Source organism: Brienomyrus brachyistius, chromosome 2 (assembly GCF_023856365.1).
Source record: "Brienomyrus brachyistius isolate T26 chromosome 2, BBRACH_0.4, whole genome shotgun sequence".
In the NCBI taxonomy this organism is placed as follows: Eukaryota; Metazoa; Chordata; class Actinopteri; order Osteoglossiformes; family Mormyridae; genus Brienomyrus; species Brienomyrus brachyistius.
In genome coordinates this window covers 44709785-44781873 of record NC_064534.1, presented here as the reverse complement: position 1 = coordinate 44781873, position 72089 = coordinate 44709785, and the positions used below count along the sequence as shown (strand labels likewise).

The 72089-nt window shown below is 40.2% G+C and overlaps 1 protein-coding gene across 1 annotated transcript; it reads left to right on the top strand.

The window, feature by feature from the left end:
- Positions 1–53374: 53374 nt before the first annotated feature.
- Positions 53375–71075, top strand: lhx5 (LIM homeobox 5). Its single transcript, XM_048985901.1, has 5 exons — positions 53375–53943; positions 56486–56709; positions 60788–61065; positions 64664–64829; positions 70268–71075. The coding sequence occupies exons 1-5, from the start codon at positions 53774–53776 to the stop codon at positions 70621–70623; spliced, it is 1194 nt and encodes a 397-aa protein (XP_048841858.1). The 5' UTR covers positions 53375–53773; the 3' UTR covers positions 70624–71075.
- The last annotated feature ends 1014 nt before the right edge of the window (positions 71076–72089 follow it).

Below are 72089 nucleotides of genomic sequence, written 5' to 3'. Positions count from 1 at the left end.
TGCCATATCTCCACATGCATCTTCCATAGCTTGGAGAAGGGGTATGTTTGTGGATTTTGGTCATACACTTTCCATCTCCAGGCAGAAAAAAATTCCTCAATAGGATTGAGGAATGAAGAATATGGAGGTAGATAAACAACCAAAAAAAGTGGGTGAGCAGTGAAACAGCTACGAATCAGAGCAGTCTGGTGGAAACTTACATTGTTCCAAATGACAACATATCTGAGCTGCTCTGGACCATCTCTCTGATCTGGTAGAATGAGTGTGTTGTGTAGGATCTCCAGGAATGTGTTCAGATGGGCAGTGTTGTAGGGGCCAAGGGTAGCATGGTGATGGATGACACCATGGTTGGTAATTGCTGCACACATTGTGATGTTCCCACCACACTAGCCAGGGACTTCAACTCTTCAACTCTCTTTGCCCAGCCTCCCTCATTGTTAGACCATGGTTGACCACATGGTCACCCAAAGTGGCTTTGATCTCATCAGAGATTACGTTCCTTGGCCTTCATAGTCCTCGTCCTCCCCGTCCTCCTCCTTATACTCTCACTCCTCTGGCTCTGCTTCTGTTTCCAACGTTGGCATCCATTGCTCCAAAACAGAAGAGCTCACCTGTTGCCCTTTTATAAAGCTTTGATTTCTAAATTGCAATTATGTGTGACAGGTGTTTACCCATGTGATGAGTTAGTATGCAAAGTAGGGCAACTGACTTTACAATTTTGAATGACAGTGTGTTCCTTGTGAAAACGAGATTTTCTTCATGAAAATTGTGCCAAATGCAGAGAATTGTGTGTAGTGTTTTGAAAAAAGTGTGTTTTAAAACTGCAATTTGAGTGTAAAGCAGGAATTGTGCTTGTAGTTTACCAGAATTGGTTCAGGGGGTTGGTGCATCAGTTACATGTTGTAGTCATTGTGTCTGAAGTACAAGTAATTGTGTGTAAATAACTAAGAAAAACTGTAAACCAATCACGTATTCTTGGACCAAGGTGAAAGCTCACATTGTCCCAAATGAGAACATAAACGGGATGCTCTGCCTGCTTGTGAACTATCTGCTCATGTCCGAGCAAAGCATCCCATCCAGGAATGTTAGAGGAAGGTCAGTGTTATATGGCCCAGCAGTAACATAGCAACTCTATAGCTGCTGATGGCAGTGCATATTGTCACATTTCCACCACGCTGACCAGGCACTTCTATAATGGCACATTGCCAATTATGTTGCGACCTCTCTTTCTCCTTTTTGCCAGACTGAATCCAGCTATATCCATGAACATGTATTCATGAGGCCTCTCCATTAAGTCAAGTTCAAAAAGTCTCTATACACAATTAAAATAGATCAACATATATAGTACAGTATACTGTACATGCTGTAACAGTTTACTTACTTGCACATATTGATATCGTTGCTCTTTCACTCAAACGGCACCCTATAGGCTTATTTCATCCTTATCTGGTTGTGTTGCAGGACACAGTCAATTGTTGAACGACTCACATGGTTTATTCCATTAAAATGCATATTGTCTTCAATAATCCACTGTTGTATTTCATGCAGTCATATTGCATTGTATTGACGAACCATCTCAACAATTACTGTCTCTTGTTGTTCTATGTGGCCGTCTTTCAATTCTGCGAAAAGATAAAGTAATATGTATAAATGCTGTATTGTGAATGCTCTCTACTGTACAAAAACAGATATAGTACTGTAAGGAATTCATTTTTCCATCCATCCATCCATCCATCCATCCATCCATCCATCCATCCATCATCTTCCGCTTAATCCGGGGTCGGGTCGCGGGGGCAGCAGTCTCAGCAGGGAAGCCCAGACTTCCCTCTCCCCGGCCACTTCATCCAGCTCCTCTGGGGGGATCCCGAGGCATTCCCAGGCCAGCCGGGAGACATAGTCTCTCCAGTGTGTCCTGGGTCTTCCCCGGGGTCTCCTCCCAGTGGGACATGCCCGGAACACCTCCCCAGGGAGGCGTGCCGGGGGCATCCTAATCAGATGCCCGAGCCACCTCATCTGGCTCCTCTCGATGCGGAGGAGCAGCGGCTCTACTCTGAGTCCCTCCCGAATGACTGAACTCCTCACCCTATCTCTAAGGGAGAGCCCAGCCACCCTGCGGAGGAAACTCATTTCGGCCGCTTGCACCCGCGATCTCGTTCTTTCGGTCACTACCCATAGCTCATGACCATAGGTGAGGGTAGGAACGTAGATCGACTGGTAAATCAAGAGCTTTGCCTTTTGGCTCAGCTCTCTCTTCACCATGACAGACCGATGCATCGCCCGCATGACTGCTGACGCTGCACCGATCCGCCTGTTGACCTCCTGTTCCATTGTTCCCCCACTCGTGAACAAGATCCCGAGATACTTAAACTCCTCCACTTGGGGGAGGACCATATCCCGAACCCAGAGAGAGCATTCTACCCTTTTCCGGCTGAGAACCATGGTCTCGGATTTGGAGGTGCTGATTCTCATCCCAGCCGCTTCACACTCGGCTGCGAACTGCTCCAGTGAGAGCTGAAGGTCATGGTCCCATGAGACCAACAGAACCACATCATCTGCAAAAAACAAAGACCTAATCCTGAGGTCACCGAACCGGACACCCTCAACGCCCTGGCTGCGCCTAGAAATTCTGTCCATTAAAGCTATGAACAGAATCGGTGACAAAGGGCAGCCCTGACGGAGTCCAACCCTCACCGTAAACAAGTCTGACTTATTGCCGCCCATGCGGACCAGGCTCTGGCACCGGTCATACAGGGACCGAACCACCCTTAAAAGGAAGCCCGGTACCCCATACTCCCGGAGCACTCCCCACAGGACTCCCCAAGGGACACGGTCGAATTCCCTCTCCAAGTCCACAAAACACATGTAGACTGGTCGGGACTCCTTCTTCAGCTTGACGGCATCCCTTACCACCGCTGTCCACCAGCGGGTTCGGGGATTGCCGCCACGACAGGCACCGACCACCTTACGGCCGCAGCTCCGGTCAGCCGCCTCCACAATGGAGGCACGGAACATGGCCCATTTGGACTCAATGTCCCCCGCCTCCCCCGGGATATGGGAGAAGTTCTGCCGGAGGTAGGAGTTAAAACTCTCCCTGACAGGGGATTCCGCCAGATGTTCCCAGCAGACCCTCACTATACGCTTGGGCCTGCCAGGCCTGGCCGGCTTCCTCCCCCACCAGCGGAGCCAACTCACCACCAGGTAGTGATCGGTTGACAGCTCCGCCCCTCTCTTCACCCGAGTGTCCAAGACATGCGGCCGCAAGTCCGACGACACGACTACAAAGTCAATCATCGAACTGCGGCCTAGGGTGTCCTGGTGCCAAGTGCACATATGGACACCCTTATGCTTGAACATGGTGTTCATTATGGACAATCCGTAACAAAACACCGCTCGGGTTCAGATTGAGGGGGCCGTTCCTCCCAATCACGCCCCTCCAGGTCTCACTGTCATTGCCCACGTGAGCATTGAAGTCCCCCAGCAGAACAAGAGAGTCCCCAGGAGGAGCGCTCTCCAACACCCCTTCCAAGGACTCCAAAAAGGGTGGGTATTCTGAACTGCCGTTTGGCGCATAAGCACAAACAACAGTCAGAACCCGTCCCCCCACCCGAAGGCGGAGGGAGGCTACCCTCTCGTCCACTGCGGTAAACCCCAATGTACAGGCACCCAGCCTGGGGGCAATAAGTATGCCCACGCCCGCTCGGCGCCTCTCCCCATGGGCAACTCCAGAGTGGAAAAGGGTCCAACTCCCCTCAAGGAGACTGGTTCCAGATTCCAAGCCGTGCATCGAGGCGAGTCCGACTATATCTAGCCGGAACTTCACAACCTCGCGCACCAGCTCAGCCTCCTTCCCCATCACAGAGGTGACATTCCATGTCCCTAGAGCTAGCTTCTGTAGCTGAGGATCGGACCGCCAAGGTCCCTGCCTTTGGCTGCTGCCCAGATCACATCGCACCCGACCCCTATGGCCCCTCCCATGGGTGGTGAGCCCATTGGAGGGGGGACCCACGTGCCTTGTTCGGGCTGTGCCCGACCAGGCCCCATGGGTGTTGGCCTGGCCACCAGGCGCTCGCCATCGAGCCCCACCCCCAGGCCTGGCTCCAGGGGGGGGCCCCGGTGACCCACGTCCGGGCAAAGGAAAACGTGGTTCCAAAATTGTTCTCTTCATAGGGGTTTTCTGAGCCGCACTTCGTCTGGTTCCTCACCCAGGACCTGTTTGCCTTGGGTGACCCTACCAGGGGCATAAAGCCCCAGACAACATAGCTCCTGAGATCACTGGAACACGCAAACCTCTCCACCACGATAAGGTGTCGACTCCAGGAGAGGAATTCATTTTTCCCTGTCCCCTTTATAGAGATTGGTGGAGTCATTTACTGACACTGAAATCATGCTGTAACTTTCAGTGACAAAATTACATTTTACCAGTTTTCTTCTCTGAAGGTCCTGACCATGGAGGCCACTGTGAACCGACTTAAATTTGGTTGCATACATTGTCCTGTTTTTCTCATAATCATGCCATGAACATGCATGCCACAACATGATCTATGACTGTTGCTCTAATTTCATTTGAAATTATAGCTCGTCTTCCTCCTCGTCCACCACCTCTGACTCGCACTCCTCTTCCTCTTCTGTTGTAATACTCCATGTTGAATTCAGTCACGCCACTTGCATTTGACTTGGCTTATATCCTGTTTATTTAATGGGTTCCACACATCACAGATTGGACACGTGTGCTCAGTTTTGAGTGGTAGTGTGTTAATGATGAAAACAGGGTGTTATTTGTTTGTACCTTTTGGAGTCTGTGTGTGCCATTTAGGGTCCAAGTACACCACACTACTAAACGTGTTTTGTGAATGAGAATTTGTTTAAGGTTTTGCTAATTGGGAGATTCAGATTTGCTAATTGTGTCTAGCCAGATGAACAGTGTTTAAGATTTTGCCAACTGTGGGACTAATTTGATGAAGGAGTTTTGGTAGTTGATAGTTTAGTTATTAAATTTAGGTTTAGTGTTTTAGAAATTCAGAAAAACTGTATTTACAGGTTTTTTTCCCCAAATTTTTTTCTACCTAAGTTTGGATTTGCATTGAATATGCTTTGCGTTTTTAAATTGTTGTTGTAGAGTGAAGTAAAAAGTTTCAGTCACATTTATTTCTGTTCATATGTATCTGTGAAATTGTCTGCAACAAGTTCTCTTTGTAGTATTTTCAGCATACACCCTCTTAAGGTACTCTTCTGATTATCCTTCCTAACTTCTGACTATTCTTGCGAGGATCTCCCATGCATGGCTGGCTGATGGTGGACTGATGTTTCTTCCACTTGTAAATAATGGCCCCATTGTTGCTTACTGGAAGATACAGAAGTTTTGAAATACATGTGTAACCAGTTCCATTTATGTTTCCCCAGTTTGGTCATTAATGTCATTATGGTTGTTTGCCTGTTCACTGGTCCTGCTTGTCTTCCCTTCCAGTAAACCACGTATTCTCCCTACTCCTGGAGTCCTGCCTTTACTTCTTCGGTCCGTGCCCTGATATACAATAAGGGAAAAATCTTCTTGCATGCCGAATCCATCCTTGCACAGACCCAGCATCAATTTGGCCACAATTTTCCTCCATGGCTTGAATGAGCGATATTCTGGCATAGAACTGGTGATCATAAACTTTCCACCGCCATGCCGAGAAAAACTCCACCCACAATGGGATTCAGAAAGGGAAAGTATGATGGGAGGTATTGCACTACAAATTCTGAATGCTGATAAAACCAATTCTGTACCACAGGAGATCTTTGGAAATATACATTGTGCCAGATGCCAATGTATTGAATCTTTTCTGCCTCCATTTGGCCTTCTGTTGTAACAATGTTGTGTATTCTATCGAAAAATGTGTGTAAAAATTAGTATGTGACCTGCATTGTAAGGATCCAGGTTGGCATGGTGGTAGAGGAGTCTATTCTGTGTGATGGCAGCACACATCATGATGTTACCATCATGTTGACCTGGAACATTCAAAATAGCTCTCTGACTACTGACTAGTGATGCTTCTCCTGCTCCTTCTTATTTTTGTGAGGTTGAACATTGGCATCCATTTGCATCGTTCTCCAAATAAAGACAAAATGGTGTAGTTTAGTACATTTGTAGTAAATGATGATGCTGTAAAAGCTTTTGTGTATGTAGCCTATTTTGGTTGATGACAGTAAACTCACCTGCTACCTTTTTATAATGCTTACACCTGATTGGTGAATTTACAGTTAAGTACATACTTGTCTTCATATTCCACGGTAATGTCTAATCAGTTGGTTAATGAGTGTGGTATTTTGGAGGTCTGCGCCTCGGAATGGCAAAGAAGTGACATCATGTTAGATTTATGTGTCTAATGTAGAGAACTATGTTCAGTGTTTAGCAAAATATTGTGTGTAGTGTTTTGCAAAAAAGTGTGAGAATAAGAATGCAGTCATAGTTGTATAGATCTTAGCTCAGGTTTTGCTCCTTGAGTGTCTGGTTTAGCTACATGTGTGTTAATTTTACAGTATTTTACAATAATTTTTTCACTAGTTACATGTCTTGATGTCTTTTTTCAAAACTCTAGTCACAAAACACACAACCGATGATCAAAATGCACATTTTTCAGAATTCTTACACAGTTTTCAATTGCTTGAATACAATTCACATAAAAAAAAATCATTTGATCGTAGAACTAAAATCACATGTTCAAATTGACACAACTTAACATAAAAGTATCCATCCATCCATTTTCCAAACCACTTATCCTTCTGGGTTGCAGGGAGTCTGGAGCCTATCCCAGAAGCTATGGGCACGAGACAGGGAATAACCCAGGATGGGGGGGGGGGGGGGCAGCCCATCGCAGGGCACACTCACACACCACACTCACACACCAACTCCAATTAGCCTCAGCATGCCTGTGGTGGGATGCCATGGACTGTGATGGGAAACCGGAGTACCTGGAGAACATGCAAACACGTGCAACCCAGGTGGAGAGTTGAACCCGGAACCCAGAGATGCAAGGCAACAATGCTAACAACTGCACCACCATGCCACCTGTGAGGGACAAAGCAATAAGGCAACAAACACAGGAACTTAATTAAAGAAATATGGCTTTATTGACCCCCAAAATGCAAACAATAACAAACTCAAACCTTAATAACTGGGCCCATAAAAGAGGTCAATAAAAACAAACATAACATAATATTAAAAAGCAAAAATGTTTCTTAATAAGGAAACATTAGGGAACATATAGAGCGGTTTGGCCAAACCAATTAATACACAAGAGGGGTAAACCAAATAAACACTAAATATAACTAAACAAAGCAAAACACAGCTAAACCCTAACTCCCTCCTCTTGCCATGGCAGCACATGGTTCACTCCTACTCCAGGGGTTGTCCTTTGAGACACCTCCGCCCTCAGCCACACCTTTATGCTCAATAGAAAAGACCATCCCCCAACACCAAAGTAACTACAAACCAAAAAGATTAAACAATCATTGCACACAACCCTACAGTATCAATATATATATATATATATATATATATATATATATATATATATATATATATATATATATATATATATATATATATATATATACACACAGACACACTCTACACCTAACACAAAAGGCAAAACACAACTAAAACCTATGAATTATTACTGTAAAGCAATTTAATTAAAAAAACTAAGAACTAAGGTCTTACCCTGTGGCTGTAGCCATCACACCGCCCCATAAAAGTATCTCCATTTCAAAATAAAAGTCACACATTGCATTTGAGATGACTGCTCATTTCATTACAGTTATTTAGCTAGCAAAGGATACAACTACTCTAAATGATAAGCAACTGCTACATTTCAATTAAAACATTGTGAAAACTGAGGAACAATATCCCAGGTTAACATCAGAAAAGTATCAGCATAATGAGATCCACTGACACCAATTCATTACTGATGATTGATTTCACCTTGTGGTAAGAGAATAAATAAGTGGAATCCATAGCGACATAAAAATACTAGAACATGGAGCAGTCAAGTAGGATGAGGGAGGCACGGTGGTCATAGGAATGGGAGGTGACAAGCATCACATCTGAAAGGTAGTCTTGGGCCTCGTCTTAGAGGTGGTCATAGGCCTGGTTTGAGAGGTGTGGGTGACCGTGGTCAAGGACAAGGTAACAGACTAAGACAGCAGCAGCAACAGCAAAGAGTATCCCATGAGATCAGAGCAATGGTTATAGACCTGGTCATAAATCGCCATATGACAATCACTGAGGCAGCTTGAATGCTTCAACCAAACCTCAGAAGATCAACTGTGGCCTCAATCATCAGAACTTTCCACAATGAGAACCGGTAAATCTTCAACATGCACTACAATGAACAACACAGTACTGTAGGCCACTCTCTCTCTTTCTAAATCTAAATGATGAACAAGAGTGGGTTGTGGTGAACTTGGCCAGAAATGACATTCGTCTTAGACAAATGAAATACATCCTGGACAATGAAGTTGGAAGCCATAAGTTTGCTGACCATTGCATGCGTGTTGAATAGGCACCAAATTTCAACAAAACAGATCTACCACGTGCCTATTGAGAGAACTACAGATAAAGTGAAGCAACTGAGGATTGAGTATGTTCATGCATGTTCAATTTCATGATGACTGTTAGTGAAATATTCCCCATCATTGCACTGTAATCACTTTTCACTTTTCTTTTCATCATGTCTTTTTACTTAGAGGGTGATTACCCTGGATGGTGATGAAAACCATCATAAATTCATTTTTGTGGATGAGGCAGGCTTGAACTTGGCCAAGACAAGGAGGAAAGCTCGGAATGTCATTGGCCAGCGGACAACCATTGAAGTACCTGGACAACAAGTGTATGAGGCAACGGCATCAACTAGTGCGCCTTCTCCAGACCATGGATGAGATATGCAATGACATCACAACAGACCAGTGTCAGGCCTGGATTCGCCATGCCAGAAGATTCGGACCAAGATGCTTGGCAAGAGAAAACATTGATTTTAATGTGGATAAGTCCAAATCCGTATGACAGGGTTGATGAGCATGAGGGTGACGTGTAATCCTTTGTTTTTTTGTAAGGCAGCTTAGGAACACTGCAATTTTATTTTTTAGCTTAATGAGGACTTGTGTTTTGATTACAGTTTTTTCTGAATGCTTAAACACTAACAATGATTCTTATAGCACAATTTCTCAAACTGTTAATAGCTATAGCAAAATCACTCACTGAGTTTGCAAAATTTAAAGCACAAACACTGCTTTGCACTCAACTTGCACTTTTGTAACACACAATTTACAAATGTGTAAATACAATCCACTGCACAGCACTCTTTTTGTGGAACTGTAAACACAACTCTGCTTTATACACAATTTCCAAATGATCAACACACTCCTAGTAAAACTATACACATTTATGGCTATTGTTTGCACTACACTGATGTCATTACAGCTACAATAGTGGATCATGTGATCAACCATGGAATGACCCTGAAGCTGGCCAACGGGTTCAGCCTGACCTGAGCCGCTACACTGTAGCAGGCATCATAAGGACATTTCGAAATTAGAATCGGTTAGTACAGTTACTTCATGCTGTTTTGTAGTAGTACCATACTCTAATGAGAAACACAACAATACTGTACAGGTAAAAACTGAAATTGTTACTCTACAGAATTACTAGACATCCAGAATCTGGGGGCAGAGTAAGAATGTTCACTGAAGAACAAGAGACCCATATAGTCAATATGGTGATCACAAATAATTCCATTAGGCTACGCGAAATACAGCAGCACATAATAGAGGATGACACCACCTTCCGAAACATAAAGAATGTGAGCATCTCTGTATTATCTCGTGTACTGGCATGCAACAGAATGAGGATGAAACAAGCAGTGAACGCGTAAAACAACTGCGATATGAATATGTACAGGTAAGCTATAGTATCATTGATATTGAATCTGGAAGTGCAACCTAGTGCTGAGCACGGGCCTGCTGTGCTGCATTTGTTTGTCTTTTCCAGAGAGTGATGGACCTAGAGGCAGATGCCATGAGCTGATTTTTGTGGATGAGGCAGGTTTTAGCCTCACTAAAACGAGGAGATGTGGCAGGAACATTATTGGGCACTGTGCCATAACCGATGTCCCAGGACAGCGTGGTGGTAACATAACTATGTGTGCAGCTATACGTCAAAACGGTGTAGTTCGCCATCATGCAACCCTGGGCCCATGTAACACTGCACACATTATTACATTCCTGAACAGCCTACATTACATGCTCACTAATGTTCAGAGACCAGAGCAGACCAAGTACATCATCATATGGGACATTGTTAGTTTCCATAGGGCTGCTTTGGTCCGCAACTGCTTTACAGTCACCCACCCTTCACTGTACTCAACCTCCTGCCTTACTCTCTTGAATCCAATTGAAGAGTTCTTCTCTGCCTGGTGCTGGAAGGTCTATGACTGCCATCCCCATCAACGCATGGCTCTTTTACAGGCAATGGAGGAGGCATGTGAGGATATTGACCAGGCATCATGTCAGGCCTGGATGAGGCACTCCAGGAGATATTTTCCCCGCTGCCTTGGACTAGAAAGCATTGCATGTCATGTTGATGAAATTCTGTAGCTGGACCCAGAGAGACGACAAGACTGATTTTTTTTTTCTCTCTCTCTCTTTCAGTGAAATTTTATGTTGTCTTGTGTTTGTTTTGATGTGTGTGAATAAGCATTCATACTTGAAAGTTGAATCTCTGTGTGTTTACAGAACTATTTATGACAAAAGTACAGCCTCAAATTGACATACCTTGTGCACAGAGAAAGCAAAAGCCAGATGTGTTTTCCATTCATACCATCAGTGTGTAGTTGGCGCATTGTGTGCTTATGAATATGATGGTTTGTGTTAACTGATCGGTACAAAAATACCATTTTTACAAAGGTTTGAAGAGTTAAGCAAGATTTATTAGCTCTGGCAAGAGACCTACAATGTTTTGCTGTTTTGGTGTAAGGTTTTTTTAATTGTGTGTAGAGTTTTGCAAAAATAGCCAGTAGTTACAAAAATGTGCTTAAGCATCAGAAAAAACTGTAACAATGTATTTCTTTACTTTAAAACTTTAGCTTTTTCCAATGATTCCATCGCACGTGTAGTATACTCTTTACTAGTCCTTCTACAATGACATTACACGAAGCACCACAATGAAACATGTATCAGAAATTCTGTACTATGCTCGTACAATATCTAATGCTTGTAAGAACAACTAAACAATAAAACTATTAGTTTCTTGTGTGTGACTGATCTGAAATTTTCCCATAATACTGTGAGTGTAAGGTTTCTTTATAAATATGAATGCAAAGAGCAATGTTTTGAACGTTGGATAGTTTGTATTACAAGTGCTTACTATTTTGAGTTTTGTGACTAGAGTTTTGAAAAAAGACATCAAGGTTCTGTAACTAGCGAAAGAGTGATTGTATAAAAACTGTGATTTTTGTGTGAAAGCAATTGTAAAAAACTGTAAAAGGTCCCAAAGATGTACCTTTGGATTAACTATAGTTACGACTGACAGGCTCCCTGTAAAATCAGTAACCAGCACATGATGATCAGTAGGTACATACCCTTTTCATTTTCAGTGCCGCTAATGTAGTGTTTTCCCATTTGCTGAAATGTCTTTATATTTGCTGGCGTGTTTTCGTATTTGCTGGCATGTTTTCCCATTTGCTGGCATGTTTCCCCATTTACTAGCATGTTTTTATATTTGCTGATCTGTTTTCTTATTTGCTGTTGTGTTTTTGTATTTGTTGTTGTGTTTTCATATTTGCTGGTGTATTTTGTCCTTCAGGGCTTCCATTTTGGTGTGGTATCTGTACTTTTACATACTGTAAGTATGGAAACTGAATATTTTTTCCACTAGTGGTGGCTGTGTGATTTGCCTTTATTTCCTAATGTAATTGATATAACTGAGAGGATAAGAAACATGGTGAGGGCAGGAAAAATCACGGTACACGCTGAGTAAACTGGAACGATGTATGAAATTTATGTGTGAAATGATAGTATGTCTATTAAGGATGCGGGAATTCATACTGAAATATCAATTCTTTAAATCTTAATGTTTCATTTTTGAGAATAGATTCAAATGTTAAAGTATCATTGTTTTTTTCCCGAACATTTAAACATCCATCCATCCATTTTCCAAACCGCTTATCCTACTGGGTCGCTGGGGGTCCAGAGCCTATCCCGGAATCAATGGGCACGAGGCAGGGAACAACCCAGGATGGGGGCCAGCCCATTGCAGGGCACACTCACACATCATTCACTCACGCATGCACACCTACGGGCAATTTTAGCAACTCCAATTAGCCTCAGCATGTCTTTGGACTGTGTGGGGGAAACCGGAGTACCCGGAGGAAACCCCACGACGACATGGGGAGAATATGCAAACTCCGCACACACGTGACCCAGGCGGGGACTTGAACCCGGGTCCCAGAGGTGTGAGGCAACACACCACTGCACCACCATGCCGCCCCCATTTAAACATTTTAAATGTTTATATTATTATTGCGTGTTGAACATGAACTACTACCAGGACCTAAATGTCAGTGTTAGGATGGGAAATACTTTTGCTTATGCCGGCACTTTCAGCTCCACACTATGACTGAACTATGACTCCCTGTGTGTCAGACAGTCAGAGAAGAAGAACAATCAAAAAATGTAGTTTCGTGTGGAGTTATTTGACTTCCCAAAACAGTAATCTTAAACATCAAAACATGTTTGTCAAAGTACTGTCTGATAGTACAATATTTTGTCCCTTTGTCTCATATTTTGCAATATATTTTGAATATACCAGGAAAATCTTCGTAATAAAATTAGCCGAGCAGGATACATTTCACAGAAGTTCTAGTGTTGTTCTAGCAAACCCAAAATGCCACAGTGTGGCATACTATTGAAATGCTGCCAACGCAGGAGAAGTAATTTTAAGTGTCTGTACCAGATAATCTAATTCATGGCTTCTGTAGCCTGTTTTTTTATTTTTGTTTAGCAATTTGTATTTAAGTTACTGCACAAGAAATATCTAGTCCAACCTAAACTTACTACCTTAGCACCCTGTAATGATTACCATTGTCATGGAGAAGATAGGGGACAGGGGACCCAGATGCACAGCAAACAAGAATCCAAAACACTAAATAAGAGTCAAAATCAGGGACAGAAAGCTGGGGAGTCTGTTCTTGGGAGTGTGGTGAAAGGCTGACATGGTAGATGTGGGGAGATCAGTAAAAACACGCACACCGAGAAGGGGTTTGGGGTAGCCGCTCACTCTAAACCACACAAGACGAAAATCAAGCAATCGGGAGAAAGCATGGCAGAGTAACACGAAGGCAATTGGACACAGGTCAACAATTTAACCAGAATGAGTGAGAAGGAGACAAGGGAACAAGAACTGGTCAACGAAACACATTTGTGTTCCTCTGTAGGGAAATATTTGAATTCCATAGAGACTATAACAAAAGCAAATGCTTTATTGTCACTGATTTGTGTCTGTTGGCACAGCTCGTAGCAACACCACCAACTTTTTTGACAGACTCTACTGGTAGATGATCATTTCTGTTTGTAGTTTATTTCGGATAAATTTCTCTTTTTTAACTTTATAAATATCGCAATATTTATTGCAAAAAATCCAAGTATTGTGTCGATTTTTTCTAGTATTGTTCAGATCTATTTGCACACAAAATAAACAAGAATATCAGTGTTGGTGATGCAAACCTTGGTTTAAGTTAGGTGCTGCAGTCAGTTTTATAATTAACAAATCAAGCGTAACCCTCTTACAGTTGTTCTATTTTTTCAGTTGTTCAACAATGAAACATGAGCACTATCAGCATTCCTGAGTCTCATCTGCAGGGGTCACATTAGCAGCAGTTACTATTCAGCTGTACACTAATAATAGAAGATTGAGCTTCTGCTTTTGAAAATTAAAACTAAAGGAATTTTCCAAGCAAATAGCATTTCCCAACGAATGTGGCAGACTGTTGAAAGTGAGACATCAACCATGTTGTCCGAGAGGCATGAGCTATGAAGTCAAATTCCCCCTCTGCAGGATTTATGGTGGCTGAAGGCCAAAGCGTATCAGTCCGTCAAAAAGCTATGGGAACATAAGCACAATATAATGTGGGTAAAGTGTAAGTATTAAGTAAGGGTGGGTGCAATAAGGTTTGTAAAAGCAACTGATGTAAATGCAACAGTAGGCTATATAAGAAATGGAGCAAGACCAGGGGGGTGTTCCACGAAGCAGGATTAAGGGAAAGTCTGACTCATTTAAGTGGGAGTTCCGTTCCATAATAAATGAATCCTCGCTGAGCTACCATGGTAACTTAGGTGAGTGAACAATTCTGCTCTGGACCAGGTTAACTGTCTTGCTTAGTTAAGCATTGTCTCAAAAAACGTCCGACATGTTGGAACAGATTCCCAAAAGATCGTTCCGATGGACAAAATTCCGCGATCTTACTACTCATGTCATGTAATCTGTTGAATTATGTGTCCTCATCTGTCAAAAATATTTTACTTTATCTGACTGAATTACTTTGTTAACCTGTAAGGTGTAATGTTCCAAAATGACATGCCTCTATATATTTTATTTTACGACCATGATCTTTGTGTGCAAGTTTATTACCTACAGTGTGTTTTTCTGTTTTATGTGACATTTTCGTTTGAGTTAGTGGGAGAGTGAGTCTTGTATATACGTATATAAAAAATGGAACCCTGTAGTCAGTGCTGTGAGTAAAAGCAAGACGTGGAAGCAGAGAATAAAAACCATCTTTTCTGAAGTAATCCTCTGCGTGATATTTCCATAATATGGAGAAAAGAGCTGAGATTGCAACATAATCAATATAATAAAGCCTATAGAAATCACGTCTCAGCATTCCAATTAATTCCAAAATAATAAAAATAAAAAAATACCCATATTAGAAAGATCAAACATGAAATGCAATGACTGAAATAGAAAAAAAAATCCGTTAAAATAATATGAACGGGAACATATTTTTATATTTTGTTTAGTCAGTCTACTTTGAAAGTTTATTAGTAAAAAGCAAGGACAAGATAGAGTTATTTGTGCAGAACATTTCACACAGGTGAAATTGAAGGTATTTTACGGAGATCAAATCATCCAAAGTAACATTATACAGTAAGAATGACACGTGAACTCAACCCCGTTGGCTAAATGGGTCAAACCAAGAACTTTCAGAGTGTAAACCACTGTACCACCGTGCCACTATACTAGGCACGTGTAACATTTATGTAGCTTACACATTTAGTCTGTCTGCAATTCTTTGCCAAGCCAACTCCCTGGCTTTACTTAGGGCCACAGAATTGCCTTTTTTAGTGATTACATTGCTGTATTTTTCCATACAGCTCTATCAGCAGCGTTTGTTCTCCAGTGGAAAAAAACACTGCACTCATTTTACATGCTTTCCGACTCATTTGGTCGATCTATCGTTCATCCATTCATTTGGGCTTCTTACATATCTCGGGTGTACGCGCTAAGTGAGACTATGCAAATCTGTGTTGTGTGAGGCTTGATTAGTTAACGCTGAATTTATTGCTTTATTGGAACGACATGAGGCTAAGTCTAGAGATGGACCTAGCTTGAGTCAGACTTTTTCAAGAAAGTCTGGCTTTCTTTAGCTACTTTCATGGAATACCCCCAGAGGACCATAATATATTCAAACCATGGCATAATATTCCTTCATTTACAACATTACTTAAACATATAATTATTTCAATTGTGTTGTGCAAATAATGCTAATGATAAATATACACATTATTTTAATACTAGTCTTGATAATGGGGTCAGTTTGGCCTACTTAGCATACATAATATGAAAAATGCCTGCTTGTGACTAAATACAAGCTTGCAATTTAGATGAGGAATATATTTGTCCTCTAAATAGCAGCTTGCAACCATAGCAACTGACATGATGAAGGTCAGCACAGACATAAATCGTTCCAGGGTCAGGCCATAGATTAAAATTAATTTTCATTATGTCAGTATAGCAAAACAAACAAACAATAATAAGCACCATAAATTATATAAACTTCTCACATAGCTCTCAGCTGTCTCACAGAAAGGCCAAAAATTTCACAGAGAGTGATTCATGCAATGAATAACAGTAGACTTAACTGTAATGAATATAAAGACTAGATCTTATTAGATAATGAATTTATTAATCAGGAAAGGTGACCCTCTGAGATGGAAGTACAGTGGTCCGTCTTCTACTGTAGCTTGACATAAAGGCTGTACCACACTAAATAATGAGAGCGGTGGTGGCCAACCGGTTATTCATGATTGACAAATCGTTTGGCAAGACATCTTTAGATCATCGCAATATGACTTCCATTCCTCACCGATAGGTAAAATACACTGAGTAGGAGGATGAGTGAAATATTATGTCGTGATTTGGCAGCTTGCCAGAGTATTTTCCTTGTAAAAGTAGTTCTCACTGAAAAAATTGTTGTAGACTACTGAAGCAGACAGTGTACATATTCGTGTCAAGTTTTCAAAAAATGTCACATGACAGCCATAAATGCGTATGAATGAATGTCATATAGTTGAACTACAGCATCCTTACAGTGGATGGAAAATTGACCGTATTTGGAACTCGGTGTGCACACAAGGTATACCTTCAAGTCCCGAAGGTCAGTGAAGAAATACTTATCCATTTTCAGAACTACAGTGAAGCAGAAGCTGAGCCCTAACATCACTGCAGATCACTTTGCTGCTGGCTGCCATGGGTGTTTTTATTGTGGTATTGTTTTTCATGAGATAGAGAGGGCAAACACAATTAACTTAGGATACCAGTTCAATCAGTGGGGGCTGCCTTTTTTCAGACTATGTCAAAAGACTGAAGGAAACGACAAAGTACTCCTGACTTTAAAGATACTGTGACAACCAAACATGTTTTTAGCCTGACAGATTTACAGTAGCACCTGAGGTCTGTAGCCATTTCCTCAGTGTCTGCTTCAAACCTGGATAAACATTACCAGACTGAAGAAATGTGGTTAAGCTTATTTGAACCTTTAACCTGTTCATAGCTGTGGCATGGTGGCATGCTGCTTAGCACTGCTGCCTTGCCCTTCTGAAACCAGCGTTCAGGTTTCTGTCAGGGCTCCAAATGTGTGGAGCTTGTATGTTCTTTCCATGTTGTTGTGGTGTTTTGTCAGGGTACTCTGGGTTTCCCTCCACAGTCCAAAAACATGCTGAGGTTAACTGGCGTTACCAAATTGCCAGTAGGACTGCATGTATGTCAAATGCACTCCTAGACACATACAACCTTGTCCAGTAATAATGTTTGGAAGATAGACTATTTCAAGGAATCTTGACAAATTATTATGGATAAACATGAATATTGTGTTAAAAAATGTTCGCAGTTCTGATTCACAGATTTTTCATGCTAACATGACATCCCCTTAATATTGTATTCTAAAATGCATTGGGTGTGATGTGAACACATCATACATGGGCACATAGACACCACATAGACACACTCACAGGGAAAAAAATGGTGATGAGATAGGATGTCTCAGGTCCCAATTAATATTAGGCTGCCTCAATCAAAGCATGAAAAAGCTTCTCTAATCCAGCAATATGCAAAGCAGGGGCCCTCCACACACACATCTGCATGCTGGATCATTTATTTCCCCCATGTTTTGTTCCTCTCCCTGCCCTGCCGCCACCATGTCCCCGTTGTTATCGCTGCTGAGCAGGCAATTAACACACTCTTTCTGCCTCCCTGAGCGCCACATCAACCAAGGTCACTGCTGCTTGTGCGTACGGGGAAACCCCCCAGCCATATATACACACATCGACACACACACACACCCATGCATGTGAAAGCCTTTGCTAGTGACAACAGCTTCTTGTCTCTCAAGCTTCTTAACAATGCATGTACTGTGACCCTGCAGCTGAACACGGTGTGAGGGTGCTCCTGACGAGGCTTGCCTTTTTTCTGGACAACAATAGGCATCAATAGGGCCCTGCCTCCTGTCCTCCTGTCTGCTTGCCTGTCAATCCTCTGCTCTTTTCCCCAGCAGCTTGCATCCTTTGGTCCTGCAACACTGAGGCCTAAGGAGAGATGGCATATGTATCTGTGTTCACGCAAATAATTACGGTAATTTTTGCCTCTCTAACTTTTTAAATATAGGGCTCAGAGTGTGATGCACTCATTATTGTACTGGGACCTCCATTGCCATGACAAAAAAAGAGCTTCTTTCTGCATAAAAGGCAGAAGACACCTTCTCTGATGCATCTCCTGACACTTAAACACAGAATAGTCATTATAAAATACAAGCATTCGTTATTTGTTTTGCTGAGCTGTACATTCATCCTGTTAGTTAGACATAGTAGATTAAAAAACTACTACAATAATAAATACTTAGTTAAAGTTAAGATTCTTTTAGGTAGAAAAAAATGAAAGAGGGAAAGAACAATGTATAAATACCAAGTGTGGCTGGTGTTTCTCAGGCACATAGTGATTCCAGTGCTGTAACCTCTTTTTTTGGTGGGGGGGGGGTCATTCCCAGTCTTTTGAAAGGGACACATTTTCCTGCACCTTCAGGGACAACAACAGGAGTGTCTGCAGGTGGCCTCATCACCAAACACAGAAAAGAAAATGATGCCCAGACTCTAAGGAGGTTAAGGTGAGAAAGAGTTGGGTGTTGATTCTGCATTGTGTACCAGCTGTCAGGGAGTCTGACAGGCTGGCAAACTTGCATATCTGTGCAGGGGAGGGCAATTGTTTGTACGCCTTCAAAAATATTGATCTTTTCAGAAGAGAAAACATTGGCCACAGGGCCGGCTTTGTAGGATACATCAGTAAATAGCTTTGTCAGCTCTAACACATCCACTTCCATCAAGGAAATAAACATGCACTGTGTTTGGGGGAAGTAATTACCAGCAAGGCTTGACAACAGCCAGTCTAGAAGTCGTCCATCTAGCGCAGCTGCTTATGGTAACGCAGCTCTATGTGTGCCAGTACCTGTGCGTGATCATACAGCTGTACGGTATGTCAATACCTGTTGTTGATAATGTGAGATTAAATGGTATGGTAATAAGATCCATGAAGTACTTTCCATTTCAGTGTGCACTGTGTTGAGTCATTATGTGCTTTTGTTATGCAAGAAAGTCATACCCTGGTTGCGAGCTGATTCCTCCACTAACTGCAATTACTTTGTATAACCTAGGCTGTTACCTGTGGCTGGACATTCTCAGCTCATACATAGTGATCAGGGTCATCTGCTGCAGATAGTACAACCCCATCCTTCTAAACTAAACACAACTAGTGCTCCACCCACTCCACTGATCACAGTTATTTCCCAGTGTTCCACCAATGACAGCCTACTTCTCATTCACGTACCCTTGCTTTCACCATTGTCTACCAATCATTACCTTTGACTTCTGTTTCTGAGCTGGGACTAATATAAACCATAAACCACATTCCCCTGCTTATCCTGTAGTAGGGATTGCAGGGTGGATTTACACTATTGGTTGTCTGTAGTGTATAGTGATGATAAAGATGATAATAAGAATGATAAGAATAATGATGGTGGTAGTGATTCTGATAATTATTATGATGATAATGATGCAGATGATGATGGGGATGATGATATTGCTCATGATGAAGATGCTGAAACTGATGCTGATAATTTTGATAGGGATGACATGGATGATGATGATGATGATTAGGAAGATGATCATGATGGTGTTGAGGACTGTGAGGATGATAATCATTTTTATGATTGTGATGGTGAAAAGTTTAATTGTAACAATAGGGATGATGATGATGATGGTGATGATAATACCGACGGCACACAGTCTGACAAGTTCATATCTACATATCCCTCTGACTGCTACAGCTTGGGAGTTGTTAAAGGATCCACTTCACCGCCAGCTTCAAAGGCTTTCAGCATTCCTGGCATTGACTGAAAGAGAAGACCTAGCTTGGCACTGGTTTGTTGTTTAAGGACTAACAAATTTGTAACAATGCAGCAAAGCTCAGGGAATAATTAGACTTGTCCACCAGCATCCCTCTTCAGAAACTACCAAAACCCTTTCTTACCCCTCATCAAGACACACGCGGACACACACACACTCCATAACCAGAAAACCATGCAGGACATGAATATTTAACAGTAGCTCCTCACGATGCACTAAGCCTTCCAATCCTCATCAAATAGGGCCTAATCTTTTCAATTTCTGGGTGCAAATATTCACACTGGCCACTGTTTGTCAGTGAGATTAATGATCCCCTGTCCCCCTAATCCTCTGCTGCTAATTCAAGTGGCTGTCAGCAGGGCCCTGGATGGGAGAGGCCCTGCGGGGTACATACAGCCTTGGGATTATTTCCTTTCTTGCACCACTCTGCTCATAACACGGTGTCACACTGGGAGCGAACATGGAAAGGTAAATCGGTATGTTTATGAATGTTATCGTCAAGGTCTGGACAAGCAGACACATTGTCCTTATCCCAGTATATTCAGCAATACAGACATGGTTCACACATTCGCTGTGTCCAAGAAGGCGTGGAAATGAAAGCGACGTTTTAGCCTTGACAGGGGAACAGATTCACATTTGAGGATGAGCTGAGAAGACATGTTTAGAGTATTTTTTTTATGGCCGCTGTCCTCTGGAGATTGTCCCTTGCTCTGATATACTGCCCTTCTGCTACAATAAAACTAATCAAGTGGCCAGTCCCCCATCCATAGAGCCACAATGGGAGGTCCGTCCTTCCTGCACTTCCTGGTGAACAGGAAATAAAACATTTCCCGCCATGTTTCGGTCTGTGTGCTTCTTATTGAAGGCTTTTAACAAGGAGCACCCGGTATGTTTCCAGCTGCACTACTTCATTTGCTGTATTGCTTCACAACTTGAGGTTTGCTGTTTTGTCACACTCATTTCCTGGCACTGTGTGCACCCAGGGTCACATGCACTCAGACACATGTATACACATGAACATGAATTACCATGGAAACCCCTTGTCAACACAACTTACAGACACCTGTACCCACATTTACCAATACATGTACTCAGATTAATACACACTCACACAAACATGCATGTATTCACTGAAAAACACATATATCACACACATTCTTCCTCCTTGCTGATGGAGATGGGTTTGGTGAGGGCATTTATCAGAGTCATGTTTGCTTTCTCTGTGATGCACTGGGTCGGTCCTGTCACAAAGTGTCTGCGATAAAAGGGTGACCCCACCCCCAATGAAGCCACCCAAAGGTTAAGGGAGTGTGCAGGGACAATGCACTCATACTAGGAGGAGAATAAATAAAATAGCAATTACAGACCCTGCCTTGAAAATGACACTCAAATGGTTTTACAGACATTAATCTTGGTATTTTTTTTTCTTAGTTTTATTTTTAGCACTGAGGTAAATTGTTATCCCATTTAGCCATAATGCAAACAGGAAAAATTGTTTACTGGCTTGGTAAGTTAAAACAGCTTAAAAATAAATTAATTGATGGAAAATTATCCCCAAATGCCCTTTATGCTTTGTTTTTAACAAGACTTTCAATTTGCTTGTACTTACCTACAGGGGATGCCTGCATCTTATAACATGTTTTCCAACTATGAAAATGTGACTGTACATTTATTGAATACATGAGTCATTGTTATATTTCCAGTTCATTGGCATCTTTTAAAAGGTGCTTTTTTCCCCAGCATTCAGAAGTTTTACCTGCAAACTTTTGTCACTGATAAGTATTTCATTTAATAGATTTAAGGGGTGTTCAATTATTTGCTGTCATTCCTGCCAATGTTTTAAACACAGTGTTGTGCACATTCAGAATTCATGCTAAGTATGATTTATAGAGCAGTGACATGACATCATGTAACAGATAGAGATTAAAGCCAGGTAACATGAGATTGCTGAGGTTATTCTGTGCCCTGAAACCCAGCACAATTCCCATTACTAAAGCAGAACCTCTGCTATTGCCTATACATTGCATGCTAAAGCCTGATGAATACATGAAACTTTCACATGGACATACAGCGGTCTGTATATAGGACAACTGCACATTCTTTCACCAAGCTAAGGCCGTCATCTGCCATATTGCTGCATAGTTTCCTGTCAGGTGCATGATCCTTGTGCTCCTTTGCCACATTTACTGGGCACCAACAATGAACATGGGACACCGCAGTCTTTCAACATCAGAGGCATCAAGAGAGGAAGTAAAGTACCCATTTAGAAGTACGCATTTACATTCACAGAAAAACAAAAGCACCTTTGCATATTTGCACATTTGTAAACAGTGGTCACACCACAAACATTCAAACAGACATGACTGCCACAGACTGCTATTAAAAAGATATTTAACCTGAAAAACAAATTAAGGCACACATGCCAAACTCCTACACACAGGCTTGAATACAGATCCATACATACATGTGTACATATAAATCCATACATGTGGATCACCTGCACATACAAATACATGGATATAGGCACACATACACACATACACTTGCACACAAAGATGTGGGGACGTGTGCAAACACAGGCACCTCTCAGTTCTGACACTCTCCTGCACCCTGGGCTGCTGCTGATGGGAGCTGCATACTAATGAGAGGAGTCCATGCACTGGTGCAGATAAGCTCATAAACGGCCTCAGTGGAGCTCCCTTTCCATCTCCCCATCTCTCCATCACGCCTGCTCCCTGCATCTCGGTCAGCAGGCCTCCTGTGCTCAGTCCCAAAGCCCCCTCATGGAAGCTAACACAAACGTGCCTCATCTTCACATATCTCTGATGACATTGTAGCAATAGAGGAACAATGTTCTTTCAGAAATGTCAGTTATTTTGTTCATCTTTATCATTTGTTCAGAATATTTACCGTTTTGGATAAGCCTTTTCCCATTAAAATTTAAAGATGACGTTCATGTAAAGTATTGCTTTTTATTGATTAAGAAGGATTCATTTTGTTTTCCACTATATTAAAGTTACACTACCAATCAAGACCCTTATCACACATTGAAATTTAAAATATTGCATTAGTTCTTTACCTGGTTTCCCTCATACTACCTCAGAAGAGCTATATTTTTTATTCGACTGGTCTTTGCAAATGAATATGCTTTATAAATATCTTAAATTTGACTATAGTTCTATCCATCCACTCATTCACCCATCTATGCTTTTTCTATATTTATTTAATGCAAGGTTGAGGCAAGCTGAAGCAATTTTAGATTTCATTGTCATTAATTCTGGGTCCTTTGGTTAGTAGTTAGTATACTAACTGTTTTTTGATGCTAGAACTTAATTACGTGTAAGTCAGGCTGTTTTTTTCAAGTCATCCAGGTTGTCCTGGGTTTTCTTTTGAGAATACGTAATATTGGAGTTTTGGGAAATAAAATTGCATTAAATATATTTCAGAAAAATTGCTAAGCTTTTAACCAAAGAAGGTTATGAAATACTATAAGAGTAAAAAATAGGTTCCACATATTTGTTGATGTCATGTTGCTTTTATCGCGGTCTTGAAATATTTCATATAAAAGAAACGCACAGTCAAAAAACTCATCCTTGCATCAGTATTCATTGTATAATTTCTTACACTGATCATGAAAATGTTCGGTAATCATAATTCTTTAAAGGCTATTTGTTAATTAATTTCTCATCTCTCCAAGTTTAATTATTGATTATAAAATGGCAATATTTCCCAAACTGCAAGCTCTACATGATCCTATAATTTTAACAGTGATTACTACCAGGCCCACATCATGTGATTTCTTCAATAGTAACATATGTTCTTACTATTTTGTCACTCTCCCTTTCATTTGTTCTTTGTCCTGAATGTGAGTGAGCTGTCTCTGCGAAATGCATTTCAATCACTCCATTAATGCCGGTAGGGTATGGTGAACAAGCCTGGCGGTTCACCCTGCTTGCTCGTCCTCTAATTAATGAGCTGGATGAGGAGAACAACCAGTACTGCTGGCCGTCCCATACCCCACCCCACTTATCAGCAGGGAAGGGCTGCAGGTCATACCCCTCATTACACAACATTGGCAAGGCCAGCTTTTGACACAGCAGCTGAATATTCACAATATCAATGAATACAAACCAAGGATTTGGAGTTAAAGTCTGAAAGTGGTTCTAGGACAGGGGCAGCTCTGTGTCCATTGACGTAAACCTGACATAGAACTGACATAGACTAGCATAAATGGTTGGCAGTCAACTATGTGACAGCACTACAGGTAATTGGCAGTATCACAGTTTAATCATGCACTCACTTAAAAAATTCTGGCTTTGCTTCAGCTTCCATCTCGGGCCGCAGCACCCAGCTGAACTGTTACCTTCTGGTACAAGAAACACAACCGCAGAAAGGCATATTTTAAGTTCTGAGAGATTCTTTTGAAATTATTCACTTCAAATTATCAGTTCAATTTATTTTCAAACAGTGTTTCTCACAACAGAGTTGTTTTACATGGATGTGCTGTAATGCATTATTGCATCGGTTATACAGAATAATACATGGAAAGAAAGAAAGAAAGAAAGAAAGAAAGAAAGAAAGAAAGAAAGAAAGAAAGAAAGAAAGAAAGAAAGAAAAACTCTCAAGCAGGGAGAAAAGCACAGTCAGCGGGTCCATGGTCAACTTGCTGCCCAACTCTTGACTGGGCATGCTAACATTATGGATAAATAGAGAATGGCCCTGCTTGTAATACGCAAGGTGTACACTGTGATTGCGGTGAAAGCCAAAGTCCAATAAAGGTCGATTCTCTGTGCCGACTTGTGTGAGTCATCAGATTGAAAGCTGCATCCACGATATTACAGTTTGCTTCCATGATGTCACACTTCTGAACCAGCTGAACCAGCACTCCAGGGTAGGTGGCACCATCCAGACATGTGGGAAGGAAAGCAGGTGGTCAGAACATGCACAGACACATTGATGAACAAGAGCAGTAGACCAAATAGGCATGTACAGCAGCACCAGCAGCCACAGTTACAGTGTGTTATGTGTAAGTTGCAAGTAAGCTATATTGAAGTAATAGGTCTTCATTCAGGATTTAAAGAGTAGTAGACCATTCCACAATATAGGGACTCTGCAGCAAAAGGTTTTACTGCCAACTGTTACTTTATATGTGAAATGACAAGGAAGCCTGCATTTTGTGGTCTGAGTGTATGATGCAGCTTGTAAATATGAATCAGTTCTGTTAGGGAGGCAAAATGCAGTAAGCAAAAGAACTTTGAAGTCAGTCCTGAACCTAAGAGGAAGCCAGTGCAGGGAACTAAGAGCAGGGGTCATGTGTTCAAACTTCCTGCTCCTGGTGACAATTCAAGCTTTTGTGTTTTGAATATGCTGCAAGGTGTTTAATGTGCAGTGTGTGCTCCCAGATAACAGAGTATTATCCTGGGGACCAGTAAGGTCTGGCTTTGCCCCCCCTCCCACGGATGCGTATCTGCATAGATAGATAGATAGATAGATAGATAGATTATTATACCTGACCTGATCTGACTGAATTTTGATTGGTGCAGAAGCAAGGCTCCACGGACCGGCAGGAACCCTCTCACGGACCGACACCAGTCAGCGGCCCATAGTTTGAGAAACGCTGGTCTAACCTACTATATACAAAACCATTTATTAGTCTCTCAATGTCTTGAATAGTAAGGAATCATGTAGTTTGGCAATTTTACATTGCTGTAGGAAGCTTACCTTCGACACTGTATCCACATGTGATTTGAATGAGAGACTTGCATCTAAGGTAACACCTAAGTTAAGGGCTGAGTGCTGAAGGAGAAGTTCAGCCCCTTAGAGTGGAGTACGGAGATTATAGCAGACCTGAAACAACAGAAACTTGAAGCAATTAACTAAACTGACAATAGATGAGGGCTCATTAGGTGCAGTTGAAAGGTATATTTTGAAATGTAGGAGTGACAATTAACATTATTAAATTTTCTTGTTATGTTACATAATGGCAGCATGTAGAAAGAGAACAATGTAGTGGAAGCACTGATCCTTGTAGTACAGCAAACTTGACCAGTGACACATGAGTGCAGTTACTGGACATTTCAGAAGCCCAGTTGGAATCCATCAAGTTTGTTGTGTGTGTCCAAGCAGCAACTATCTAGTTCAGAATTTTGGATAATAATGTTAGCGGTATGTTAGAGACAGGTGTGTACTTTCTGAGCTCTTGTGGATCCAAATGCAGAGGACTGCCACTTTAAATTAGTTGGGCATATTGGTGAAATACAGGGATGCATTTATTAAGCCAGTTATAGGCCAGAACTCCACGGATTCATTTGAAGTCAAGTTGGGCATGGGTCAAGTGGACAAGTGGTTGATTTAGTTTTAATTATTAGTGTTTTTAACATGTTCATTGTCTAATTCAGATACATTAAGACAGTGTATGTGTGTCTTGTGTTTGCATCAGAGTTGTGTGTCAGCCATTTGAACATTTTTAAAGTCTAATGTTGTTAATTTGATTGTTAAAGAAGCCATTGAAATTTTCACTACCAATATTTCTTGTGGTAGTGGCAATTCAGCCTTATTTGTCAAATAGGCTATTGTCTTAAAATGGTAGTGAGGGTTATTTCTATTATGATAAATAAAATTAGAGCAATGCGACAACAAACAACAAATTTATTTTTGTATAGCACGTTATCTCATTACAGTGTCTCAAAGTGCTTTACAGCATCCCCAGCCAAAAGTCCCCAGTGAGTAAGCCATAGGCGACAGTGGCAAGGAAAAACTCCCTTGAAGGAAGAAACCTTGGGAGGCACCAGACTCAAAGGGGAAGCCCAAACCTCCAGGGGCCGGCAGGGATAGTCAAATTGGAGAGATGGTTAAGTGCCGAGTCACACTGTCCAAATCAAAAGATTTGAGACAGAACCGAGGAGCAGGGAGATGATGACAAGCCGACTCAGCTTCCAATCGCCAGGCAACCAGAAGTAAGGCAGCGGGTCATACATGGAAGATGGCACAGGCAGAACGGTGAGCTGGACACAAGGATGTCATGGGTAGAGGCGACATCACATGTAGCAGGGTGTGCTGGACATCTCGATAGATTGAGGTCTCTAGGCAGCACATCCCAGGAGGGTTAGGGGAAATAAAATATGCAATTAGTCAAAGCAGGGGAGACTATAAGCAGTGCTAGCAGTTAAGTGAGTGCAATATGAAGTGCAATGTGCAAGCTCCGGCAGATATGGCTATAGCAGCATAAGTAGGAGGGAGAGGCAAGTGGCAATGTAGGCATGGGGAGTCCCTGATGTCAGCACTCTAATTCCACAAGGGATTGTGAAGCTAGAGTGACAGCACTGACAGTTCAGTTTATCCAAAGCCAATGGCACCGATCCCCACCCAGCTCTGCAACTCACACTATAGGTCTGACTGGGAGTGAGCAGTTAGCTAGAGCTAGAACTAGTGTCCCTATAAGCTAAACTAAACAAGTGTGTTTTTAGTCTAGACTTGAATACTGAGAGTGAGACTGAAACCCGCACATCGGATTTGAATATATATCCTGCATCTTGAGAATGAAGCAAGCGTGGAGGGTTGTATGAGGTCAACAGGTCACTAAGGTATTCTGGTGCAAGGCCATTCAATGCTTTATAGGTTAACAGCAGTATTTTATAGTCAATCTGAGACTTAACTGGTAGCCAATGAAGGGAGGATAAAACCGGTGTAATTCGATCAAATTTTTTAGTGTTTGTCACAACTCTGACTGCAGCATTCTGTACCAACTGACGTTTATGTAAGGATCCAGACGGGCAACCAGATAGGAGGGCATTACAGTAATCCAGTCTGGAACTTACAAAGGCATGTATTAATTTTTCTGCATCATGAAGTGAGAGCATCTTCTGAAGCTTGTCTATGTTCCGTAGATGATAAAACACAGTTCTAGTAATACTTCTTATGTGAGCATCAAAACACAGATCTGAATTAACTAGTAGACCAATATTTCTAACCACCATCTTAGGTTATGTAGGAAGGCCATCACTGTTGAAGTGGTGATATTTATTTCTTGCAGCCTTGGGACCAATTACCAGTACTTCTTTTTTTTCTGTGTTTAACATAAGGAATTTTTTTGCCATCTGATATCTAGTAGACAGTCTTCTAACCGAGAGAGCAGTGATGTATCATCAGGGTTAACAGATATATACAATTGTGCATCGTCTGCATAAGAATGAAACCCAACACCATGATTTCTAATAATGTTACCAAGAGGTAGCATGTATAGGGTAAACAGTAGTGGACCCAGGACTGATCCCTGTGGGACACCATATTTAACTTTGGTGGCCTTGGATGATTCATTGTTCACATGGGCATACTGATATCAGTTAAATATGAGTGGAACCAAGAGAGCGCTGTCCCATTAATGGCAACCACTCCTTCTAACTGGTCCAAGAGGATATTATGGTCCACAGTATCGAATGCTGAAGTTAAATCTAGTAATACCAACAGAGGTATACAACCACGGTCAGAAGCCATAAGTAAATCATTCATTACTTTGACTAGAGCGGTTTCTGTGCTATGGTTTGGTCTAAAGCCAGACTGATATAATTCATTAGTGTTATTTTTCTGTAGGAAAGATGACAGCTAAGAACATAAGAACATAAGAACTATACAAACGAGAGGAGGCCATTCGCCCCATCAAGCTCGCTTGGGGAGAACTAAACTAATAGCTCAGAGTCGTTAAAATCTTATCTAGCTCTGATTTAAAGGAACCCAAGGATTCAGCTTGCACTACATTATCAGGAAGGCTATTCCATACTCTGACTACGCGCTGTGTAAAGAAGTGCTTCCTTAAATCCAGCTTGAAATGTTCTCCCGCTAATTTCCACCTATGGCCACGAGTTCGTGTATTTAAACTAATGCTGAAGTAACTATTTGGTTGAACAGCATCCAAACCTGTTAGAATCTTATATACCTGGATCATGTCCCCCCTCAGTCTCCTTTGCTTGAGACTGAACAGATTTAGCTCAAGTAACCTTTCCCCGTATGACATTCCTCTAAGACCAGGAATCATTTTTGTGGCCCTACGCTGCACCTTTTCTAAGGCCACAATGTCCTTTTTAAGATATGGTGACCAAACCTGCACACAATATTCTAGGTGACGTCTCACCAAGGAATTGTATAATCTTAGCATTACCTCCCTTGACTTAAACTCCACACACCTGGAGATATTCCCCAACATCCTATTGGCCTTTTTTATTGCTTCCCCACACTGGCGAGAATGGGACATGGAAGCATCAACATACACACCAAGGTCTTTCTCATGATTAGCTACCTTTATTTCAGTGACACCCATGAAATACCTGTACTTTATATTTCTGCTCCCTAGATGGAGTACCTTACATTTATCGACGTTAAATTTCATCTGCCAGGTATCGGTCCAGTCACTAATTAAATCAAGATCCCGCTGTAGCTGCTGAGCCGCTAATTCAGTATCTGCTACACCACCCACCTTTGTGTCATCTGCAAATTTCACCAGTTTACTGTATATATTGGTATCCATATCATTTATGTAAATTAGGAACAATAGTGGTCCTAAAATCGAACCCTGCGGTACCCCACTATGAACGCAGGCCCACTGTGACATTGTGCCTCTTATAACTACTTGCTGTTTCCTATCTGTTAACCAGTTATCAATCCAGGTTGCTACGGTACCTAAAATACCTGTCGCTTTGAGTTTAAGTAGGAGCCTCTTGTGGCGGACAACATCAAATGCCTTTTGGAAATCTAAGTAGATGACATCATAGACCTTCTTATCATCAACGTCCTGAGTAGCTTCCTCAAAAAACTCCAACAGATTTGTTAAACAGGATCTACCTCTCCTAAATCCATGCTGGCTATCCTGCGAAATGTTATTGGAGTCCAGGTAATCTACCATTTTCTCTTTGATTATAGCCTCCATAACTTTACCAGTTATACAAGTTAGACTGATTGGCCTATAGTTAGACAAATTACTTCTATCCCCTTTTTTTAAAATAGGCGTTATGAAGGCGTGCTTCCAATCAGAAGGTACCACACCTTCAGATAAGGATTTTTGAAACAGTAAAGTTAAGGGTCGGCAAATAATATCCCTCATCTCTTTTAACACTATAGGTAAGATGCCATCAGGGCCCTGTGATTTATTTATTTTGAGCTTAGCTAGGCTTTGCAAAACATCTGCTTCAGTTATATATATATTAGCTATAGACGATGCTGGATAGGTAATAACTGGTAAATTACTAAGGTCCTCAACAGTGAATACCCGTGCAAAACTATCATTGAACTCATTTACTATATCAATGTCGTTTACTATTATAAGACCCTTACTATCCTGCAGATTAGTAATTTCAGGTTTTAGAGCTCTTTTAGAGTTAAAATACTGGAAGAAACTTTTAACGTCATCCTTAGCTTCCAATGCAACCATGCTTTCGACATTTCTTTTAGCTCGTCTAATATCATTTTTTAACTCAGCCTGTAGACTTAGATATTCCTGCTTAATTCTGTCATCATCAGTTATTTTCCATTGCTAGAACAAAGCCCTTTTCCTCCTTACTTTATACTTTATTTCCCTAGTAAACCACCTAGGTTGCAATTTCCTAGATTTATTCTTGCTGGAAACAGGTATGAAGTCCTCTTGCACTTGCAATAATGTGCTTTTAAAAAATTCCCAGGCCTCTTCAACAGTTTTGTTATTTAACTCCATCCAGTTCACAGTTTCTAGTTTTAGTCTCATGTACTTAAAGTCAGCCTTCCTAACATTATATATTTTTGATTTGGACTTAGCTCTTCGAACACTAAACTTAACCTCAAATTTGACCATGTTATGATCACTACTGTCAAGTGGTTCTAAAACGTGATGAACTACAACCTTTTTCATGATCTTTGAAATGAAAGGAAGATTTGAGATAGGTCTATCATTAGGTCGAAGATTTGGTTTCTTTAGGACGGGTCTAATATCAGCCATTTTAAAAGGTTTTGGAACACATCCAAGCCAAAGAGATGAGTTTAAAACATTTAACAGGGTAGTGCTAATCTGCGGTGCTGTTTCCTTCAAGAATTTTGTAGGGATTGGGTCTACGAGGCTAGTAGAAGATTTACAGGAGGAAACTAAACTCAAAAGTTCAGAGTTTTTTAGGCTCAATAAGCCCAATATAGGCCTTGCTTGTATTGTTGCAGGCTGTTGGACCATGCTAAATTGAACATATCTATTGATGAAGTCAGTGAGAAGTTCCTCAAATTCAGTGAGAAACAATGTCTATGGTGTTTGATCCAGGTGGTCTGTATACTATAAGAATATAAATGGGCAGGTCAGACACCATTTGAAGTAACATTGCTTCAAATATTTTTAAATCTTTTATAATTTTTGTTTTGATTTTTAACAGTGAGGTAAAAATAGCTGTCAGGCCGCCTCCAGGTCTGGAGCCCCAAGGTTTCTTTATGAGGTGAGGCTTCAACAAGAGGAATAGTGTCTGAGCCAGGTTTCATTTAATAAGCACAGGTCCACATCGGTAGCTAACACCAAGTCTTTGACAAGAAATGATTTGTTTCAGTTCTATTACCCCAGCATGACACTACGTCTATCTGGACATGTTTTAATTCTCTGTTATTGGATAATATGGATAAAAATACATTAACCTCTTGTTGGGGCAAATGTTTTTCCCAAATGAGTTTGGACCTTTGTATCATTTCAGATGACATGTTTCATAAATTACTGATTACACCATTGAATATTGCATAAGTGAAATTACATGTTTGTTAAATATACCATAAAACATGCACCTTTTGCATATGAAACAGCTGCTATGCAATAATCGCATGAAGCACAAATTCACTTGAGAAGAGATTAGTTAAAAAAAATCTGAGTTGTTTTTTACTGAAAAAAGGGGAGAAAGCAAAGTTCTAAGAGAGAAAAATTCAAAACTAATGATAGTTAACAACAAATGAGCACCCTGAGTTAGATCACCAGCTGCCAAGGACATCTGCTTTCCTTTTCCAGTTCCTTTTCCAGATGGATTTCATGGGTGCTTAGTGCTGACAGGACTTGGGCTTCTACCAAGCAAAGGTTCTCCAGCCCAAAACATGCATGGAAGGACCCATGTGGGGAAATACAACACAGAACAGGGACTCCTGTCATGCCCTGCTCGTCGGCTCCTCATGTGTGCCACGCCCCCTGATTACCCATGTGTGCTTCCCTGATTGTCTATTTCATTGCTTAGTCCTGTTGTATTTAAGTCTTGGTCCAACTTGTCTCCCTGGTCTGTCATTGTAGTATAGTTGTGGATGTGTAGTGGATTCCCTGTTAGATGTCCCTTTATCCCAGTTTCCCGAATAAACCCCGTCGTTCGTCCTGAATCTGCTCTGTTTGCCTGATCCTTGCACGCCTGCCCACACGATCACCTGTCTGCTCCGCCTCGATCATGACAACTCCAGGATTGAGAACTAAAAAGTACCAGAAGTTAAGAATGTAGCATGCAACAGCAAAATTAATTTAAAAATAAAATAACGAAAAGCATAGGAACATGAAGGCTGGATCCAAGCAACTAAAGCTACTTTTGAATGAATCAAGAAACAAGAAAAAACAAACACACTAAATTTTCTAAGCAACCACTATTTAAACAACCGAATTTCCAGGAAGCTTCAGTAGCCATTAGTTTACATAGTCATTGGAGCTCATTGTCTACCAGTATTCCCCTGTATTTCAAGATTGTGGTCTCTTCCAGAATGCCTAGGTCACTCTTTTCTGGTCTCCTGACTATAGTGTGACAGAGCCACTATCACCAGGTGGGACGATGTAGTAGGCGATAATATCTAGGGGTGGTTCCTGTTCACAGGACTTCACAGGAACCTGGTTATGTAAGCTACACTTATTGCAGTTTTGCTTTTCTTAAACCATTTGAAAACAATAGTAATGTTAATGCATAGCATATTGAGTGGGAACATTGAAGGTTGGTACCTCCAAACACACTGGAAAGAGATCAAACCCATTATTCAAATGAATAGGGAATTTCCAGATTGAGATATTTAGCCTGGGTGTTGGACTGGGGAAGGTACCATAAAGAAAGCCTGACAGTGGCTCTGTTATGGACCTTGGTTAGATAAGGCTGATTATGGCTCAGTTACAGACCTTAGTTAGGTAAATGCATGTGTGCCCTTCATTTCAGACTCTTGGGAAGCTCCTACATATCTGTGTTCTGAGCACTGAAGACATGGATCTATATCTGTTGCCTCAGGTTGGATCAGGATAGGATTTGCCAGGTTGTCGTGAAATCCACCCTAGCAGTTTATTAGTTGTCAAGGCACAGAAGACTAGAGATAGGTACTACCTCTGTATTTTATATTTGGGTAGACAGGGTAGGATAAATAGCCAATCTGGTTTTGTTTCTTTTCCTGTAGTTAGTTAGCAGACTACAGGAATTTAAAACACTAGAAAATACAGTTTTTTATACTTTAGTTATTTTCTTTTTTTTGGTACCACCTACAACCCACCCAGCATGGGGGGTTTGTACAGTAATATTGTAAATACTTTGTTACTTAACTAAATGTCCTAAAGATGACATTAAATCAGGCCATACTGTATATGTCTCTTTCACCTTGTTTCATTTTCTTCTGTATCCCCATTGTTGTGGTTTGTTACTCCCTAAACTTACTGGGATGTAACAGGCTTCCAAGGGATTATTAAGGGCCTTAGTTCACCGCATTCTATGAGATCCTGTAAAGTAAAAAAAAACTGATGGACTTGGAGAAACTTCAATTAGGGGACCAATTTACTGGACTTTGAAAACCGAATCCTGATGATTAGGATCACTGTGACCGTTTGTGAGACACACACACTATGTTGCCAAAGCTATTGGGACACCCCTCCAAATCCTTGAATTCAGGTATTCCAATGACTTCCATAGCCACAGGTGTATAAAATCAAGCACCTAGGCATGCAGACTGCTTCTACAAACAATTGCAAAAGAATGGGTTGCTCACTCTCAGGAGCTCAATGGATTCAATCATGGTACTGCCACCTGTGCAATAAATCCATTTGTGAAATTTCCTCACTACTAAATATTCCATAGTCAACTGTTAGTGTTATTTTAACAAAGTGGAAGCAATTGGGAACAATAGCAACTCATCCACAAAATGGTAGGTCACGTAAAATCACAGAGTGTCAACAAAGCATGCTGAGGCACACAGTGTGCAGAAGTCACCGGAGTCAATAGCTACAGATCTTCAAATGTCATGTGGCCTTCAGATTAGCTCAAGAACAGTACGTAGAGAACTTCCTGCAGTGGCTTCCATAGCCAAGTAGCTGCATCTAAGCCTTACATCACCAAATGCAATGCAAAGCGTCAGATGCAGTGGTATAAATCACACCACCACTGGACTCTAGACCAGTGGAGATGTGTTCTCCAAGTGTAAGGTTTGATGGAAGGGGGATTATGGTGTGGGGTTGTTTTTCAGGGATTGGCTTTGGCCCCTTAGTTGCAGTGAAAGGAACTGTTAATGCTGCAACATTTAAAGCCATTTTGGACAATTTCATGCTCCCAACTTTGTGGGAACAGTTCCTGTTCCAGCATGACTGTTTACCAGTGCACAAAGCAAGGTCCATAAGGACATGGATGACCAAGTCTGGTGTGGAAGAACTGACCTGCACGGAGGCCTGACCTTAACCCGATAGAACACCTTTGGGATGAATTAGAGCGGAGACTATGAACCAGGTATTCTCATCCAACATCAGTGCCTGACCTCACAAGTGGAAGAATGGTCAAATGGTCCTGGAAGAATGGTCAAAAATTCCTATAAACACACCTCTAAACCTTGTGGACAGCCTTCCCAGAATAGTTGAAGCTGTTATAGCTGCAAAGGGTGGGCCAATTCCATATTAAAGCCTATGTATTAAAAATGGGATGTCATTAAAGTCATGTGTGTGTAAAGGCAGGTGTTCCAATACATTTGGCAATATAGTGTATCTGAGAAAATAGGGTGACATGGGCTTATGATTATGATGGCACTGAATGAGAATGCAAGATTCAAAAAGCTGAGCAGGCTACAATATAAACCACTTTGTCTATGCCACCCTGACCACCTGAAGCCACCTTAGATTAACTGTTACAGATGTTATACTCCAGGATGTCCAGAGTCACTCAAGGAGAATATCATGATGAACTCTAGGGACATTTAGCTTTTTGGGCTGCATATTAGATGGAGGAGGACAGCTCTGAGTAGTCTGCTTTATTTTTTCAATTACTGGCTCTGAAACATAAAAATAAAACATTTAAGAATATTGTGCCCTCTCTCTGTAAATCCTGGGATACAATGGTCTCCTCAACAGACACATGCTGCTCTAACTGGTGGACAGGTGGTAGTTAAATTGCTGGAACTTGGGCAGATGGCTCCCAAAACTCTATGTGACCTCCTGGAAATTGCCAAAAGGGTGGATCCTGCTTACTTCATGGCCCACAGCAGCCAACCAGACAAAGCAGTGCGTCCCCTGAAAGGGGCCAGCTTCACTTAACAACTTAACATTCCTCAGAGTGGAAAACCTGGAAGACTCTGGGACTGGTTGCAGACTGCACCATATGACAAACCCAACTTCCACTGTGAGTGGCTTATATTACCACCCCTAACCCAATGGATTAATGAATTACCTGCCCCCTGCTATGTAACATTGGCACATATTGGGTTAAATGCAGAGAACACATTTCATTGTTGTGCACTGTGTGCTGTGGTGTGTCAACAATGACAATTATTCACAAAATTCTAAATACTAATGAGATGGTTTAACCAGACTTCAGAAGGATGCTTCAGATGATGCTGGAAAAGGATAGGTACAACTGAGACCTGATCCCGTATGTGCTCTTTATTGTGCTGTTTGCCTCCACCAGCTACTCTCCATTTGAGCTCCTCTTGGGTGGAGACAAATTGCTCATAAATTTATTACCATTTCAAGGAGCTGTACCTAATGGAGGAGAAGGTTAAATTGGTGCACCTAGTCAGCCAGTTGGTATGATGGCAATTAGGCTGGATCTACAAGTACAATGTCAGATTGCTCTGAAGGTGGGTAGAACACAACCCCATCCAGTCCAGCTGGGCCCAGAGCCACCAGCCTGAGAAGTCAACAATTGGGAACACCTCGCACCTCAGCAGAGCTAGGAGGTACAGGAGCTATTCAAATAGTATTGGAATGTACTCTTTTCGATCATGGCATCCATGCCCTATTTGGGGTTATCAGTGGCCCTGTTGGGTCATTAAAGCATGGCACCACACCAACTCTTAGTCCAAACCAATTGTTACAGTCCCCAAATCAGAAAGCCCTATTGCTTCAGTATTGACCCAGTATGAGACAAGGAAAAACACTTGGCGCTGTTCCTGAATCACAGACTGTTGTTTGCAGATATGAGGTATGCTAAGGGTTGAAGAGCATGTCCTCACCAATGAATGGGTGATAACTAATCCTTAACTCACAGGCAGATACTTTGCATTGGAGACTGACCACAGCTCCATACTGAAGATGGCTTGGGTAAATGACACCATCTCTCTGGGGTGAATCCTTCTGACCTGTGCTGCCAACACTGATGATCTGTCTCATTTGTACATTTCTTGCGCTCTACTCTCTGGTTGACCAAACTGACTCTTAAGAGCCAGGAGTGTCATGACAGTAGCACTGGGATCTGCAGACACATTCTCGATGGTGACCATCTTTTGGAATGTCAACACTGATGCTTTGGACAGCTGGGCAAGCATGCAGTCATGAGGCCATACCCCAACTATATAGGACTAATGATATATAATCACCAGTGTTGTTGCCATACTCCCAAAACTAAAGCTCCCTTTTTGGAAGGGCTTGCTTGTTTGTCCTGAATGAGTCATATAAAATATTACCAGCTGAATTTTTGACCACTAACCATACTAACTTACTAACTTCAATCCCTCTTTTCCTTTGTTTCATTTTTCTTCAATACCTCATTAATTCAGGCAACATTGTACTCTGTCATTTCTAATTTCCCTCAGGTCTTGCTTCTCAGGTCTAGGTGTCTCTAGTATAGAAAAGGAACAGCAGACAGGATGAATCAGGGTCCAAAAGGCCTGGAAAGGGTCCAATTTGAGGGTTTGCAAGTACTGAAAATTCTAATGGTCAGTGAAGACGTAAAATGGCTGGATTGCACCTTCAAATCAGTCTCTCTGCTTCTCTGAACTTCTAACAGTTCTCGGTTACAAAGACAAAACCAACTAAGTACAGCCTGGGTAAATTTCCTGTTTGCTATAACAAGAATGCCTTAATACTGATTTTGGTAACACTGACTTCCAATGTGAATGGTGCAGTAAATGCTTGAGAATAGAAGAACTTATAACATCTTGATGTAGCTATATCCACAAATGAAACCACTGTTAAAATTAGAATGATAAATGCTGTACCTCTTTCATGGATAGACTTGACATTCTTAGGATCCAGTTCTTCCCTTTTTGGAGACCTACCATACCCGAGGGATGAAACCAACTTAACATCACCCATCAACTCAAAGAGTGTGAGGTAGGGGATACCAATTCTTGGCATTCAAGTCATGATAGTTAACACAAGAATATTCCACCTCACATTTTCTACATATGTCCGCGTTCTACAATGCAGAGATTACTGGTCTGGAACTCTGAGACAGACCATGGAGAGATGTGCATATGTGGGGAAACAGTAGGTCAATTGAACAGTTATATGGACAATGAGAGGGTTGTGCCACTACCTGGTATATTCCAAAAAACCTTAGCAAGATTTCAGTAAAGCACAGGAACAATGTGCATCTCCACCTCCTAATCTGTCCCCACACTAATGGTGGCAATTATGGTGGAACAACATTTGCTGACTCCAGCAGATTAATGCCAAGAGTCTCAATTGATGATAATTTGGCTAGAGTGCATATCCAGGACCATTGTTGTAAGGGGTTTGAGCAACTAAAAATTGGACAGTTTCCCAATGCAAAACTCCTGTGCATAGCTGTACAGGCAGTCGTCAGGTTACAAATGAGATCCTAAGTCTGTCTTTAAGTTTGTAGGTAAGATGGAACAGGTATATATGGTTTATACTCATTTATTCTTTTAGCAAGAGTGGCTTAATAAAAACGGTTCTATGAAATACTTTGTGGAGTCTTTGTGATAACCGGAGGCCAGATGGGAAAGGCCTGGGGACAACGAGCACCAGAGAAGACAAGGAGGAAGTCGGAGGGGAGTCCGGCGCAGCCACAGTCGGTGAAGGCACAGCCGATCGATGAGTCGGAGGAGGGGGACCCACAGGCGACCGAGGAGTTGAAGCAGGGAGACCCACAGGAGCCAATGGACCCGCAGGCGCCCCCCGAGCCCCAGCCAAGGCCAGCGAGGGCGAGCCAGGGGGCAGGGCAGGCAGGACCTGATGCCTGCATAGGTGTCCTCTCGCCTTTTGGGACACTGACAGGTGGGGATATGGCCAGGATCCACTGCACTGGGGCGATGGTGGAGGGGTCAGTTCCCTAGAGGGGTCCAGTGGGGTCATCAAGGAGGTCCCCGAGGGGTCCCACTCGAGCTCCGCCTCCTCCAAGGGGGAAGAGTGGTGACTGGAACTGGTGTCACGGGTGGAGCAGGAGACAGAGGTAGAGGAACCTTGAGCAGAGTAGGAGACGGAGCGTCAGGTGTGGGTGGAGCCAGGACCTCAAGAGAGCAGCAGGCGGAGGCGGCGCTGGGACCTCGAGCGAAGCAGCAGGCGGAGGCGGCGCCGGGAACCTCGGGCAGAGCAGCAGGCGGCGGCGTAGCAGGAGCTTTAAAAGCTCTAGGGACCCATGGGATAGTGTCCCAAACTGCCCTGGCCCTTTTAAAAGCTAGGTATGCTTTCCCCAGCAGCGGCTGATCTATGGCAGCTTGGCGGGCTTTGGTTACTTGCCGAAGCGAAGCGCCGGTGATGTCCCGGGTGAGCTCTGCCGATTCCCGGATCGGGAGGGGTTCCTCCCGATATTCGGCAGGGAGAGAAACTGCAGAGAGAGAGCATGTCCCCAGGACGATTGTCGGAACCTCCTCTGGTCTCCTCTCCTTCGGCTTCTTCTTCCTCCTCTGGCGGGTGGCTGTCGTCTGAGGTTGCTCGATTTCCAAGAGGATGGATAGTGAGTTTACAAACTTCCGCTTCCTGGTGCAGTGCGACCGGCTGAATCCTCTTTTTAGTCACATGCTGCACTAGCAACCAAGGTTTTCGTGCACCTGTTTCATGAGATGCATGTTCTCAGGCAGGGACATCTCCTCCAGGAGGGTCCCACTCTGGCTGGCCAGCACCAGCGCTACGTCTTCTTGGATCTCAGGCTGGCAGACCCAGTAAATCACTTCCTGTAGCAAGCTAACACATTGCTGCTCGACTTGCGAAGGTGAGTCTTCTTTGAGGCCTGTCATACTGTAATGACTGTGAACGGCAAGTGAACGAAAAGCGGGAAATTAGGGTCAAGCACACGGAGATCCAAAAACAAGGGGTTTTATTGCTGGCAGAACAACACAGTGAAAACGTCTATGACAGACCTGGGGAAACAGACTTGAACGCAGACTGAAATACACAAGACAAGCCGAAATAACAGGAAACAGCTGGTCACAATCGGAGTTTCACATGAGGTTAATGAGGCGGTGTGGCGCATAGGAGGATCGTGCAAGCAGGTCATGACAGTCTTCACTAATACAACAGAGTTGACAAACCATTGAAGCCATGCAATCTTTGTACAATGTAGTATGTGCGTTCATTATTACAAACCATTGTATTTATCTCAGATTTTTTTGTATAAAAGACATTATGGCAGTCATAAGAATTCTTAACCTGGGGACTGCCAGTTCAGGAATGATGGCTAAGGTCACTGATGGGATTGCGATCAATTGCAATAAAAGATCCAGGTCCAGGCATGGTGTGTATTTAGTGTGTATTTAGCCCCACTCCAGTGCTGATAATGTTTTTGATTGAACCAAAGGAAGGCTTGGGTGTGACAATCCCTGCTAATGTAGAGCAGTAACACAGTTAGTAGAGTTTGGCTTGGAAAGCCTAAGGGAGTATTGCTTCATTATCAGGGATTCCCCTTCTTCTAAGTGAGTATAACTCCATTAGCAGGGATTCCCTTCCTCTAAGGGAGTATAGCTCCATTAGCAGGGATTCCCCTTCCTCTAAAGGAGTATAGCTCCATTAGCAGGGATTCCCCTTACTCTAAAGGAGTATAGCTCCATTAGCAGGGATTCCCCTTACTCTAAGGGAGTATTTCTCCATTATCAGGGATTCCCCTTCTTCTAAGTGAGTATAGCTCCATTATCTGAGATTCCCCATCCTCTAAGGGAGTATATTTCCATTAGCAGGGATTCCTCTTCCTCTAAGGGAATATAGCTCCATTAGCAGGGATTCCCTTCCTCTAAGGGAGTATAGCTCCATTAGCAGGGATTCCCCTTCCTCTAAAGGAGTATAGCTCCATTAGCAGGGATTCCCCTTACTCTAAAGGAGTATAGCTCCATTAGCAGGGATTCCCCTTACTCTAAGGGAGTATTGCTCCATTATCAGGGATTCCCCTTCTTCTAAGTGAGTATAGCTCCATTATCTGAGATTCCCCATCCTCTAAGGGAGTATATTTACATTAGCAGGGATTCCTCTTCCTCTAAGGGAATATAGCTCCATTAGCAGGGATTCCCTTCCTCTAAGGGAGTATAGCTCCATTAGCAGGGATTCCCCTTCCTCTAAGGGAGTATAGCTCCATTAGCAGGGATTCCCCTTACTCTAAAGGAGTATAGCTCCATTAGCAGGGATTCCCCTTACTCTAAGGGAGTATTTCTCCATTATCAGGGATTCCCCTTCTTCTAAGTGAGTATAGCTCCATTATCTGAGATTCCCCATCCTCTAAGGGAGTATATTTCCATTAGCAGGGATTCCCCTTCCACTAAGGGAGTATAGCTCCATTAGCAGGGATTCCCCTTACTCCAAGGGAGTATAGCTCCATTAACAGGGTTTGCCCTTTCTCTAGAGAGCTGTGGAGATTCACAGAAGGCATAGATGATGATGGCTTTCCCATAATTACAAGGTCCCATTCTAGGAGGTGTGAAAGCTCCATTGCAAGGAGATACAGCTGTTTTATTTTCATGGGTTCTGGCACTGGCAGTAAGGCTGGCTGTAAGGCTTACGGTCCACAGGGTGCCCAGAAGGTCCCTACTGCTCTTTCCCTCAAATTGGAGAAATTACTTTTCTATAGCCAATCTAGTGACATACATTCCTGGATCCTGACATACATACATGGAACTGGAACCAAACAAGAATGAAAAGTATGACAAATACTCAAACAAAAACAAAACCGAAACTCACAGGTACATGACCCAAAGCTAAATCAACTATCGAACAGTACAGTAAAATATCAAAACCCATTGACCCAATCAACTGGCACACAAATAAATGTATCTGGTGAATCACTATCTGGTCAGGCAGCGGCTTGATCTCGCATTGAAACCTAACAGGGACCTGGTTGTTCAAATAGTTGCTTCACCATGGTGTCACAATTGGCTATATTTTACTCCTGGCACAAAGGGGCACCAGGCACAATGCAGGTATCTTTCCTAGCATGAGCAAAACACAGTTGACATCTTTCCGTCAAGCACCCATGTTGTTTAAGTAGCAAATGTGACCCGTCGCCACGAAATGAGTCTTAAGTCTCACTGGTAGAATTGCACCCATAAGACTCATTTCGTGGTGATGGGTCACAAATATACTTGCAACCATCTGAGCGCCCATGGCCGCTTAAAATGAGGTGGAGTCGGGGGCATTGTTGGTGCATATTGACCAACAAAAACTAGGTCTAAAGTTGATGGCCCAGTATTTCACTGTTATATAAAGTGCTCTCTTCTACTACATGGTAAATCTGGCATCGTGATAGCAATCCACCAAGGTGCATGAACCATTTCTGGAATTCTTAAACTTTTTATTCGAATCATAATAAACCATGGATAACTGAAACTGCGGATATGTAGGTCCCACTGTAATAATGAACCAATTTCATTCATCATTACTGCAAATAGATAATTCTGAGTGAATATTATGACTAATCATTATGACATATATTTCTTAAAATATTTTGATGATCTTTCACATTGAAATCTTTTTATTTTTAATCTTTTTCCGGTTTGTGCATTGCTACGCGTCCCTGTGTGTGCAATAAGCAGTGCATGAGCACTGTGCACATGCCTATGTTGGCACCTATTCCTAAAGTATGCATAAAATAATAGTGACGTACTGCACAATTGACTTTAGACCAGGTTTTTGTTGGTCAGTAGTGCAATCACTCTCTGCTGACTGCATTGAGCTCATGTTAGCAGAGAGACTTCAGTCACTCCAGGTTCTGCTTTGAGCTGAGTGTAAGTTTGGGACAAACTTCGGGTTTTTCTGACAGGTAAGAATGTGAGGTTTTTATTAATGTTACTCAGATGTAATGTGCAACATTAGATGTACACTGATTACAGGACTCCTATACAGGCAGACAGGCAGATAGACAGCGGATGATACTACATATGTGAAACAGAAACCCCTCCTATACTATATTTACAGTGTGGAAGGATTCTAAATGGCCCAGAATAAACTCATGCAAACCATTCAATGAGAAAAACTGAAACAAAAAAATATTTAATTAGACATGAGCACTAGTGTAAACAAGGTTAACTAGAGTTAAGAGGAGCATTGTGATTTGGAAAAATATACTGGAACTGGGGGAAAAAAGCCAAACAATCATACCACCAACAAAAACAATAACAGGTGACTAGATCAACGCAACACATCGCTCTGGATCAATGGAGTCCCCTTACTGAGATGGCCACGTTTTCCCAGCACCCTTCAGTGTTTTGCCTTACTCTGCTTCAATCAGGTATACCTTAAATGACCCTGTTACATGTATGCTTCACGTGTGTATAAACACTGTGCTTTGTATGTTTCTTTCTTCTCCCATTTCCTTGTTACCACTGCACTTGGGATATGCATCAGCATTGATAGAGGTATAAGACCTGGAACCTCAACCCTCATCAGTAAGGCAGAAACGCCACAGACCGATCTGCTGAGCACCATTTATTGCTTTAGCAGAAGGATCCCTTCCTTAACACTAAAATTATTAGTGTTAATTTTGATAAACCCTTCGCACAAATATTTGTGACTTGTACAAGGTTCACATACTTGTGAGAAGTTGACCTTGATCCTTCCATTGGGTTTTTGTTCCCTAAAATTACCATATAAATGTCTCCTGCTGTTTTCTGCCTCAGACTTCCCTACCATTGTCTCAGCACTAATTACTCTCACTTTCCTCTGTGGTGCTGTTGTTGATCATTTTTGTGCTGGGATGGATGCTGCATCTTTTTTTTATTGATGATTTTATTGTACAGAGCATTAACGCTGAAAGGCTTGTTGGCTAGAAATATGACAGGGAAATCACATCTAAATCTTCAACTAAAATCCACTGTGGACTGGTCTTTATTAGATTTTTATATATATTCCATCTTCACTTGAATTTTGTCAGTCCAAAGTGTTGATGTGCTTTGTCTGTGTATTTACAAACAATTTGGGCTCTCTGATCCAATTTTTGTGCTGCACACTTTTGTTGTCTGGGAATTTGGTAGATGAGCAAAAGGTTGATTCAGTGTTAATTGAGATAATGTCTTTTAGCAGCAAGTACCAGTATCTATTGGATACTGTAGCTGGAAAAACAGAGGGGGGATCTAGTAAGATTTGGTGCTGGATCTGCGTGTGGCAGCATGGAGAGGCAGAGGAATGAACCCCATTTGGGCAGTAGGAAGCATCCCAGAACCAGTGCAATGGCTGCACCCACGTGTGACTTTTTGTGACCTGGCTGTGTGCCCCCTGCTTCCCTCAGCACCTTCTGCTGTGCTACTATTGGTGCCCCTCTTGGTGTGGGTAGGTTTGCACATAAATCTTACTGTATAGTGATGTTGCCTGTATTGTTCTTACATCTTATTAGTACTACCCTCTACTCATGAGAGAGCTAGACAGAGTCTCAAATTATGTTTATCTGCTTCTAGCACTAACCAGAGACTGGCAAAAATATATCAAAATGTATTTTGATACAAAATACCTTAAGTGTAACTTTATCAAACTTAACTACAAAATACCATAACCATACAATTTATCAGAATAAACTGCAATATTTTTTAAAAATATAAAAAAATATTCAACAAACATTTTTACATTGGCCTGCTTGATCTGTTCTTTCACCAGCCCATTGACTCAACTGGCCAAGCATGAGAACAACAGCTTTTAGCTGTTTAGCATGGCACGGTACAAGTGTAAAACTAGACCAAAATAATCTAATAATCTGAAGTGTCTAAGATACATTTCAAATATTCATGTGAAGACCAAGATAAATTAAACTAAAAAGAAGAAGTAATAAGAACACAATCAGAAAGATTTGTTTTGCTGTAATTTAACTGAGAAAATTGTTTCCTTACTTGCATCACAGATTTTCTACAGTACAACAATGATACAAATTAGTACTTCAACTCTATGGGCAGCTCACTGCTTACATTAGTTGACTATAGCACAATTGCTATGGTGTAATGGTAAAATGTTATCATACCAATAATTTAGAAACCTATGCAAAAGTAAGTGTTAAAACTTAAGGTATTTGCTATATTAGAAACAAAAATGTTTCACGCGCCTTGTGGCAGATATCTTTCATGTGCATATATAATACTGCAACTATTATAACTATTATCATTTTAGTACATGTATATTAGTTTGTATCAGACAGTACATTAGGGCTGTGGGCAGCACTCACATCTCTATGGCTGGGCTTCCTATTGGCTTTGCATGTTCTCAGTGTGTGGCATGGGCTTGGGTTTGTAGTGGAAATCCAAAAACATGCAGTTAGACAAATCAGTGTCACTAAATTTGCCTCTGTGTGTGTGTGTGTGTGTGTGTGTGTGTGTGTGTGCATCCTGCAATGGACTGGCCTCCTGTCCAAAGTGGACAGGCTGTCCTCGGTGGGCCCTGTCCAGCATGCCCTCCCGATGGCTCCCTTGACATGCTGTTCTCCATCCTGTCTCCATCCTGCTTTGAAATTTCATCCAGCGCCTCGCTCCCACCTGAGAGCTGGCGGCCTCCTCTCAGAGGCGATAAGCAGGCTTTTAATTTAGAGCATGGGAGGTGATGGACAGGGACCCTGGGGGGCCTTCCCACTCAGACATCCATCAAGCGGAGCACTCCTGTGGGAGCAGACCCGCCCTGCAGCTCAGCACTGCCTGGAGGAGCGGGCGGCAGAGCCAGGCAGCAGAGCCCTGCACAGTGCAGTCCGCTGGGCACCGATGGTCATCAAGGAAACGTTTCCATGCTAATTTCATCCTCATCATTTTACGTATGTGTCAAAGCCTCTGAAAATGGCCTCGAGCCTATTTCCCAGAGGGCTTGCTGGTGTTGAATGGCCTGTACACCATGTCAAACCTGGAGAGTTTATTTGGTTATGTTGTACCATACAACATCAAAAAGATTATAATCTGTTATTTTTATGCAATAAAAACTTATGAATTACAAGGCTACAATGTGTAGTTTCACAACATGTTGATATGCATATATTTATTACATGTCACATAGGAAATTATATTTGATGTCACTTTTTTGCTCTTTACAAATAATGAATTTCTAATGTCAAGGTCAACTGTACATGTACATCACTATATATCTCAGATGTATTCTGCCTATTGACATTTCTATATGGTGACATTAGTATTAGACATCAATACTAATTCCAATTTGATTTCTTACAACTAATAATAAGTCATGACAAAACACAAACTTAGAATTGCATGAAGCTGCCAGCCAAGGAACGCAATATGTACCCATACTAAGAGCACAATACATGATTTTGATTCATTTGCCTTTATTGAATTGGCCAGTAAAATGAAAAGAAAAGCATGACTTGCATTTTGTGCTCCATCTTGAGGAATCTCTCTGGTCTTGGGCATCATTTTATGCTGTGGAATTGCTTACTTTGTCTCCTGATGTGACCTGGTTCAAATGTAGCCCCATCTGCCCTTCTGTCACCCTGTAACCCCTCCCCTCCATCTGCCTCCTACATGGACAGCTGTCTGTAAACCAGTTCTACTCCATTCCCTGCATGTAGACCTGAATATGTACGTTAAAACAATCTACTGCTGCTTTCCTGGAGTTAAAGTGTTGTGTTTCAGAACCCATAATATTCAATTATTAAGTCCAAACACAGAACTACCTCTCTAGACCGAAAATAAAAATATATCGATCCAAAAGCAGTACCTTTTGCTGTCTTTCTTACTTGGTTCTTGGGTTAGACTCTGAATAATAAAGAATAAACTCCTGAATCACTTGCTAAGCAGTGCTGAGACACTTGAGTCAACTTGCTACCGAAATCAATTAAGATTAATAATTACACCAACTTGTCACAAATTTTATTTCTGTTCCATGAAGGCCTTTGAGATCTACTAAATAATTAGTAATTAACGCCTAGAGTAGAAGCCTTTATTTCAGAAGAAGTTCTTAGAAAAGCTCATGGACAAAACAAATCTGGAGAAACACTATTCAGTTATAACAAGGAAAAGGAAAAAGAGTTAAGGAGTTTAAAACCAAGTGAGGTATCATCTCTGCATGTGCTTTCAGTAGCTCTGCCTGCAGCTCCAGTCATTTAAACATTTATATGACTCATGTTGCTCCTCACTCTAGACCAGTGTTTGCCAGTAAATGCCTTTTGTTGTCTTCTTGTCTCTTTCTCTTCTTCAAACTGTCTTTCTTTGTTTCTTTATCCCTTTTCTCTGTCTAACACTTTTAATTGTAACTTATTTAATTATGTTAAACATTTTAAATGATTGTACAAAAATACACAAAATTTACTATATGTATTTTATTCATCCCATTGCTTCCGGGATAGGCTCCGGACCCCCCACGACCCAGTAGGATAAGCAGTTTGGAAAATGGATGGATGGATGGATGGATGTATTTTATTCATACATCATCTGTATAAACTGCATGTACTTTTTGTTTTAAATATTGCAGCTGAATGTTAAAATTTCTGCCTCATAGACTAATAAAAGTGAGAAGTGGTAAGATTAGCTTTATCGTTTGTAATCTTGAAATTTCTCATCTTTAGGCAATTATTAACTGTAAAGAAACAACTGAGATTTAAAGTTTAATTATATAAATATCCTCTTATTATCTAACCAAAAATATAGTTTTATATAAGTTATAGCATTCGTTCTAGTTTGAAAACTGATTCAATCACTCATTTAAAGTTTGTTTTGGAATCGCATTCAATTCTTGTCGTTATTCAATGTCATTTTTGTGTTGGCTTTCAGTAGTTATATTCATTGTTGACGACAAGTTGACGTGTATATATTTTTTTAAGATTTCGAATTAAATTGATGAAACATAGTATGTTCATGATTTCCCTCAGATTAAAATGGTTTCACCTAATAATTCTGAAATAACTAAAGACGCTCCTCTACTTACTAACGAGATAAGTTTCGAACGGCCGTTCGTAACTTGCAATGTTCGTAAGTCGTTATTCATCGTTTTAAGTTATACGCAAGTACTAAGAACTAGGATGCTGGGACTACGCACGCTACGCTGCTGCGCGGCGGGAGTAGCGGCCAGAAGTCGTACTAGGCAGAACTGGCGTGCAGAAAAAGATTTATGTTGCAAACGAGAAACAGGGGTCCAACGGACACAATTTGGACTTACAGTCCTCTTCGTTCGTATGTCTGAAAGTTCGTAAGTAGAGGTGCGTCTGTATATTGATTCAATAAATATATTTCATATAATTATTTCAAATACAATTGCTTGAGAACTGTTTGTGTGGTTGATTAGAAAGGTTCAGAATTACTGGTGAAATTACAAGTACCTAGGTTGCAATAAATAGCAGATAAAGAGTTGCCACTTTGAGGGTTCTGGTTGATTACTACGTTCCCGCTACAGCAGCCCGACAACGGAGTTTACGAAACGCATCCAATTTCAGCACCTTGGACAAGGCACATATTTTCTAACATCGCGTGTGTCTTGCATAATTAAATGTGGCTTATGTACGATGGATAGATTTAGAAATTGTATAATATACATTTATAGAATGACCTAATCGAACATCGGAACAAATGCAAATAGGCGCAGACTACAAATTAATGGGCTGGCGAACTGGTCCATATGTTCAGTTTCCAAGAGGTTGTGAATAAGCCATTGTTAACTTCATAGACACCTTTGTTAAGGCAATTTACGCTGAAATATACAATTTAGCATTTATATCTAGATTTATCATTAACAAAAAATGCATTACTTGCTTTTCTTGAAAATGCGTAAAACGGTAAAATAACGGGAAGGTAAAATTGCAACACAGAGTACCAAGGTAACAGTATGGAAAGAAGCAAAGCGTAATTAGCACAGCAACAATTTAAACGTGAACAGTATTTTTTGGTTTCTGAGTTTTGGAAAGATTAATAAATACTTCAGTATAATCAAATATAATTATTAGCCTACAACTAACTGTATGTAGTACTAATAATCTTGCAATTGATATTTTATTGCGATTATTGTTGTTGTTTATAAAATATTGTAAATTATAGTGCCACATTTTCAACAACATTAGGGCAATAGGCGCACATGATGGATAAATGATTGAACGACTTAGGCCTATGATTTCCCATTAATGTGCAGAGTTAGCGTAGTGCGTGAGTCAGCTCTGTGATTCTTATCATAATTTGTATTTTGGGAAAGGTTTAGAACAAGAACAGCCACCATCGTGAAAAGAATATACTTGTACTTATTTATATTAATCGTGGATATTTACTATATATACGTGTTCATGCCATATTTTAGCATACAGGCTATGCTGTGGTAAACTTCCCCTGGCAGAAAATCTGCTTCACGACATCGTCACCTCCGGCAATCTTTGCAATATAGGCCTAAGTATAACGTCCTCATCTACAGCATGGGATAAATAATCAGGTGGGTCCCAATGACTGAGCGAGCTGACGGCTAAAGGCGCCCGCCAGCGTTTGCAAAGGCGAGTGCTCAGCGCCGCGGGCTTCCCTTTTCTTCTGAACAACCACAACGGCATCCCCTGGCGAAAGCAAATTCGTAGCTTCTTTATTATGCAGATTCACTTTTTCACACCTCCACGAAGAAAAATGAGGCTAACGATCTCAGTATCAACAGAAGGTGATTTACCTGAATCCTGAACTGTTTGTGTGTGTGTAAACTGTCAATTAGATCAAACAAAATAAAATGAATGGAAATATGAAAATATGATATACGAAATGTATTGCAACTTTTCAATGTTTTTTATTTTAAGTTTAATGCATGTCTAATTCTGCTATTTTATCCGTTTGTAAGTTTTTCCCCTCATTTAAAGTGATGCATAATATATGATTGATTCTTTGTTCTGAAAATTTCAAAGAAAACCCTTCTAATTACGTTACACAATTATCACACGCCTTACTGCCTATTGGTATGTGCTGCTTCGTACTTCGTCATGTCAGATAGTAACAGGATTCTTGTGAAGGTGCTCACTGAATATGAAGCGCATTAAATAAATATTAGTTATCATTCATTATCTGTTCACCAAGACTACATGAGAGAGTTCAAGAAGTTCAAAGTTGAATTTAATTGCAGGGTTAATATAAATGTTTATGTATCTATTCGTTTTTTATCGAATAAGGAAATAAAACAGCACTGTACCCTTATTGGACAATAACAACCCTAACTATGAACGTAACCCCGCCTCTTTTCCCACCCTCATGTAGCCAAACACAACTACTAGGCCTCGAATACCATTGTTGTTGCTGTAATTTAGAGATCCAAGCACCAGTGGTCCTGGATCCATATTTGTTTCGTTATTATGGTTAATGCATTATTAAATATGGATAATAAATATAATATACAGAAAAATAAAATTAAGGATTACAGCAATATTAAATTTAATATGTGGGCCTACATTGGTTTTTCTCTATAATCAATATATAACAAACGTTATATGCAATCAAAAATAGAAATATCTGTAACAAGAAGTTGATCAATTTAAATATCGTTAAAATGTTTTTTCTTTTCATTGGATCTAGAGAGCTCTTCAGTAATCCGCGTAAAATTAACATTTAGTCGCAAAATCTGTTTGGTGCGCAGATATACCATGCGCTGTCATTAATCAGACGATTTACTAATTGATTTAATAAATCCGTATTATCTTCCCACGTTTAACACCGTCGCAGCTCCCGAGTAAAATCTTAACTACAAAAGAGACGAGTCCGCAATTACTGTTAGGCCTATATGACAATTCAAGACCGTTAAATGATGCAATACCCATTGTGAACATATGTTGCCTTTGCTAGAGAAGACGATGCAATATTAGAATACCGATTACATATATGTAGAGGAGATATGTCTAATAGCGGTTCAACTTGTCCGACGATACGCAATGTAAATCTAACGTTGGAAGGTACGGCATTGAACGAACAAACTAACACAATAAAAATGGAAGGATGATATCATTATAAACAAAAACAGTCATAAATAATGGAAACAACCTTAAAGCCACACAGGCCATGAAAACATATTTGGTTCCATGTTTTTCAATCGTTGGAATGGACAACAAACTGAATTCAAGTATTCGAATAGGCTATATATGCAGGCCTAATTGTCATGTATATCAGTTCATTGAAGAAGTTATGTTATTCTCGCAGAGAAATAAATAATGAGTTTGAAGTTAGAAAAATACATTTATGTAGGCAATGCATTAACAAATTTTAAACAACGTGAATTATGACATTATGCGATATTTCAGATTTGTAGTATTTCTAATAGCATTTCATTTTAAAAATAATATAATTTAAATAGCTTGTGTACTTCACGCAACAATAATAGTAAAACAAATAAATACAATCAAAAAAAGTGGTAGAATGGTTTGGAAATAAATAGAAGGTATCAAGAAGTTGCATTCGTATCAATCCCGTTCTTCTTTAGCGGAACTATCTTTCTTGTAGTGTATTATACATATAAATAAATCACAGATTCTGGTTTTTATAGCTTTCAGTCTTTTTATCCAGCTCGTAAGTAACGAGTGTGAAAAAGATTGTATTAGTCGAAGGCTACTTCGTCTACTCTGCTGATAGCAAACGAGCTCTTCCGCTTCGGTTTAAGGGATAGAGTAATAATCATCCCAATAATGCATACAAAGAGCCAAATTTGACTCATAAAAATATACGAAGGAAAATTTCAGAGACGTGTTCTGTGAAGGCAAGGACTAAGTAAGGATTGTCCTGACTTGTAACCTACGGTCGGTCTGTGTTGCGCGCGGAATTTTATTCCAATGTTTGGAAAAAAACAGTAAATAACACCCCCCCTTCCCCGTCCCAAAACCTGACTGTTTAGTTCTTTGTGCTATCACAATATTTCGAACTTTCTCCTCCTAAACACTCATTGGAGAAGAGAAGAATGATTTTGTTATACGACAATTTTGGAGACATTTCATATGATCCTGCACTAGAGTACCGTCCATCTATTCAAGCTGTTTTGGATGAACAACATAAAGTAACAAAATAACTAACGGAATAAAATTTGCTAGATTTAATATTCTATTAAACAAAAACAAACACATTGCCGGTTGCTCTATTGTAAAAATTGAATTTCAATGTTTGTCATACATAATAATAATGAAGTGAACTCTTTATGTTTTTGTCCGTCTCATAAGTTCCCAGCATTGCATCCCGAAGTAGAATTAATTTAAGACTCATCCTGGGTGCAGACGCACCACTAGGCATTTCAGGTCGTCGCAGGTTTCCGTTCCTGATATACATCCAAACCCGAATCTTGCTTTACATAACGTTTCGAGAAAATTCTTCTAGTACGTTATATTATACACTTCCATGTACTCATGTTTCAGGTTAGATATTCATTCATTTGTTATTTGTAAAAGTTATAAGCCTATTCCATGCAACGAAAATGTATAAAATGTAGATAGATAATAATCAGCTAAACAAATGTCGAGGTAAACGGTTCTCTGTCCCCATCTTCGCTGCAGTTTCTCAGTTTGTTCTTGCTATTTGATCGGCCTTGACACTGCGCGGTCACTGACATTGCGACCAACCGGCTCAGGTCTGCGTATGGTTCTCATTAACGCAGCTAATGAAACGATTAACTAAACATTACAATTCCCATCCATTAGCGGCTACTTTGTTGAACCACATGTCAAACCCTCCCCTTGAAAGAGGAAGTCCTTCCTTCTTAAGCCTTTCCATTTCCCGGTAAATATCGTATAACAAAAGCATTTGTGACGCGCTGCACGCAACTGCGCTAGTTATATTATCAATCAAGTTAAGCCTAACGTCAGAATCCTTCATAGGCTACAAATCGCTATAAGCGTCTTTTCAAACACTTCTTGCTTTTTGATATACCTTACCGGGATAATCTTCAAACATAAAGTAGTCGGTAGGCCTATAGTAATACTAACGAAGAACAAATTTTTAAATAAATTGGATAAACCTGGAATATCCAGCGAACTGTATTATTATTATTATTATTATTATTATTATTATTATTATTATTAGGCCAATGTAGTCTTAAATGGCTTGTTTAATTTTTAAGTAAAATGTACTATCCAATTTGACAATACAAAACCTAATGTATAAAGTCACATAATTGTGAACATTAATCAAAACAGGCCTACTGTTTCTCGAGGTGTCAGTCGACCCGTTTATAGCAACTAATACTTACGAAACACCCGACTTTATTGTTTTGAGAAAAGTAGAGACAGTGTCTATCTGATTGGTATGCAACTAACTCGTCTGTATAACAAAGCCAGTGTTACTCGATGGGGGATTGGAGAGTAGATTGCTTTTCGCTTTATATTGATTATGCAACGTGCAAGATACTCCACATCTACGAGAAAGACCGTTGACTCACACTAACCCAGGACACTAGAGGTTACATAAGTTTCCCTTCAAACTTATAACAGCGAAGTATTTTTCTTTTAAGGTATTTATCATAAAATAGCATTTAGCACGTTAAATTAAAGCTAAAATTTCCGAAGCTATCCATTTTTGGACAAATGTAACCAGAATATCAAAATTTGGAATAAAAAAAATCTAGGCGCTTTGTTCGAATTTCGTGTTTTCAGTAAAGTCTCGATAACATTTGTGGCAATATGTTTGGCTATCGTTTTAAAACATGATCTCTTTCAAAAAAAATCGTTAATGTTTATAATTTAAAGAATTGTTTGTCACCAGAGCTCGTGCAGACTTCAAGTCTGTTTAGACGTGATATAAATTAAAAAGGTTGCCATGGCGACTCTGCTCTGATTGGTCATCTGTACCCAAACGTGACCCAGTACGTAACCAAATCTGAATAAGGATGCGCGAATTACCCAAAATCTAGTACACAGCGATGAGAATAGTGGCGAGGTGAGGTGAAGGGGAAAACCAGAGACAAGGACAAGAAGAAAAGGAATGATTTTCCCCCCAAATTATACCTCTGTGTCAGCATGAAATAACTTTGCTGAGATTCACCTTCAAAACACTTCAAACGGGAAGAACACAATTGGTGTTTCCCTGGATAATGGCTAAAAGGAGACAGGAGTGAGAAAACTCGGGTAATCAATTTGAGTTCTAATCGGCAAAGGCGGTCATCAACTAGATGCTGGCACAGGAGACGCAGTGAGGGGGAGAAAGATTTGTTCTGCTGTGGTCTTCCTCAAGAGTCAAGACGTTGTTCCACGCAGAGTCGTGTGGCCCCGGTCCGGACAGCAGTGCCCCTTCCGGAAGGTCGGCACTGGTCCCCCTCCAGGGTAGCAGTATAATGGTGCACTGCGCGGGTTGTGAGCGGCCCATTTTAGACCGCTTTCTTCTAAACGTGCTGGACCGTGCTTGGCATGTCAAGTGCGTGCAGTGTTGTGAATGCAAGTGCAATTTGACTGAAAAATGCTTTTCCAGGGATGGCAAGCTGTATTGCAAAAATGACTTTTTCAGGTAAGGCGTTTTTGGTTTTATGTGGTAATATAGTGTACTATAGGTTCTTTGTGTTCAACTTTTGCTAAGACATTCACAATTTGCTTTGTTTTCCTAATTTAATAAATATAACATGTTTTCCACTGTGTTTTGGCTATTTATTTTTATTAGGTTAGGTAAAGCTACCAACTGTTGCAGAATGTAGACATTTTATTTTTAGTACAGTAGACCAATATTTGCATACTATACTCACCCTTGAAAAAATCTGACTTTGAGTTTTCAGCATTTAATATTTGTATTGTCTGAGCTTTAGGCTATTTACACTGGTGCTGAGCAATAAAAACAGAGTTATACGCTTTGCACGTTGACAGCGTTTGTTTTTATTTTTGAGGAAATGTGATTTACAATGATGTGTGATTGCAGCAATAATATTGTATGTACTAGTATAAATACATGGTAGTTAGGTGTGAAATCACAGCGAATTTGAATTTTAACTTAATAAATTTATAAATATTGGATATCACAAAATGTTTCAGATCGTGTAAAATGTAACATATTGTTACCAGTTTCGGACACATTTTAGGGTTTTTAAATAAATATATGCTTATATTTACTATATATTTTTAGAGTCGATAATGCAATCTGTAGTTATTTAATGTAACAAGATCATTATCTTTGTATTGTAATTGCAATTGTAATGTTAAATTTGTCCAAATTGTTTAATGACGTGGAGTGTTAAAGCCTTTGTGATGGGATTGTCGGCCTTGACCATCATGTTAGAGGACCATCAATTTCGGAATCTCAATAAGCGCGGTAGGGAATAGATACAATGCCTGTTATCTGGAAACAATAATGTCCACGATGTGTCTATTTGTTGTGTAAGTAGACTCCATCTCTTTCTCCAATGGCCATCTCCAGGTGCTTTTGAAAAGAAGAAGCCATGCTGTCCCATTGCAAATAGGAATTCGCAACTAGATTTGCATTGTGATACAGTGTTTGGATTTGGGATGAGGCAACGGCCGAATGAATTTATCTCATTTAATGATTCGCAAAAACTTGCCATATATTCTTATAATGTACACGCAACTATATCCCAGTTATATATTTAAAGACATATATATTATTTAACTAAAATATTTTTTCAAAGGAGAATCCTATCCGCATGCTATGTGTTTCACGTCACGTTTAATGCTACATCTATATGATTGATGCAAATATGTATATATTACTTTAGTATGCTTTTTAATTTTATTGTTTTAGAAACAACTGCAAATAAATAATAAGACTACGGAAGTAACACCACTTAGGCCTACTCTTTTTAATAGTTTTTTTTTTTTAAGCTGCATGTAAATCGGGATATCGTTATTCATGTTCTCTGTATTTTATAAAGCGGTAAATGCGAATTACACAATATCATCTTATTTTAGTTCAATGGTTTTGCATAATAAAACGTTTGCAGTTTTACTAATCCTGTACTCTCCCCGATTTTATATGTTGATTGTCACTAATACGTTTTTTTGTGAATTGCACACGTTTGTGTTGTCGTGTTAATTTGTAGGATTCTGTCAAGATGGTAATAATCTGTTTGGCAGGGAAATCTTGATAGACAACCATCAGATGATTAAAGGGAGCTCAGGCAGAAACCCAAAAATGTGCTTCACACGGTCGCTTTATTTACCGACACTGATCGTGAAATCCAAATTTATTAAATCTGGGGTATGTTAAGTACATAATTAATAAATGAAAATCAAATGTTATTTTCATTCTCCTGCTCTTCTGGTTCTAGTCCATAACATTAGCCTGAGGACATTAATTGTACGCTGTAAAAATTCCATAGTTGTTCATAACAACTAGGTCTATATCAAATAAAATGTCGCATTTTTAGATGCTACCGCGCCGTTAACACGCAAATTCTAACTTTAAACCAAGGATCGTCAACCTGCCCGTACACGGACAAACATGTCCATTGCAAGACTCGTCTGTATCCGTGGCAAATGCTTTTGACAAAAAAAACTATGTAGGTTTGATCAAAGATGATGACCCCTGCTTTATACTAATAAGCCCTAATAGATGTAACATTTTTTCATTGATGTAACAATAATTAATCCATTAAAGGATAAAATCAGGTAATAATTTTTATATGGAGAAATATCTGGGGGCTGAACAATAAACAATATATATATATATATATATATATATATATATATATATATATATATATATTTAACTGCTGCACAGGCAGGCGAAACAGTTCTTTTCTTAGATTCTGGCTATTTAAATGTAAATGCGGGGACTCTCTACAGCTTTTCCATCGCAATTGCAGTCTGAATACAAGAGGTCTAATCTACCGGAGAGCTGTTAATATCAGCCATTTTCACCCAAAGTACAAATGCAGCCCCCATTTTAAATTAACGGGCCGAGTAATTGTTTTCATTTATTATTTTTCTTTAATAACTAAAATTGCGAAAGGCCTATTTTAACTTAGGGGGGCGTCTGGTTATCTGTTTTGTTATTTTATTTCTATTTTCATATTCTGACCCTTTTCCCTCCTTTTTAATTTCAGGAGATTTGGCACGAAATGCGCAGGTTGCCTCCAAGGTATCTCACCTAGTGACCTGGTTCGAAAAGCACGGAACAAAGTGTTTCATTTGAACTGCTTTACCTGCATGGTTTGCAACAAGCAGTTATCCACTGGAGAAGAACTGTACATAATAGACGAAAACAAGTTTGTATGTAAAGAAGATTACTTGAATACTAGCGCCATTAAAGAAGTCAGTTTAAATTCAGGTAAAGATATTCCATATTACATGCATATCTTTTTAATGCATGACTAAATGACTGCCATGAAAATATACATATATTGTCACGGACACAGTGATGCTGGGTAACATCTCCAATGTAACTAGTTTCATTATGTATTGAAATATATTCCTATAAATATATTACAATAAATATTACAATAAAGAAATGCTAGGTTTAAAAAATCTTATTATTAAAAAAATTGACTGACTTGACAATAGGCCTAGTACATTCAGTTATGCTTTGTAAAGGTGACCGGCCTTTACACTGTAGGCCTACGTGTTAAACCTATGTAGACCTAAATATTTTAATATATATATATATATATATATATATATATATATATATATATATATATATATATATATATATATATATATACACACACACACGCACACATTTTTTAATTCTCTTCAGTAAAGATATTACCAATGTTATATAAAGACTGCGGTCAACCGCTAGAAATATACATCACTCCTTCACTTAAAGTCTCGTTTAATGTGCGGATACTAAAATAAATGTATTTATTACCGCTGATGGTCTGCAATTTTCAGGAATGAAAACGTTGTCATATAATTCCAAAAATATGGAAAATAAGACAAAAATGTTGCTAGATTATATTTTGTGCCAGTACTATATTTCGAGCATTAATGAAAACCGTGCAACACGTGCATTGTAACGACAATTACTCATTTGGTTTTGATTTTTCAAATCACACGGAAGTAACTAAAAATTCTGTTTATTCTGTTGTTATTCTGTACAGACTTTAAGTACTGTTCTATGATTAACATTTTATGCATAATCTTATCCGAACAATCAGCACCATGGACAGGGATTTAATGCTCTTCTTACCCTTGCTTTCTAGGTGTAGCAACCAGAAGTATAGAGCTCAGGTCTTCATCGACGTTTAAATGTGCACTATGCAGATAACTTTCGCTATGTGGAAAGAGCTAAAACATGCAGATTTTAACATTCTACAGTAATATGCATCATGCAGTTGTGTTCTTTTAGATCAGTTTAACTCCGTGCCAAGTATTGTGTTTATACGTTTGAATCCATTTATTTTAGTTGATCAGTGGATCAGATCCAGTCTCATACGTAACTGCACATTGTGGGATAAATTCTCCGATGCACGTGACCAGGACCAACTCTACACTCCTACTTAACGTTTTCTAATTATGTTTTCTATCTTCTTCTAACCGTTTTTATCGTTCTATGAAAACTGCAACAACAATAATAACAGTTATTATTATTTAATCTTAGATACAACCCGGGAATCAGGCTATATGTGAAAGTTTCTGAAATTACACTATACTGTAAAGAGCTACGTACCTTATTGACATTACGGAGATAACATTTGATCTGAAATGGCTGTACGTCATTCTCAACGTATATACCTATTTTCAATACTAAATTCACGAACTTTTCTCACAATTGCGTGCGGGATTATTCAGAATAGTTCCTCATAAAAGAAACATTGAAACAAAAATCTGAATCAGTTTATCAGACTTAAAACCTTAAAATATTTCAATAATTTAAAATGCATGCGATCAGTATATTGGTACTACTTAGAAAAATCAGTCTCGTTTTATATTTTAACAGCCAAACAAAATGATTATATAGTTATGTGACAACGACCCACCACGCGACATTATTTGGCTTCTATATCTGGTGGAGACTTTATTGCAGGTTTACATACAGATAATATAAACAGATTTTGTTTTTAATTTTTAAAATCTGTTTACAGAAATGTCATTAAAATACATCGGAATTAATCCAATGAATATAACAATAAAATGTGTTACATGAAGGCAACATGCAGTTGTATTTAACCCATATTCATACTTGATATAATTTATCATTGGTTTAATACAAAACCTATATGTAAAATATATCTGTCATTCGACTTTGCTAAACTCAATATCCAAAACAAACGTATATGCCTTGTAAAAATGTTAAATAAACACATTATTACAATGAATCGTTCAAAAGATTCTTAATCAATCAAAAATGCAGTCGAGTGAAAAGATGCAGGCTTGCAACAATTAAAATTAATAAATAATTAGGCCTACATCTTCAAATGCCTTTGTGAACCTGTTTACTTGGATTATAAGGTATAGTGACATAGGGCTATAGATATTCTATGCCACGCAGTATTAATGCTATTCATTATTATTTTTATTATTGTTGTTGTTGTTGTTGTTGTATAAATAGAGACAAGTATAATCATCTGCTGAACAGTGAAAACGTAATAGGCGTAGTATTGTAATTGCCTGTTTTCAAATATAATGTTAGTATATTTAGAAACGTGATTAAGTATGTGCCATCAGAGCAGTATTCATGATGTGTTTTAACTTTTTTTGTGCGAGCCCACGTTTATTACTTATACGTGGTAATTAAAACTCTGGGCCCGGTTTCTCGATAACGGCCATTCTTAGCGTCTTATGAAGACTCTAAAGATAAATATTATTAAAGGTATTTGTTCTTCTACGTATGTTTCTCCAACTGTCTCTTACGAGGTTGCTAAAGGCAAAGCTTCTTAAGTGCGACTTTAAACACCTGATTGGTTCACATCGATGACTCGAGAATTGATTATTCCCTCTACGCAGTAATCGCTTGACCGCCGCTTGATAGAAAGTGATGTACTTTGTAAGTATAATACTATCGGAATGCTTCAATTCCTCAGAACTGGGGAGAACCTAAAAATAAAATGCAAAATTAACAACTTGAATCATCTTATCATAAATATGATTTTCGCCGATTGGGTGCACGAACCCGCCTCCCCAGATTGTAGTATCACCATTTTATTTTTATTTTTTGGATAAAACACCTGCGTGCACCAATATGTGTGCATGTCACTGATTTCTGGAGGAGCAAGGACTCAATAGTCTAAAGAAAAGTTGCGTTACTTTCTTAACATATCCTCTGTGCTTCAGTATTTACTAATGACTATTCCTGGCTGCATTTTTGGGGAAAATATATTAGACTTACGTGTAAATGAGTCTGCAGTGTCGACTCTTATCAACCTCATGAACCAAAGTTTTGATATACTGTGACTTTGGTACACTTTCGGAGGTGTGTGCATTCCAGGAGCGTCAGAAATTGGGCGAACGCGTCCACCCCAATATCGTCAGAACCCCCTTCCTTCCCAATTAATAAATAAATACATAATAAACAGAGCGTTCTTTATCGTTCATTATGAAGCCGCTCGTTACTGGGGCCCATTCGCTGCGCAGTCGGAGCGCAAAGACGAAACCTAATGATAACTGTAGTCATGTATCAGATAAAATCAGTTTATCATATGGATTGTTTTTTTTTTTTTTTTTTTAGTTATGTTATGTTTGGTTATTAAACTCTACCTTTAACGATTAGTGTTTTTTAATGAGCAGAATGAGCCAGCAACAGCGATAAGAGACAGCAAAAAGAGGCTGGGATGTACTTACCTAAGATCGTTTCGTGAAACACGTTGGGGCGTTAAGACTCGACTGAAGGTAGAACTTACGAACGTCATAGCGTTAGGAAGGTTTCGAGAAACCAGGCCAGGGTCTGTTTCTTGAAATGCTACTCGGCACTCATAATTAATTCAGTTAAATTTATTAGATAGATAGAAGCAATGATACAATTGAAAACTGGTATAATGGTGATTATGTGTGAGGGTATTTCTGTGTAAATATATTTTTTATATTTTTTGACCTAAGCTAGAATAATTATGTTGCTATAATATGTTCTATTTTTATCAATTAATGTAATGTAGGTTAATTCATATTTGCGTATTCCTACAGAATCACAAAACAACCATAAGCCTGAACTACACCGGGAAGAGCATTATAAATCCGAATATGAAATGTAAAGAACCCGAGTGAAATTCCACTCCAGTTGGGAAAAGAATTGTTCAAAAACGTGGCGGTCTATCTTATATGGCCGTTTAATATGTTTTATCGGCCTAAACGGTTAGGGAAATACTAATAATCAGATAATATGTTCTTTTATGTGCACCTGTTAACTGCCATACATTTAAAATGAGACATTTTTGGTACTTGGTGACGTATTCTTTATCAATTCACAGTTTCATCGTGCACCGACAGAAGCTTATCGCCAGACCTCCAAGATCCAATCCATGATGACACGAAAGAAACTGATAATTCAACTTCCTCGGATAAGGAAACGAATAACAACGAAAACGAAGAGCAAAACTCTGGTACCAAGAGGAGAGGGCCTCGGACCACTATTAAAGCCAAACAGCTGGAGACCCTCAAGGCTGCCTTCGCTGCTACGCCAAAACCAACCAGGCACATCCGGGAGCAGCTAGCTCAGGAGACTGGTTTAAATATGCGAGTAATCCAGGTACGATATCGATATTTCGAGCATTAATGAAAACCGTCTTTCATGTGCCTTTTATCCATGCAAGGTTTAACTGAAATATCTGTTTATTTTCACGTGGTTAATGACTCATTTTTTCTTATGCTGACTCTAAAACAAAATATCCGACCGGTAGCTTTAAAAGTTGCAGTGGTTATTTACATTGTGTTAAAGTAGGCCTAATTATATTGAAAATGGCAAATTCAAAAAAGCGTAACTTAGTATTACTACGGCGTAGGCCTACTCTTTAAATTCATCCATCCCTTTCCCAACCCCCCCTTCGGGGTCATAGGGGGTCTGGAGCCTATCCCGGAAGGTACGGGCATGAGGATGGGGGGCCAGCCCATCGCAGGGCACACTTAGTACAATTTAGTAACTCCAATTATCTTCCGCATATCTTTGGGCTGTGGGAGGACACCGGAGAACCTGGAGGAAACCCCACGACGACATGGGGAGAATATGCAAACTCCGCACACAGGGAGATTCGAACGCGTGTCCCAGAAGCATGAGGCAACAGTGCTAACCACCGTCCCACTCTTTAAGTCTTATTAATTAAACCATTTAAAAGAAAAATAACTACTATATTTATGAAACACTGGACATCTTTTCAGAAGGAACGTTTTGTAAAAGGAAGTACAATTTAATTTTACGCCCTTGGTATGGGAACGTCGTTTTCTTTCTTACCTGTTTCGTGAAGGCTTCATTTTAATTGCATCTTGTCAAGTACAATATTTTCTGTAGCTGGCCTTGGGACTTGCATGTTTTAACGGGATTTTAAAACCTTCGGCTTAATTTGTTTTGCCATGAACAGTTGGTGTACTGCAATGAGATGCGTAACCACACGTAACGAAAAATTTCACAACTAATGTTTGCTGCGCTTGTTTTGCAATAAGTAATTAAAACATATAAGCATATGTTCCCTGATGTGAATCGTGGCGTAAAAAATATTTTTGTAAATGCTAAAATATTTTAAATTATCCTATGTTAGACCTATGTGGAGAAAGTAACTTACACTGACTTAAATTCATGGACATGTTTTCAGTTGATCCCTGTTTTTTGTTGCGATATGGTGTTTGCTGGGGTATTTTATTTCAAGCATTAATCATTCGGCAGTGCGCATATATGTGCATAATTTACCTTGAAGTAATGAATCTATTATTCTGAAACCTTATTTCCCGCAAATGCAATGTTAACACTATATTTCACTAACGCAGTTGCTTGCAACGATTGAAGAGGGATATCTACAAAAGTGCATTAATTGTTGTTTTATTTTCTTAATTTCAAGATATTTAGTTGACTTTATGGTCCTGTAATCGGGCTAATGTTTTCTTCTCAGTAGGCTGGCCGAATGTTTACAAGTACTGTACCATACGTATTATTAAATGCTGAAGTGACTAAGGGTTTTGCTGTATTAAAGGTAATAATATTTTAATCGGTGTTTTCGGCAGACCATCCTTACCTCAGTCTGTGTGTTACATATACTTTCACTGCAGTAACCATCGTCTTGTAAATATATGCCGAACATAATTTAGGTTATTACAGTCCTGCTCACCCTGAAAGAGTTAGATTCGAGTATTTTTGAAAGATTTGTATTGAAATGTAAAAAAATAAAATAAATCGTCGTGGCTCGCACACGTAGACATGCCGTGGAATGTCAGGTAATTCATATTTGCGGAATAGCTAATGCAACACTCTGCATCCGCTGCGCCGCATTTAAAAAATTGTATCGGATGCATTTTGGTAAGAGGAAAACGTTTGAACCTTATGCTACCTGCAGCTCAGTTTAGCTAGCTTCAGTCTAAGCCTCTGGCTGAAGATGGATTGATTACATAGTTCAAACAACCTAGACAGCAATAATCAGATGGTTGGGGCAGAAACAAATTATGGTCACTGTCAATTAAAAGTGTTTTCTATTTCATCATCACTGACTTATTCAGCAGTTTATTGTGAGTGCAGAATTTTCACTTCCATCTCATTGCTCCACCCAGTTCTGGGATTGTTCTTTGTATTGTAATATGCATAGCTGTCTGCTGACCTGTGCCAGGGGAGACTTCCCTGTCCACACAAAATAGTATTTTTAGATGCACCTTGGTGTAACATGGCATAAGAGCATGAATGAGTATGTGCCAGTCACTGGAAAAAACTGAACACCATAATACTTATTATAGTGCGCTTGAATATAAAAGTATTTTTAGGACTGAGATGAATGTCAATGACTGTCAATATTAGACAAAAATACCTTTGCCAGTACTGCTGAAAGTGTGAGAAACATGGTTAATTGAATGTAATTTGTAATACTTACATAGTTACTTTGAGAATGCATTATACAATATATGTTTATAGGGAAAAATCACAACAAGCAGAAGTTCATTGTCAATATATGTGGTTCTGCTTTATTCTAATGATTGTTTTTTGCTTTATAGGGGTGTCCTGTATGTGCGCGTATGACATGTAGAAGTAGATTGTAATTCCATTTAGCAACAATTGTCACTGAGTTACTTAGTCCATAAATGCCCAGCTAAGTAGGGCTCCTGTGCTATTCTCATCTGTGCTGCGCAGGAATTTATTTAGCAAAATGTCACACGTTCTGCCAGCCTTGGGGAGTCTTCCAGACTGTTTCTGTGTATAAACACATACAATGGAAGCAAACCTTCAGTAACTCTTTCTCATCCAAAGCCAGCTGAGAAATTGGAAATGTCTCAGTGAACCATACTAGTCCTAACTGCACCAGCTTTTTTGGGTGTGTAATGCAGTGTTCTTACTGGACCAGGAAGTGACCTCAAGCAGTATTTGTCAGGCCTGTTCATGTAATGTTTGAAAACAGTGTTGGGTGCATGGTGGTGTTCAGCTGCAGTATAAAGCTTGCAATTTTAAGAGCTCAGCTTGTAATTTAGCTGTTAATGCCATAGGGTAGGTAACCAGAAGGTGATAAGTTTAAGTTCCTGAATATGCTTCTGTTATGCTACATTTCAGTAAGGTATTAAATCCGAAGTATTCAAATCACACTCTAATATGAAAGTGAAGTTGGAAGTTTCTTTGAGAAAAGTGGAAGTTAAGGAATGAAAAGTTTGTTCTTTTCTTTTTTCTTTGTTCTACAAGACTTAGAGCTTTATAGATGTTTAGCCATTACAGCTAGGAAAGTGGCATCATACATGTGAAAAGTGAAATGTAAAATAACCCTTTTTTAACAATGAAAGCCATTTCTAGGTTGAAGTTTTAGCAATATTTAATTGTTTAACTGTGGAGGTCTATATTCTTTTCTCTTGATGCATTTCACCTGTGCTATTCTTGATGGTTTCTGAAGTCGTTTCCATCGTAATGATAATGGATGGAATTCTGCTTAGTGGCTTGACCCAAATGTGAAACAGCTTTATTAAAAGACATGTGTTAAAACTGAACAACAAAAAGTGTATTGTGAAAATCAAACAGAGTGGAGCTTAATTTAAACTATAGCTATGTGGGTATTTTTAATCTGCTGTCTGCTCTATGCCTCACCTTCTGCTTTATCCTTACATGACTGCTGTTATGCTCACTGCTTGGGCTGGCCAGCCTGTCCTTAATTGACCATGTTCTCACCTTTCAGGTGTGGTTTCAGAACCGCAGATCTAAAGAGCGGCGGATGAAGCAGCTGAGTGCGCTCGGGGCCCGGAGGCACGCCTTCTTCCGAAGCCCACGCAGGATGCGCCCACTGGGCTCCCGGCTGGAGGATGCAGAGCTCATGGGCTCTGGGCCATACAGTTATTATGGAGGTATGTCCTGCAGACTGCACAGCAACCCCTGTGAGAAGCACACGCTGGGACACTGATTTTCTGAGCTTCTTCAAATTCTGTTCAGCAAATGTTTGATTAGGGTTAAGATATAAGATTTAGGATATACAGGGGGTCCTCGAGTTACAACGTCTCGACATACGATGTTTCACTCCCATAAAAACTTAAAAAAATTGAGGGGTGAGTGTTTCGGCTTATGCCGTTAGCGTTGTACTTACGGACGATGTTGGTGAACTAGCTTGGTTGCGTGCGGTGGAAGAATACGCAAGAAACGTGGCCTATGAGTGAGGGAACCACCCAGTACATTTACCTACACCATTTTGGACAGTTAAATGCGCAAGTGTTCCATTTGTGAAGAGGAAAGGTATCACAATGGAAGCGAAATTACACATTGTAAATATATCAGAAAAAAGGTGTGTTTCGACTTACACCAAAATTCGGGTTACGAACGGAATTGTGTCATAACCAGAGGACCCCCGTATGCTGTATATATTGATTAATTACAGTTCATTACTGGTTTAATAATTAATTGCACAAATGGAGGGTGGTTTTTATTTACTTGTTTGCTAAACAATTGTGTAGTAATGTACAGACCTGGACTGCAGTGCTGCTATACATCATTTCAGTGACGGCGATTCATTGTAAGGATTATAGAGTCAGTAAACACTTATTCATATATTCTCAGTGGCCAGTTTATTTAATTCACCAGCTTGTTATTGCAAACAGCCTGTCCCTCCAAGCAGTGAGAAGTATGGCTGCAGTTGAATACATAGACAAGACAGGGAGAAGAGGTCACTTACTATTCAACTGAGCATTACAACAGCTACAGTAGGGCGCCTGATCCAAACTAGCATGGTGTGATTGTTGCTGCTGTATCTCCAGCATCTCAGAAACAGCCACCGCTCTACATCTAGACTTAGGTGTCTAGAGTTTACAGAGAATAGTATGATTAAAATAAACATCCAGTCAGTGGCATTTCTGTGGCACCAAAAACACCTTGTTGATGAGGCAGGTTAGAGGAGAATGGCCAGTGAAAGCTCACAGGAATAACAGCTCAGTGCAGTACAATGGTGTGCAAAAAGGCTTCACTGAAAGCACTACTTATCTACCCTGGAAGTGATTCTGGTGGCCAGAGTGGCCCTACCAGGTACTATGCAGGAGACCCTAAGGGGTTGGTGTGTAGCTTAGTGGGTTAAGCTTCTGTGCCTGGGATCAGAAGGTTGCTGGTTCAAGTCTGGTCTCAGGAATATAGTCGTCTGTCTACAGGGCCTTGAGCAAGGCCTTTAAACCCCTGCTCTACAGGCACCATAAGTGGCTCCCCTTCACTGTGATCCCCAAGCTTGCTCTCAGCTGCACATAACCTGATGTTTTGAGATGTTCCTATATCTAACATACATATACTGGTCACCTGAGCCATCACATGTTTGAGGACAACCCTTTCAGCTGACTGCAATTCTTTTTGTAGTTTTGTGATGATGTTTTGTTTATATTTTCCGGAGTTCTTCCCAAAATAAAAAAAAAATCATAGTCCCTTGGCTATGATCTTGAGTCATTGCAGATGTACAAAGTTCAGTGAACCTGTTCGTTGGTGCACACTTCATAAATCACTTAATAAAAGCTTAAAAACAATTCACTAATCTATGTAAGGTAATAGTATCTAAACGCACATTCTTCTTGAATTGTGTTCAGCTTTTATTATAGCTTATCCTCTTGGAACATTTTCTGTAGTTTGGCTGCATTTTATTAGCATTGTAGGGTTTTTTAGAAATCAAAATAGAGATCAGAAGGGAATGATGCAATATGCTTACCATTCAAAATCTCGAAATTACACATTTACATATGTAATTTCGACATAGCATTTTCATCATTTGAAACCATTATTTACAGTAAAATATATGCAAGCTGTACTACAAATTACATATATATGAGTTTATTTTTATAAAAAAAAAAAAAACGTTTTTGTTGTTGTTGTTTGTAGAAGACCGTGTTGCCTTGAGGAGGGAATATCGGGCCATGGCTGTAATCTCACCCTGTGCTCTTTTCTTCAGTGAAGAAGCAGTGTTTCTGCCATAGCATGGCCTCCTCGTGGATGGTTGCCATGACTCCCAGTGGCATTTGCTGGGGCGACAGAGCTGAATGCACTCCCTACCTGTCGGGGGTTTGTTTAATCTGCTGTGCGACAGACCGTGTTCACACTTTGCAGAAAATCCCTTTGCGACCTCAGCACAAGGAACAAAAAGTCTTTGTCGAAAGGTTCAGAATGTGTGCTTGTTATGGTGCCTCTCTCAGGGGCTTACGAGACGGTTAAATATTATTTATTTGTAAACGTAATGATATTGGCCTAAACCTTAAAAAAACATGAGGAAAACAACTGTTCTTATCAATATTAGGATTTATCAAAATTGGGAAATTAAGATAAGATGACTGATAATCAGCAATACTATTAATACATCCTGTTTCATTTAATATGTAAACTATAATACTGTTATATGTAAAATAAACTAAAAAAAGTAATCACAGTGATCCATACAATAAAAATATTTCTTATTAAAGTAATATAGTTCAAATTTTAGTGCTTGAGATCAACATTTGCATTATATTTGATACTGCTCATATGAAACTGTAATTAATATAATTATATTATGGTTAGAGTTAGAGCTAATTATCGGAACAGCTTGATGACCCAGGCTATGTAAAGTTTTCAAAACAAAAGAAAAGTAGTTAGTTTTGAGAATTTACAGCTCAGAGTAAAAGCGAGAAACTAGTTAATGAGCTCAGTTCATGGTTAGTGTAAAGTGAAATCTAAGCGACACTCTTGTTGTACCCTTGAGAAAGATACTTTGTTCAACTTTAGTAAAAAGTTAACTGTACTTAAACTTGCCACTTTGCAATGTCAGTTACTAAATGTAATGTGCTTTTAACTGTACATTTCACTGGAGATCAATTTCACATAAATTCACTTATTTAAAATTTGAAAATAAATAAAATGATAAATAGAGTTTTAACCATTTTTTCATTTTTGTCTTATTTATTGCATCCCAACTTTGTACAGATTTGGTGGCCATAAAACATTCTTCTATCTATGCATTATTCTGGGTATACAGTGGTCGTAGTAAATTTTTATAGCAGATGCTGCAAAAAATGTGCAGTTATAATCTAATGCAAATACAATTTCAAAAAGGAGATGGGGTATCATTGAACTTGCATGTCCTATAGCCCCATAAACCTGTAGTCTCTCTGCAGTAAACTACATCTGACATATTGTAGTAAAGAACTGTTTAAATTTTCGTATTACTCACATAGTTCCCAACAGTGATGCACACCAAATACTGTGGCAAAGACTATTAAAACATTGTAAAGCAATAAAAATACAGCAGGAGAATTAAAGAACACACAAAATGGGCTTTCTTTCTCTGGTTTATTTTCTAGTTGGTTCCATTTTTTTTCTTTATCCTAATCTCCTGTACTATGCATTAAGCAGTAAGATCCAGCTGCAGTCCTTTGTTGCACCATCAGACAGTATTTGTTCCAATTGCCTCCCAGCCTTGCTAGCATATGGAAGGTCACTTTCGGGGGGATGTGGGGGGCTCTTCTGTTTGCTGTTTATATTAACCCCATCCCCCATACACACGTAACAACCCCTATATCCCACCCCCTATTTTGCTCATTCAAGAATAGATTTGCTCACCCATGCATATCTTATGGAAGTCTGATGGAAATATCAATCTAACATTTTTTCCCAGTATACAAGTTGATGGATAACAATATTATCATGTGGGCTGTAAGTAATATGCAAATGTGTCTCTTTCAATGGAAAGCTTTATGGAAACGTGGCTTCAGTGTAGCCAGCAAGCATATTTTTGCCAATTTTTTTGTGGAGTAAAAAAGATGTTTCTTGTGTGTGCTATTTGCAGGTGTTGCTTTGGGATTCGATTAAAAGTGAGCTATTTTTTTGGTCCTTAAAATAGCTTCAAGGGTTGGTAAATAATGATATTGTGGTTGAGACATGGGCAGGGAAAGAAAGAATGATGGAACGTTTGTCATGCTGAGAGAAGTAGACCAGGAAATGGAGTGACAAATTGCTGGAACTAGGGATACTGAAAGTGTGAAGAAATAATTAGGTAGGATGAATGAGATTCTTAGAGATGAATAGGTGAATGAGTAAGTATCTTATCCACATGTGGATTCCGTGTCTAACGACAGTTGTGTACGGTACATAAGAATAAAGAAAGAGGGACTTATCGATGGGTTGGTAGGCAGTGAAGCCCTCATTTACCCTCTCTGGATGAGTGTCTACACTCTCAGCCTCATTGACTACTGAGCTTCCATCTCTTAAGAGGGGAATCAGGTCTTCATTTTTCATAGATAGGCAGTGATTCATAGCATTATTAATGCCAAGTATAGATGGGTGGCTATTGACCAGGCAGCTCCTGCATGATCCTTGGCACTGCAGGGCAGCTCAGGGTAAAGGGATATCAGACAAGGATTCTTTAGCTCCTTGCTGTTTCAGTGCTAGAACTTATTAGCAGCAGACAAGCTATGATGATATGTCTCTTATCCTCTGCACATTATGTACAATTACTTCTCTAACACTCCGGACTCTATAACTGTACACTTGGCCTTAAGAGTTCTTTACACTGTCAGGTTTCTGTTCATGAATGTGTGAGAGTCTGTTCAAATTCATGTGTGCATTACTTTTAAATGTCGTGTAAATATTTGTTTTATAGACATTTTATGTATTTTGAGGTTGTCACTTAGATAACCAGTACTTCCTATCATTATCCCTGCTTTGAACAAAGCAGAATGATGCTGGGACAAATCCACAAAGCAAAAAGCACATGTTTGCACTATTTAATGTCACAACACCCTCACAGTCCATTCGGCATCATCATTTATTTTGATAGTGCAGCCTGATACTCAGCCTCACTTCTTATTTACAGAGAGCACAACAGAAATCTGCTGGCAATCAGATAGGGCCAAAGCAGTGGAAATGCAGCGATCAGACCCCCGGGCTGCATCACCTGTTCTCTCTGGGTGGTTGTCATTGCCAGCGTGTGTGCTTCGGTGCCGCTGCTAGAGTCCAGGTCGTGCCGCAGAGCAGGCTCATGCTCATTAGCTTGTTATCATGCCTCTCTGTGCTCACCCTGGGCCACGACGGGCTTGTGGCACAGTTGCATAGTCTGCCACCTTGCACTACCTGTCTGTTTAAGGTCTGTGAGCCACAAGTAGCTTTCTACGTGCACAGAACTATGTGTATGCATGTATGTTTCAGTGCGTGTACATGTGTTTGCATGTGTGTGCCTTTCAAGGGAACCTTTTATTAAAATGAAGTTATTTTTTTCACAGTGTGTTAAACAACTTTCCATAAATGTTACTTTTTGTATATCACACCCCTGACCTCCTATCCCTTTGTTCTTCAGATTACCCAGGTGATTACTATGGCCCTGGGGGTAATTACGACTTCTTCCCTCATGGTCCCCCCTCTTCTCAAGCCCAGTCCCCAGCAGAGTCCACCTACATCTCTGGCTCAGCGCAGGGGCCCCTTGAGGGGCCCATGTCAGCTCACCACCCATCGGACAGCCAAAGGTACACGGACATGATGTCACATGCAGACACGCCCAGCCCAGAGCCAGGCCTCCCAGGGCCTCTGCACCCTGTAGGTGCGGAGGTCTTCAGTGGGGGGCCCAGCCCACCCTTCTCCTTGGCCAGTAACTCCAGCTACAGTGCCCCTCTGTCACACCCTGGACAGGATGTGGGTGAGGCAGCTGTGTGGTAGAGGGGAGGGGAGCCAGTGTTAAAGGCGATACCTTCTTGAACTGTAGCGTGTGGATAAATAGCCTATCCACTGAGCCCCCTACAAAAAGAGCACCTCTGAGACACTGACCACAGGACTGATGTGGAGTTGTGGGTTGCAAGCCCTGTCCCCGCCCTGCCTATCCAGCTACCCTGAATTTTACACGGACAGCAAATCTTTTGAGTATCGTTTTGCATTCCATCAAAACTGTCCAGGAGATACTAAGTATAGAAATCAGGGCGATGTTTCCAGTTTGTTTTGACTTTTACCAAAAACTATTGTTTGCCTGGCTCTCAATATGCAGAGTATTTATTTCTTTGTTTGTTTTATAAGAAATCTCCACTATGAAGAGATGGTGCCTGTGCCAGAGCGTCGCATCACTGCAGTATAATAAAGCGTTGTCCAAAGTGTGCTGTCCAAACCAGTGTCAGGTTGTTTCTGTCTTTCAGCTCCTCCCATCTACCTCATAGGTGGGGAAAATGACCCTTATGGTTTTATGATCAAATACCTTACATTACAAAACGAATGACATTCAGTCAGTTATCATTCAAAAACTGCAGTAAAAGAAGGTTTATTACATTGCAGTATTATTTAGAAAGGTGTTTTTATAGGTTACATTATGCCTGTCCCCTGACAGTGCATCTTATTTATATATATTGATCTTTTTAGTTACTCCCTATCAACTGACACATTAAATGTGTAATTTTTATATAGCATTAAAAAAAGAACTGATATAAAATATATAACAGTAAAATGGTGCTTCTGATTTATATAATGAAATAATTTACTGCGTTATTTTTAGTGTTCCTCATGCACCTATATGGGTATGGAAATGCATTTTAAAATCTACATATTCACTGTGCCAACAATTTTTATTTCTAAATTTTAAAGTGAGATAATTTTTTTCCTAGGTGCATTTTGGCTCTTCTTTAAGACAGTTTGGTTGTGAGATAGTGACCGCTTGCACTACCATGTTTTCACTGAGAAGTAAAAGGTACCCTGCCCCCCCACCCTCTGTGCCCCAGGGCCCAATTGATCAGCATGGAGCCCAAGCATGACAGGAGGCTGTAAAATTGGCCAATCTGCCTCATCTTGTTTTGCTGCCAATAGCCTTCTTTTAGTAGGCGTCCTCAAAAATGTTTTAAAAGAAATTATTAATGGGAGAACATTGAATCCATTAGAGACCATCTCCTACAACAGCTGAGGCCTTGTTCCTGAATAGTCCAGGTTTTTTTTTCTCCAATGGAGAAAAAAGAAGGGAAAAAAGGAAAAAAATGACAACATCTGTGACTTGGCTGTCTCGCTCTCTCTGTTCTGCCAAATGCCCCTCTTTGCCATCTATTGGCCAGTCTGGGAACAGCTGGGAAGTTACAAAAGACAAGTCTGGATTGGTCCAAGAAAATATCCTGACATTTAGGGAATAAATAATAAGAATGACAAACTGACTC

Excerpts from the sequence above, each read along its gene's own strand:
- lhx5 (XM_048985901.1), top strand. The coding sequence starts at position 53,774 with ATGGTGCACTGCGCGGGTTGTGAGCGGCCCATTTTAGACCGCTTTCTT. Across the intron at positions 53,944-56,485 it reads TGCAAAAATGACTTTTTCAG|GAGATTTGGCACGAAATGCG; the intron begins GTAAGGCGTTTT and ends TTTTAATTTCAG. Across the intron at positions 64,830-70,267 it reads GCCATACAGTTATTATGGAG|ATTACCCAGGTGATTACTAT; the intron begins GTATGTCCTGCA and ends TTTGTTCTTCAG.